This window comes from Pituophis catenifer, unplaced genomic scaffold (genome assembly GCF_029215685.1).
Source record: "Pituophis catenifer annectens isolate HBS135680 unplaced genomic scaffold, rPitCat1.0.hap2 SCAF_2, whole genome shotgun sequence".
NCBI lineage: Eukaryota > Metazoa > Chordata > Lepidosauria > Squamata > Colubridae > Pituophis > Pituophis catenifer.
This window is the reverse complement of record NW_027256882.1, coordinates 162,660,557-162,732,645: the sequence shown is the minus strand read 5'-3', so window position 1 is coordinate 162,732,645 and position 72,089 is coordinate 162,660,557.

The following is a 72,089-nucleotide window of genomic DNA, read 5'->3' as shown; positions in this document are numbered from 1 at the left end:
GGATACTAGGATGTGATTCGGGGTGGAATTCCATGTTTAAAAATGTTGTTATTTCCTTCTTTTGAAAATCGAGTGTTTTTGCTGCCAGAGGAAGAAAACGCGTGATGCCGCGGTCAGAAAAAAAGCTGCTCAGGACGAAAAAAATTTTTTTTGACTCAAATGAAAGAACGGATGCTAGGATGTGATTCGGGGTGGAATTCCATGTTTAAAAATGTTGTTATTTCCTGCTTTTAAAAATCGAGTGTTTTTGCTGCCTGAGGAAGAAAACGTGTGATGCCGCGGTCAGAAAAATAGCTGCTCAGGACGAAAAAATTTTTTTTGACTCAAATGAAAGAACGGATGCTAGGATGTGATTCGGGGTGGAATTCCATGTTTAGAAATCTTGTTATTTCCTGCTTTTAAAAATATAGTGTTTTGCTGCCAGAGGAAGAAAACGCGTGATGCCGCGGTCAGAAAAAAAGCTGCTCAGGACGAAAAAATTTTTTTTTGACTCAAATGAAGCAACGGATGCTAGGATGTGATTCGGGGTGGAATTCCATGTTTAAAAATGTTGTTATTTCCTTCTTTTGAAAATCGAGTGTTTTTGCTGCCCCCTGAAGAAAACGCGTGATGCCGCGGTCAGAAAAATAGCTGCTCAGGACGAAAAAATTTTTTTTGACTCAAATGAAAGAACGGATGCTAGGATGTGATTCGGGGTGGAATTCCATGTTTAGAAATCTTGTTATTTCCTGCTTTTGAAAATCGAGTGTTTTGCTGCCAGCGGAAGAAAACTCGTGATGCCGCGGTCAGAAAAATAGCTGCTCAGGACGAAGGACTTTCCCCTTCAGCCTCTCTTCAAGCCGCAGCAGTCACAGCAGCAATCGCCATTTTAAAAATCTTTTTTCTTTTCACTTCTTAAACAACTTCAATAACTTTTCTAAAATAAGAAGAATACTTGCGCTTCAGGATCAGAGGTCCAGCTCACATCTTCTTTAATTAATTTAACAGATTTGCAGGCTTGCTTTTGCCCCCTAGCTCTGCGTGTAGCAGAGATTTCCCAGAGCCCGGAGCATCAGAAAAATAGCTGCTCAGGACGAAAAAATTTTTTTTGACTCAAATGAAAGAAGGGATGCTAGGATGTGATTCGGGGTGGAATTCCATGTTTAAAAATCTTGTTATTTCCTGCTTTTAAAAATCTAGTGTTTTTGCTGCCAGCGGAAGAAAACGCGTGATGCCGCGGTCAGAAAAAAAGCTGCTCAGGACGAAAATTTTTTTTTTGACTCAAATGAAGGAACGGATACTAGGATGTGATTCGGGGTGGAATTCCATGTTTAAAAATGTTGTTATTTCCTTCTTTTGAAAATCGAGTGTTTTTGCTGCCCCCTGAAGAAAACGCGTGATGCCGCGGTCAGAAAAAAAGCTGCTCAGGAGCAAAAAAATTTTTTTGACTCAAATGAAAGAACGGATACTAGGATGTGATTCGGGGTGGAATTCCATGTTTAAAAATGATGTTATTTCCTGCTTTTAAAAATCGAATGATTTTGCTGCCAGCGGAAGGAAACGCGTGACGCCGCGGTCAGAAAAAAATGTGCTCAGGACGAAAAATTTTTTTTTGACTCAAATGAAAGAACGGATGCTAGGATGTGATTCGGGGTGGAATTCCATGTTTAAAAATGTTGTTATTTCCTTCTTTTGAAAATCGAGTGTTTTTGCTGCCTGAGGAAGAAAACGCGTGATGCCGCGGTCAGAAAAATAGCTGCTCAGGACGAAAAAATTTTTTTTGACTCAAATGAAAGAACGGATGCTAGGATGTGATTCGGGGTGGAATTCCATGTTTAGAAATCTTGTTATTTCCTGCTTTTAAAAATCTAGTGTTTTGCTGCCAGCGGAAGAAAACTCGTGATGCCGCGGTCAGAAAAATAGCTGCTCAGGACGAAGGACTTTCCCCTTCAGCCTCTCTTCAAGCCGCAGCAGTCACAGCAGCAATCGCCATTTTAAAAATCTTTTTTCTTTTCACTTCTTAAACAACTTCAATAACTTTTCTAAAATAAGAAGAATACTTGCGCTTCAGGATCAGAGGTCCACCTCACATCTTCTTTAATTAATTTAACAGATTTGCAGGCTTGCTTTTGCCCCCTAGCTCTGCGTGTAGCAGAGATTTCCCAGAGCCCGGAGCATCAGAAAAATAGCTGCTCAGGACGAAAAAATTTTTTTTGACTCAAATGAAAGAACGGATGCTAGGATGTGATTCAGGGTGCAATTCCATGTTTAAAAATGTTGTTATTTCCTACTTTTGAAAATCGAGTGTTTTTGCTGCCCAAGGAAGAAAACGCGTGATGCCGCGGTCAGAAAAATAGCTGCTCAGGACGAAAAAAATTTTTTTGACTCAAATGAAAGAACGGATGCTAGGATGTGATTCGGGGTGTAATTCCATCTTTAAAAATGTTGTTATTTCCTGCTTTTTAAAATTGAGTGTTTTTGCTGCCAGCGTAAGAAAACGCGTGATGCCGCGGTCAGAAAAAAAGCTGCTCAGGACGAAAAATTTTTTTTGACTCAAATGTAAGAACGGACGCTAGGATGTGATTCGGGGTGGAATTCCATGTTTAAAAATGTTGTTATTTCCTTCTTTTGAAAATCGAGTGTTTTTGCTGCCCGAGGAAGAAAACGCGTGATGCTGCGGTCAGAAAAATAGCTGCTCAGGACAAAAAAATTTTTTTGACTCAAATGAAAGAACGGATGCTAGGATGTGATTCGGGGTGGAATTCCATGTTTATAAATCTTGTTATTTCCTGCTTTTAAAAATCTTGTGTTTTGCTGCCAGCGGAAGAAAACTCGTGATGCCGCTCAGGACGAAGGACTTTCCCCTTCAGCCTCTCTTCAAGCCGCAGCAGTCACAGCAGCAATCGCCATTTTAAAAATCTTTTTTCTTTTCACTTCTTAAACAACTTCAATAACTTTTCTAAAATAAGAATACTTGCGCTTCAGGATTAGAGGTCCAGCTCACATCTTCTTTAATTAATTTAACAGATTTGCAGGCTTGCTTTTGCCCCCTAGCTCTGCGTGTAGCAGAGATTTCTCAGAGCCCGGAGCATTAGAAAAATAGCTGCTCAGGACGAAAAAAATTTTTTGACTCAAATGAAAGAACGGATGCTAGGATGTGATTCGGGGTGGAATTCCATGTTTAAAAATCTTGTCATTTCCTGCTTTTAAAAATCTAGTGTTTTTGTTCCCAGAGGAAGAAAACGCGTGATGCCGCGGTCAGAAAAAAAGCTGCTCAGGACAAAAAAAATTTTTTTGACTCAAATGAAAGAACGGATACTAGGATGTGATTCGGGGTGGAATTCCATGTTTAAAAATGTTGTTATTTCCTTCTTTTGAAAATCGAGTGTTTTTGCTGCCCGACGAAGAAAACGCGTGATGCCGCGGTAAGAAAAAAAGCTGCTCAGGACGAAAAAATTTTTTTTGACTCAAATGAAAGAATGGATGCTAGGATGTGATTCGGGGTGGAATTCCATGTTTAAAAATGTTGTTATTTCCTGCTTTTAAAAATCGAGTGTTTTTGCTGCCCGAGGAAGAAAACGCGTGATGCCGCGGTCAGAAAAAAAGCTGCTCAGGACGAGAAAATTTTTTTTGACTCAAATGAAAGAACGGATACTAGGATGTGATTCGGGGTGGAATTCCATGTTTAAAAATGTTGTTATTTCCTGCTTTTTAAAATTGAGTGTTTTTGCTGTCGGAGGAAGAAAACGTGTGATGCCGTGGTCAGAAAAAAAGCTGCTCAGGAGGAAAAAATTTTTTTTGACTCAAATGTAAAAATGGATGCTAGGATGTGATTCAGGGTGGAATTCCATGTTTAAAAATGTTGTTATTTCCTTCTTTTGAAAATCGAGTGTTTTTGCTGCCCGAGGAAGAAAATGCGTGATGCTGCGGTCAGAAAAAAAGCTGCTCAGGACGAAAAAATTTTTTTTGACTCAAATGAAAGAACGGATGCTAGGATGTGATTCGGGGTGGAATTCCATCTTCAAAAATATTGTTATTTCCTGCTTTTTAAAATTGAGTGTTTTTGCTGCCAGCGTAAGAAAACGCGTGATGCCGCGGTCAGAAAAATAGCTGCTCAGGATGAAAAAATTTTTTTTGACTCAAATGAAAGAACGGATGCTAGGATGTGATTCGGGGTGGAATTCCATGTTTAAAAATCTTGTTATTTCCTGCTTTTAAAAATCGAATGATTTTGCTGCCAGCGGAAGAAAACGCGTGACGCCGCAGTCAGAAAAAAAGCTGCTCAGGACGAAAAAATTTTTTTTGAATCAAATGAAAGAACGGATGCTAGGATGTGATTCGGGGTGGAATTCCATGTTTAAAAATCTTGTTATTTCCTGCTTTTAAAAATCTAGTGTTTTTGCTGCCAGTGTAAGAAAACGCATGATGCCGCGGTCAGAAAAAAAGCTGCTCAGGACGAAAAAAATTTTTTTGAATCAAATGAAAGAACGGATGCTAGGATGTGATTCGGGGTGGAATTCCATGTTTAAAAATCTTGTTATTTCCTTCTTTTGAAAATCGAGTGTTTTTGCTGCCCCCTGAAGAAAACGCGTGATGCCGCGGTCAGAAAAAAAGCTGCTCAGGAGCAAAAAAATTTTTTGACTCAAATGCAAAAACGGATGCTAGGATGTGATTCGGGGTGGAATTCCATGTTTAAAAATGATGTTATTTCCTGCTTTTAAAAATCGAGTGTTTTTGCTGCCAGAGGAAGAAAACACGTGATGCCGCGGTCAGAAAAAAAGCTGCTCAGGACGAAAAAAATTTTTTTGACTCAAATGAAAGAACGGATACTAGGATGTGATTCGGGGTGGAATTCCATCTTTAAAAATGTTGTTATTTCCTGCTTTTTAAAATTGAGTGTTTTTGCTGCCGGAGGAAGAAAACGTGTGATGCCGCGGTCAGAAAAAAAGCTGCTCAGGAGGAAAAAATTTTTTTTGACTCAAATGTAAAAATGGATGCTAGGATGTGATTCGGGGTGGAATTCCATGTTTAAAAATGATGTTATTTCCTGCTTTTAAAAATCGAGTGTTTTTGCTGCCAGAGGAAGAAAACGTGTGATGCCGCGGTCAGAAAAAAAGCTGCTCAGGAAGAAAAAATTTTTTTTGACTCAAATGAAAGAACGGATGCTAGGATGTGATTCGGGGTGGAATTCCATGTTTAAAAATGTTGTTATTTCCTGCTTTTAAAAATCGAGTGTTTTTGCTGCCCGAGGAAGAAAACGCGTGATGCCGCGGTCAGAAAAAAAGCTGCTCAGGAGCAAAAAATTTTTTTTGACTCAAATGAAAGAACGGATGCTAGGATGTGATTCGGGGTGGAATTCCATGTTTAAAAATATTGTTATTTCCTGCTTTTAAAAATCGAATGATTTTGCTGCCAGCGGAAGAAAACGCGTGACGCCGCGGTCAGAAAAAAAGCTGCTCAGGACGAAAAAATTTTTTTTGACTCAAATGTAAGAACGGATGCTAGGATGTGATTTGGAGTGAAATTCCATGTTTAAAAATGTTGTTATTTCCTGCTTTTAAAAATCGAGTGTTTTTGCTGCCAGAGGAAGAAAACGCGTGATGCCGCGGTCAGAAAAAAAGCTGCTCAGGACGAAAAAATTTTTTTTGACTCAAATGAAAGAAGGGATGCTAGGATGTGATTCGGGGTGGAATTCCATGTTTAAAAATCTTGTTATTTCCTGCTTTTAAAAATCTAGTGTTTTTGCTGCCAGCGGAAGAAAACGCGTGATGCCGCGGTCAGAAAAAAAGCTGCTCAGGACGAAAAATTTTTTTTTGACTCAAATGAAAGAACGGATACTAGGATGTGATTCGGGGTGGAATTCCATGTTTAAAAATGTTGTTATTTCCTTCTTTTGAAAATCGAGTGTTTTTGCTGCCCCCTGAAGAAAACGCGTGATGCCGCGGTCAGAAAAAAAGCTGCTCAGGAGCAAAAAAATTTTTTTGACTCAAATGAAAGAACGGATACTAGGATGTGATTCTGGGTGGAATTCCATGTTTAAAAATATTGTTATTTCCTGCTTTTAAAAATCGAATGATTTTGCTGCCAGCGGAAGGAAACGCGTGACGCCGCGGTCAGAAAAAAATGTGCTCAGGACGAAAAAATTTTTTTTGACTCAAATGAAAGAACGGATGCTAGGATGTGATTCGGGGTGGAATTCCATGTTTAAAAATGTTGTTATTTCCTTCTTTTGAAAATCGAGTGTTTTTGCTGCCTGAGGAAGAAAACGCGTGATGCCGCGGTCAGAAAAATAGCTGCTCAGGACGAAAAAATTTTTTTTGACTCAAATGAAAGAACGGATGCTAGGATGTGATTCGGGGTGGAATTCCATGTTTATAAATCTTGTTATTTCCTGCTTTTAAAAATCGAGTGTTTTTGCTGCCCGAGGAAGAAAACACGTGATGCCGCGGTCAGAAAAAAAGCTGCTCAGGACGAAAAAAATTTTTTTGAATCAAATGAAAGAACGGATGCTAGGATGTGATTCGGGGTGGAATTCCATGTTTAAAAATCTTGTTATTTCCTGCTTTTAAAAATCTAGTGTTTTTGCTGCCAGCGTAAGAAAACGCGTGATGCCGCGGTCAGAAAAAAAGCTGCTCAGGACGAAAAATTTTTTTTGACTCAAATGAAAGAACGGATACTACGATGTGATTCGGGGTGGAATTCCATGTTTAAAAATGTTGTTATTTCTCTCTTTTGAAAATCGAGTGTTTTTGCTGCCCGAGGAAGAAAACGCGTGATGCCGCGGTCAGAAAAAAAGCTGCTCAGGAGCAAAAAATTTTTTTGACTCAAATGTAAAAACGGATGCTAGGATGTGATTCGGGGTGGAATTCCATGTTTAAAAATGATGTTATTTCCTGCTTTTAAAAATCGAGTGTTTTTGCTGCCAGAGGAAGAAAACGCGTGATGCCGCGGTCAGAAAAAAAGCTGCTCAGGACGAAAAATTTTTTTTTTGACTCAAATGAAAGAACGGATGCTAGGATGTGATTCGGGGTGGAATTCCATGTTTAAAAATGTTTTTATTTCCTGCTTTTAAAAATCGAGTGTTTTTGCTGCCCGAGGAAGAAAACGCGTGATGCCGCGGTCAGAAAAAAAGCTGCTCAGGAGCAAAAAATTTTTTTTGACTCAAATGAAAGAACGGATGCTAGGATGTGATTCGGGGTGGAATTCCATGTTTAAAAATGTTGTTATTTCCTGCTTTTAAAAATCGAGTGTTTTTGCTGCCCGAGGAAGAAAACGCGTGATGCCGCGGTCAGAAAAAAAGCTGCTCAGGAGCAAAAAATTTTTTTTGACTCAAATGAAAGAACGGATGCTAGGATGTGATTCGGGGTGGAATTCCATGTTTAAAAATATTGTTATTTCCTGCTTTTAAAAATCGAGTGTTTTTGCTGCCAGCGGAAGAAAACGCGTGATGCCGCGGTCAGAAAAAAAGCTGCTCAGGACGAAAAAATTTTTTTTGACTCAAATGAAAGAACGGATACTAGGATGTGATTCGGGGTGGAATTCCATGTTTAAAAATGTTGTTATTTCCTTCTTTTGAAAATCGAGTGTTTTTGCTGCCCCCTGAAGAAAACGCGTGATGCCGCGGTCAGAAAAAAAGCTGCTCAGGAGCAAAAAATTTTTTTTGACTCAAATGAAAGAACGGATACTAGGATGTGATTCGGGGTGGAATTCCATGTTTAAAAATATTGTTATTTCCTGCTTTTAGAAATCGAATGATTTTGCTGCCAGCGGAAGGAAACGCGTGACGCCGCGGTCAGAAAAAAATGTGCTCAGGACGAAAAAATTTTTTTTGACTCAAATGAAAGAACGGATGCTAGGATGTGATTCGGGGTGGAATTCCATGTTTAAAAATGTTGTTATTTCCTTCTTTTGAAAATCGAGTGTTTTTGCTGCCTGAGGAAGAAAACGCGTGATGCCGCGGTCAGAAAAATAGCTGCTCAGGACGAAAAAATTTTTTTTGACTCAAATGAAAGAACGGATGCTAGGATGTGATTCGGGGTGGAATTCCATGTTTAAAAATGTTGTTATTTCCTTCTTTTGAAAATCGAGTGTTTTTGCTGCCTGAGGAAGAAAACGCGTGATGCCGCGGTCAGAAAAATAGCTGCTCAGGACGAAAAAATTTTTTTTGACTCAAATGAAAGAACGGATGCTAGGATGTGATTCGGGGTGGAATTCCATGTTTATAAATCTTGTTATTTCCTGCTTTTAAAAATCGAGTGTTTTTGCTGCCCGAGGAAGAAAACACGTGATGCCGCGGTCAGAAAAAAAGCTGCTCAGGACGAAAAAAATTTTTTTGAATCAAATGAAAGAACGGATGCTAGGATGTGATTCGGGGTGGAATTCCATGTTTAAAAATCTTGTTATTTCCTGCTTTTAAAAATCTAGTGTTTTTGCTGCCAGCGTAAGAAAACGCGTGATGCCGCGGTCAGAAAAAAAGCTGCTCAGGACGAAAAATTTTTTTTGACTCAAATGAAAGAACGGATACTACGATGTGATTCGGGGTGGAATTCCATGTTTAAAAATGTTGTTATTTCCTTCTTTTGAAAATCGAGTGTTTTTGCTGCCCGAGGAAGAAAACGCGTGATGCCGCGGTCAGAAAAAAAGCTGCTCAGGAGCAAAAAATTTTTTTGACTCAAATGTAAAAACGGATGCTAGGATGTGATTCGGGGTGGAATTCGATGTTTAAAAATGATGTTATTTCCTGCTTTTAAAAATCGAGTGTTTTTGCTGCCCGAGGAAGAAAACGCGTGATGCCGCGGTCAGAAAAAAAGCTGCTCAGGAGCAAAAAATTTTTTTTGACTCAAATGAAAGAACGGATACTAGGATGTGATTCGGGGTGGAATTCCATGTTTAAAAATGTTGTTATTTCCTTCTTTTGAAAATCGAGTGTTTTTGCTGCCCCAGGAAGAAAACGCGTGATGCCGCGGTCAGAAAAAAAGCTGCTCAGGAGCAAAAATTTTTTTTTGACTCAAATGAAAGAACGGATGCTAGTAGGTGATTCGGGGTGGAATTCCATGTTTAAAAATATTGTTATTTCCTGCTTTTAAAAATCGAATGATTTTGCTGCCCGAGAAGGAAACGCGTGACGCCGCGGTCAGAAAAAAATGTGCTCAGGACGAAAAATTTTTTTTTGACTCAAATGTAAGAACGGATGCTAGGATGTGATTCGGGGTGGAATTCCATGTTTAAAAATGTTGTTATTTCCTTCTTTTGAAAATCGAGTGTTTTTGCTGCCCGAGGAAGAAAACACGTGATGCCGCGGTCAGAAAAAAAGCTGCTCAGGACGAAAAAAATTTTTTTGAATCAATTGAAAGAACGGATGCTAGGATGTGATTCGGGGTGGAATTCCATGTTTAAAAATCTTGTTATTTCCTGCTTTTTAAAATCTAGTGTTTTTGCTGCCATCGTAAGAAAACGCGTGATGCCGCGGTCAGAAAAAAAGCTGCTCAGGACGAAAAAATTTTTTTGACTCAAATGAAAGAACGGATACTAGGATGTGATTCGGGGTGGAATTCCATGTTTAAAAATGTTGTTATTTCCTTCTTTTGAAAATCGAGTGTTTTTGCTGCCCGAGGAAGAAAACGCGTGATGCCGCGGTCAGAAATAAAGCTGCTCAGGAGCAAAATTTTTTTTTGACTCAAATGTAAAAACGGATGCTAGGATGTGATTCGGGGTGGAATTCCATGTTTTAAAATGTTTTTATTTCCTGCTTTTAAAAATCGAGTGTTTTTGCTGCCCGAGGAAGAAAACGCGTGATGCCGCGGTCAGAAAAAAAGCTGCTCAGGAGCAAAAAAATTTTTTTGACTCAAATGAAAGAACGGATACTAGGATGTGATTCGGGGTGGAATTCCATGTTTAAAAATATTGTTATTTCCTGCTTTTAAAAATCGAATGATTTTGCTGCCAGCGGAAGAAAACGCGTGACGCTGCGGTCAGAAAAAAATGTGCTCAGGACGAAAAATTTTTTTTTGACTCAAATGTAAGAACGGATGCTAGGATGTGATTTGGAGTGAAATTCCATGTTTAAAAATGTTGTTATTTCCTGCTTTTAAAAATCGAGTGTTTTTGCTGCCAGAGGAAGAAAACGCGTGATGCCGTGGTCAGAAAAAAAGCTGCTCAGGACGAAAAATTTTTTTTGACTCAAATGAAAGAACGGATACTAGGATGTGATTCGGGGTGGAATTCCATGTTTAAAAATGTTGTTATTTCCTTCTTTTGAAAATCGAGTGTTTTTGCTGCTAGAGGAAGAAAACGCGTGACGCCGCGGTCAGAAAAAAATGTGCTCAGGACGAAAAAATTTTTTTTGACTCAAATGTAAGAACGGATGCTAGGATGTGATTCGGGGTGGAATTCCATGTTTAAAAATGTTGTTATTTCCTTCTTTTAAAAATCGAGTGTTTTTGCTGCCCGAGGAAGAAAACACGTGATGCCACGGTCAGAAATAAAGCTGCTCAGGAGCAAAAATTTTTTTTGACTCAAATGTAAAAACGGATGCTAGGATGTGATTCGGGGTGGAATTCCATGTTTAAAAATGATGTTATTTCCTGCTTTTAAAAATCGAGTGTTTTTGCTGCCAGAGGAAGAAAACGCGTGATGCCGCGGTCAGAAAAAAAGCTGCTCAGGAGCAAAAAATTTTTTTTGACTCAAATGAAAGAACGGATGCTAGGATGTGATTCGGGGTGGAATTCCATGTTTAAAAATATTGTTATTTCCTGCTTTTAAAAATCGAATGATTTTGCTGCCAGCGGAAGAAAACGCGTGACGCTGCGGTCAGAAAAAAATGTGCTCAGGACGAAAAAATTTTTTTTGACTCAAATGTAAGAACGGATGCTAGGATGTGATTTGGAGTGAAATTCCATGTTTAAAAATGTTGTTATTTCCTGCTTTTAAAAATCGAGTGTTTTTGCTGCCAGAGGAAGAAAACGCGTGATGCCGCGGTCTGAAAAAAAGCTGCTCAGGACGAAAAAAATTTTTTTGACTCAAATGAAAGAACGGATGCTAGGATGTGATTCGGGGTGGAATTCCATGTTTAAAAATGTTGTTATTTCCTTCTTTTGAAAATCGAGTGTTTTTGCTGCCCCCTGAAGAAAACGCGTGATGCCGTGGTCAGAAAAATAGCTGCTCAGGATGAAAAAAATTTTTTTGACTCAAATGAAAGAACGGATGCCAGGATGTGATTCGGGGTGGAATTCCATGTTTTAAAATGTTTTTATTTCCTGCTTTTAAAAATCGAGTGTTTTTGCTGCCCGAGGAAGAAAACGCGTGATGCCGCGGTCAGAAAAAAAGCTGCTCAGGAGCAAAAAATTTTTTTTGACTCAAATGAAAGAACGGATACTAGGATGTGATTCGGGGTAGAATTCCATGTTTAAAAATGTTGTTATTTCCTTCTTTTGAAAATCAAGTGTTTTTGCTGCCCCAGGAAGAAAACGCGTGATGCCGCGGTCAGAAAAAAAGCTGCTCAGGAGCAAAAAAATTTTTTTGACTCAAATGTAAAAATGGATGCTAGGATGTGATTCGGGGTGGAATTCCATGTTTAAAAATGTTGTTATTTCCTGCTTTTAAAAATCGAGTGTTTTTGCTGCCCGAGGAAGAAAACGCGTGATGCCGCGGTCAGAAAAAAAGCTGCTCAGGAGCAAAAATTTTTTTTTGACTCAAATGAAAGAACGGATGCTAGGAGGTGATTCGGGGTGGAATTCCATGTTTAAAAATATTGTTATTTCCTGCTTTTAAAAATCGAATGATTTTGCTTCCAGCGGAAGAAAACGCGTGACGCCGCGGTCAGAAAAAAATGTGCTCAGGACGAAAAAAATTTTTTTGACTCAAATGTAAGAACGGATGCTAGGATGTGATTCGGGGTGGAATTCCATGTTTAAAAATGTTGTTATTTCCTTCTTTTGAAAATCGAGTGTTTTTGCTGCCCGAGGAAGAAAACACGTGATGCCGCGGTCAGAAAAAAAGCTGCTCAGGACGAAAAAATTTTTTTTGAATCAAATGAAAGAACGGATGCTAGGATGTGATTCGGGGTGGAATTCCATGTTTAAAAATCTTGTTATTTCCTGCTTTTAAAAATCTAGTGTTTTTGCTGCCATCGTAAGAAAACGCGTGATGCCGCGGTCAGAAAAAAAGCTGCTCAGGACGAAAAAATTTTTTTGACTCAAATGAAAGAACGGATACTAGGATGTGATTCGGGGTGGAATTCCATGTTTAAAAATGTTGTTATTTCCTTCTTTTGAAAATCGAGTGTTTTTGCTGCTAGAGGAAGAAAACGCGTGATGCCGCGGTCAGAAAAAAAGCTGCTCAGGAGCCAAAATTTTTTTTGACTCAAATGTAAAAACGGATGCTAGGATGTGATTCGGGGTGGAATTCCATGTTTAAAAATGATGTTATTTCCTGCTTTTAAAAATCTAGTGTTTTTGCTGCCATCGTAAGAAAACGCGTGATGCCGCGGTCAGAAAAAAAGCTGCTCAGGACGAAAAAAATTTTTTGACTCAAATGAAAGAACGGATACTAGGATGTGATTCGGGGTGGAATTCCATGTTTAAAAATGTTGTTATTTCCTTCTTTTGAAAATCGAGTGTTTTTGCTGCTAGAGGAAGAAAACGCGTGATGCCGCGGTCAGAAAAAAAGCTGCTCAGGAGCCAAAATTTTTTTTGACTCAAATGTAAAAACGGATGCTAGGATGTGATTCGGGGTGGAATTCCATGTTTAAAAATGATGTTATTTCCTGCTTTTAAAAATCGAATGATTTTGCTGCCAGCGGAAGAAAACGCGTGACGCTGCGGTCAGAAAAAAATGTGCTCAGGACGAAAAAATTTTTTTTGACTCAAATGTAAGAACGGATGCTAGGATGTGATTCGGGGTGGAATTCCATGTTTAAAAATGTTGTTATTTCCTTCTTTTAAAAATCGAGTGTTTTTGCTGCCCGAGGAAGAAAACGCGTGACGCCGCGGTCAGAAAAAAATGTGCTCAGGACGAAAATTTTTTTTTGACTCAAATGAAAGAACAGATGCTAGGATGTGATTCGCGTGATGCGTCAGAAAAATAGCTGCTCAGGACGAAAAAATTTTTTTTGACTCAAATGAAAGAACGGATGCTAGGATGTGATTAAGGGTGGAATTCCATGTTTCTAAATCTTGTTATTTCCTGCTTTTAAAAATCGAGTGTTTTTGCTGCCAGAGGAAGAAAACGCGTGATGCCGCGGTCAGAAAAAAAGCTGCTCTGGACGAAAAATTTTTTTTTGACTCAAATGAAAGAACGGATGCTAGGATGTGATTCGGGGTGGAATTCCATGTTTAAAAATATTGTTATTTCCTGCTTTTAAAAATCGAATGATTTTGCTGCCAGCGGAAGAAAACGCGTGACGCTGCGGTCAGAAAAAAATGTGCTCAGGACGAAAAATTTTTTTTTGACTCAAATGTAAGAACGGATGCTAGGATGTGATTCGGGGTGGAATTCCATGTTTAAAAATGTTGTTATTTCCTTCTTTTAAAAATCGAGTGTTTTTGCTCTCCGAGGAAGAAAACGCGTGACGCCGCGGTCAGAAAAAAATGTGCTCAGGACGAAAAATTTTTTTTGACTCAAATGAAAGAACAGATGCTAGGATGTGATTCGCGTGATGCGTCAGAAAAATAGCTGCTCAGGACGAAAAATTTTTTTTTGACTCAAATGAAAGAACGGATGCTAGGATTTGATTAAGGGTGGAATTCCATTTTTCTAAATCTTGTTATTTCCTGCTTTTAAAAATCGAGTGTTTTTGCTGCCAGAGGAAGAAAACGCGTGATGCCGCGGTCAGAAAAATAGCTGCTCTGGACGAAAAAATTTTTTTTGACTCAAATGAAAGAACGGATGCTAGGATGTGATTCGGGGTGGAATTCCATGTTTAAAAATATTGTTATTTCCTGCTTTTAAAAATCGAATGATTTTGCTGCCAGCGGAAGAAAACGCGTGACGCCGCGGTCAGAAAAAAATGTGCTCAGGACGAAAAAGTTTTTTTGACTCAAATGAAAGAACAGATGCTAGGATGTGATTCGCGTGATGCGTCAGAAAAATAGCTGCTCAGGACGAAAAAATTTTTTTTGACTCAAATGAAAGAACGGATGCTAGGATGTGATTCGGGGTGGAATTCCATGTTTATAAATCTTATTTCCTGCTTTTAAAAATCGAGTGTTTTTGCTGCCAGAGGAAGAAAACGCATGATGCCGCGGTCAGAAAAAAAGCTGCTCAGGAGCAAAAAATTTTTTTTGACTCAAATGAAAGAACGGATGCTAGGATGTGATTCGGGGTGGAATTCCATGTTTAAAAATATTGTTATTTCCTGCTTTTAAAAATCGAATGATTTTGCTGCCAGCGGAAGAAAACGCGTGACGCTGCGGTCAGAAAAAAATGTGCTCAGGACGAAAAAATTTTTTTTGACTCAAATGTAAGAACGGATGCTAGGATGTGATTTGGAGTGAAATTCCATGTTTAAAAATGTTGTTATTTCCTGCTTTTAAAAATCGAGTGTTTTTGCTGCCAGAGGAAGAAAACGCGTGATGCCGCGGTCAGAAAAAAAGCTGCTCAGGACGAAAAAATTTTTTTTGACTCAAATGAAAGAACGGATGCTAGGATGTGATTCGGGGTGGAATTCCATGTTTAAAAATGTTGTTATTTCCTTCTTTTGAAAATCGAGTGTTTTTGCTGCCCCCTGAAGAAAACGCGTGATGCCGTGGTCAGAAAAATAGCTGCTCAGGATGAAAAAAATTTTTATGACTCAAATGAAAGAACGGATGCCAGGATGTGATTCGGGGTGGAATTCCATGTTTTAAAATGTTTTTATTTCCTGCTTTTAAAAATCGAGTGTTTTTGCTGCCCGAGGAAGAAAACGCGTGATGCCGCGGTCAGAAAAAAAGCTGCTCAGGAGCAAAAAATTTTTTTTGACTCAAATGAAAGAACGGATACTAGGATGTGATTCGGGGTGGAATTCCATGTTTAAAAATGTTGTTATTTCCTTCTTTTGAAAATCAAGTGTTTTTGCTGCCCCAGGAAGAAAACGCGTGATGCCGCGGTCAGAAAAAAAGCTGCTCAGGAGCAAAAAAATTTTTTTGACTCAAATGTAAAAATGGATGCTAGGATGTGATTCGGGGTGGAATTCCATGTTTAAAAATGTTGTTATTTCCTGCTTTTAAAAATCGAGTGTTTTTGCTGCCCGAGGAAGAAAACGCGTGATGCCGCGGTCAGAAAAAAAGCTGCTCAGGAGCAAAAATTTTTTTTTGACTCAAATGAAAGAACGGATGCTAGGAGGTGATTCGGGGTGGAATTCCATGTTTAAAAATGATGTTATTTCCTGCTTTTAAAAATCGAATGATTTTGCTGCCAGCGGAAGAAAACGCGTGACGCCGCGGTCAGAAAAAAATGTGCTCAGGACGAAAAAAATTTTTTTGACTCAAATGTAAGAACGGATGCTAGGATGTGATTCGGGGTGGAATTCCATGTTTAAAAATGTTGTTATTTCCTTCTTTTGAAAATCGAGTGTTTTTGCTGCCCGAGGAAGAAAACACGTGATGCCGCGGTCAGAAAAAAAGCTGCTCAGGACGAAAAAAGTTTTTTTGAATCAAATGAAAGAACGGATGCTAGGATGTGATTCGGGGTGGAATTCCATGTTTAAAAATCTTGTTATTTCCTGCTTTTAAAAATCTAGTGTTTTTGCTGCCATCGTAAGAAAACGCGTGATGCCGCGGTCAGAAAAAAAGCTGCTCAGGACGAAAAATTTTTTTTGACTCAAATGAAAGAACGGATACTAGGATGTGATTCGGGGTGGAATTCCATGTTTAAAAATGTTGTTATTTCCTTCTTTTGAAAATCGAGTGTTTTTGCTGCTAGAGGAAGAAAACGCGTGATGCCGCGGTCAGAAAAAAAGCTGCTCAGGAGCCAAAAATTTTTTTGACTCAAATGTAAAAACGGATGCTAGGATGTGATTCGGGGTGGAATTCCATGTTTAAAAATGATGTTATTTCCTGCTTTTAAAAATCGAATGATTTTGCTGCCAGCGGAAGAAAACGCATGACGCTGCGGTCAGAAAAAAATGTGCTCAGGACGAAAAAAATTTTTTTGACTCAAATGTAAGAACGGATGCTAGGATGTGATTCGGGGTGGAATTCCATGTTTAAAAATGTTGTTATTTCCTTCTTTTAAAAATCGAGTGTTTTTGCTGCCCGAGGAAGAAAACGCGTGATGCCGCGGTCAGAAAAATAGCTGCTCAGGACGAAAAATTTTTTTTTGACTCAAATGAAAGAACGGATGCTAGGATGTGATTCGGGGTGGAATTCCATGTTTAAAAATATTGTTATTTCCTGCTTTTAAAAATCGAATGATTTTGCTGCCAGCAGAAGAAAACGCGTGACGCCGCGGTCAGAAAAAAATGTGCTCAGGACGAAAAAGTTTTTTTGACTCAAATGAAAGAACAGATGCTAGGATGTGATTCGCGTGATGCGTCAGAAAAATAGCTGCTCAGGACGAAAAAAATTTTTTTGACTCAAATGAAAGAACGGATGCTAGGATGTGATTCGGGGTGGAATTCCATGTTTATAAATCTTATTTCCTGCTTTTAAAAATCGAGTGTTTTTGCTGCCAGAGGAAGAAAACGCGTGATGCCGCGGTCAGAAAAAAAGCTGCTCAGGACGAAAAAATTTTTTTTGACTCAAATGAAAGAACGGATGCTAGGATGTGATTCGGGGTGGAATTCCATCTTTAAAAATGTTGTTATTTCCTGCTTTTTAAAATTGAGTGCTTTTGCTGCCGGAGGAAGAAAACGTGTGATGCCGCGGTCAGAAAAAAAGCTGCTCAGGAGCAAAAAAATTTTTTTGACTCAAATGTAAAAATGGATGCTAGGATGTGTTTCGGGGTGGAATTCCATGTTTAAAAATGATGTTATTTCCTGCTTTTAAAAATCGAATGATTTTGCTGCCAGCGTAAGAAAACGCGTGACGCCGCGGTCAGAAAAAAATGTGCTCAGGACGAAAAAATTTTTTTTGACTCAAATGTAAGAACGGATGCTAGGATGTGATTCGGGGTGGAATTCCACGTTTAAAAATGTTATTTTCTTCTTTTAAAAATCGAGTGTTTTTGCTGCCCGAGGAAGAAAACACGTGATGCCGCGGTCAGAAAAAAAGCTGCTCAGGACGAAAAAAAATTTTTTGAATCAAATGAAAGAACGGATGCTAGGATGTGATTCGGGGTGGAATTCCATGTTTCAAAATCTTGTTATTTCCTGCTTTTAAAAATCTAGTGTTTTTGCTGCCAGCGTAAGAAAACGCGTGATGCCGCGGTCAGAAAAAAAGCTGCTCAGGACGAAAAATTTTTTTTGACTCAAATGAAAGAACGGATACTAGGATGTGATTCGGGGTGGAATTCCATGTTTAAAAATGTTGTTATTTCCTTCTTTTGAAAATCGAGTGTTTTTGCTGCCCGAGGAAGAAAACGCGTGATGCCGCGGTCAGAAAAAAAGCTGCTCAGGAGCAAAAAATTTTTTTTGACTCAAATGTAAAAACGGATGCTAGGATGTGATTCGGGGTGGAATTCCATGTTTAAAAATGATGATATTTCCTGCTTTTAAAAATCGAGTGTTTTTGCTGCTAGAGGAAGAAAACGTGTGATGCCGCGGTCAGAAAAAAAGCTGCTCAGGACGACAAAATTTTTTTTGACTCAAATGAAAGAACGGATACTAGGATGTGATTCGGGGTGGAATTCCATGTTGAAAAAAGGTTGTTATTTCCTTCTTTTGAAAATCGAGTGTTTTTGCTGCCCCCTGAAGAAAACGCGTGATGCCGTGGTCAGAAAAATAGCTGCTCAGGATGAAAAAAATATTGTTATTTCCTGCTTTTAAAAATCGAATGATTTTGCTGCCAGCGGAAGAAAACGCGTGACGCCGCGGTCAGAAAAAAATGTGCTCAGGACGAAAAAAAGTTTTTTGACTCAAATGTAAGAACGGATGCTAGGATGTGATTTGGAGTGAAATTCCATGTTTAAAAATGTTGTTATTTCCTGCTTTTAAAAATCGAGTGTTTTTGCTGCCAGAGGAAGAAAACGCGGGATGCCGCGGTCTGAAAAAAAGCTGCTCAGGACGAAAAAATTTTTTTTGACTCAAATGAAAGAACGGATGCTAGGATGTGATTCGGGGTGGAATTCCATGTTTAAAAATGTTGTTATTTCCTTCTTTTGAAAATCGAGTGTTTTTGCTGCCCCCTGAAGAAAACGCGTGATGCCGCGGTCAGAAAAAAAGCTGCTCAGGAGCAAAAAATTTTTTTTGACTCAAATGAAAGAAAGGATGCTAGGATGTGATTCGGGGTGGAATTCCATGTTTAAAAATGATGATATTTCCTGCTTTTCAAAATCGAGTGTTTTTGCTGCTAGAGGAAGAAAACGCGTGATGCCGCGGTCAGAAAAAAAGCTGCTCAGGAGCAAAAAAATTTTTTTGACTCAAATGTAAAAATGGATGCTAGGATGTGATTCGGGGTGGAATTCCATGTTTAAAAATGATGTTATTTCCTGCTTTTAAAAATCGAGTGTTTTTGCTGCCAGAGGAAGAAAACGCGTGATGCCGCGGTCAGTAAATAAGCTGCTCAGGAGCAAAAAAATTTTTTTGACTCAAATGAAAGAAAGGATGCTAGGATGTGATTCGGGGTGGAATTCCATGTTTAAAAATGATGTTATTTCCTGCTTTTTAAAATCGAGTGTTTTTGCTGCCCCAGGAAGAAAACGCGTGATGCCGCGGTCAGAAAAAAAGCTGCTCAGGAGCAAAAAATTTTTTTTGACTCAAATGAAAGAAAGGATGCTAGGATGTGATTCGGGGTGGAATTCCATGTTTAAAAATGATGATATTTCCTGCTTTTCAAAATCGAGTGTTTTTGCTGCTAGAGGAAGAAAACGCGTGATGCCGCGGTCAGAAAAAAAGCTGCTCAGGAGCAAAAAAATTTTTTTGACTCAAATGTAAAAATGGATGCTAGGATGTGATTCGGGGTGGAATTCCATGTTTAAAAATGATGTTATTTCCTGCTTTTAAAAATCGAGTGTTTTTGCTGCCAGAGGAAGAAAACGCGTGATGCCGCGGTCAGAAAAAAAGCTGCTCAGGAGCAAAAAAATTTTTTTGACTCAAATGTAAAAATGGATGCTAGGATGTGATTCGGGGTGGAATTCCATGTTTAAAAATGATGTTATTTCCTGCTTTTTAAAATCAAGTGTTTTTGCTGCCAGAGGAAGAAAACGCGTGATGCCGTGGTCAGAAAAAAAGCTGCTCAGGACGAAAAAATTTTTTTTGACTCAAATGAAAGAACGTATGCTAGGATGTGATTCGGGGTGGAATTCCATGTTTAAAAATGATGTTATTTCCTACTTTTAAAAATCGAGTGTTTTTTTTACTGCTAGAGGAAGAAAACGCGTGATGCCGCGGTCAGAAAAAAAGCTGCTCAGGACGAAAAAATTTTTTTTGACTCAAATGAAAGAACGGATGCTAGGATGTGATTCGGGGTGGAATTCCATGTTTATAAATCTTGTTATTTCCTGCTTTTAAAAATCGAATGATTTTGCTGCCAGCGGAAGAAAACGCGTGACGCCGCGGTCAGAAAAAAATGTGCTCAGGACGAAAAATTTTTTTTGACTCAAATGAAAGAACAGATGCTAGGATGTGATTCGCGTGATGCGTCAGAAAAATAGCTGCTCAGGACGAAAAAATTATTTTTGACTCAAATGAAAGAACGGATGCTAGGATGTGATTAAGGGTGGAATTCCATGTTTCTAAATCTTGTTATTTCCTGCTTTTAAAAATCGAGTGTTTTTGCTGCCAGAGGAAGAAAACGCGTGATGCCGCGGTCAGAAAAAAAGCTGCTCTGGACGAAAAAATTTTTTTTGACTCAAATGAAAGAACGGATGCTAGGATGTGATTCGGGGTGGAATTCCATGTTTAAAAAGATTGTTATTTCCTGCTTTTAAAAATCGAATGATTTTGCTGCCAGCGGAAGAAAACGCGTGACGCCGTGGTCAGAAAAAAATGTGCTCAGGACGAAAAAGTTTTTTTGACTCAAATGAAAGAACAGATGCTAGGATGTGATTCGCGTGATGCGTCAGAAAAATAGATGCTCAGGACAAAAAAAAATTTTTTGACTCAAATGAAAGAACGGATGCTAGGATGTGATTCGGGGTGGAATTCCATGTTTATAAATCTTATTTCCTGCTTTTAAAAATCGAGTGTTTTTGCTGCCAGAGGAAGAAAACGCGTGATGCCGCGGTCAGAAAAAAAGCTGCTCAGGACGAAAAAATTTTTTTTGACTCAAATGAAAGAACGGATGCTAGGATGTGATTCGGGGTGGAATTCCATCTTTAAAAATGTTGTTATTTCCTGCTTTTTAAAATTGAGTGCTTTTGCTGCCGGAGGAAGAAAACGTGTGATGCCGCGGTCAGAAAAAAAGCTGCTCAGGAGCAAAAAAATTTTTTTGACTCAAATGTAAAAATGGATGCTAGGATGTGTTTCGGGGTGGAATTCCATGTTTAAAAATGATGTTATTTCCTGCTTTTAAAATCGAATGATTTTGCTGCCAGCGGAAGAAAACGCGTGACGCCGCGGTCAGAAAAAAATCTGCTCAGGACGAAAAAATTTTTTTTGACTCAAATGTAAGAACGGATGCTAGGATGTGATTCGGGGTGGAATTCCATGTTTAAAAATGTTGTTATTTCCTTCTTTTAAAAATCGAGTGTTTTTGCTGCCCGAGGAAGAAAACACGTGATGCCGCGGTCAGAAAAAAAGCTGCTCAGGACGAAAAAATTTTTTTTGAATCAAATGAAAGAACGGATGCTAGGATGTGATTCGGGGTGGAATTCCATGTTTCAAAATCTTGTTATTTCCTGCTTTTAAAAATCTAGTGTTTTTGCTGCCAGCGTAAGAAAACGCGTGATGCCGCGGTCAGAAAAAAAGCTGCTCAGGACGAAAAAATTTTTTTGACTCAAATGAAAGAACGGATACTAGGATGTGATTCGGGGTGGAATTCCATGTTTAAAAATGTTGTTATTTCCTTCTTTTGAAAATCGAGTGTTTTTGCTGCCCGAGGAAGAAAACGCGTGATGCCGCGGTCAGAAAAAAAGCTGCTCAGGAGCAAAAATTTTTTTTGACTCAAATGTAAAAACGGATGCTAGGATGTGATTCGGGGTGGAATTCCATGTTTAAAAATGATGTTATTTCCTGCTTTTAAAAATCGAGTGTTTTTGCTGCCAGAGGAAGAAAACGCGTGATGCCGCGGTCAGAAAAAAAGCTGCTCAGGACGAAAAAATTTTTTTTGACTCAAATGAAAGAACGGATGCTAGGATGTGATTCGGGGTGGAATTCCATGTTTAAAAATGTTGTTATTTCCTGCTTTTAAAAATCGAGTGTTTTTGCTGCCAGAGGAAGAAAACGCGTGATGCCGCGGTCAGAAAAAAAGCTGCTCAGGACGAAAAAATTTTTTTTGACTCAAATGAAAGTACGGATGCTAGGATGTGATTCGGGGTGGAATTCCATGTTTAAAAATGTTGTTATTTCCTTCTTTTGAAAATCGAGTGTTTTTGCTGCCCCCTGAAGAAAACGCGTGATGCCGTGGTCAGAAAAATAGCTGCTCAGGATGAAAAAAATTTTTTTGACTCAAATGAAAGAACAGATGCTAGGATGTGATTCGGGGTGGAATTCCATGTTTAAAAATGTTGTTATTTCCTGCTTTTGAAAATCGAGTGTTTTTGCTGCCCCAGGAAGAAAACGTGTGATGCCGCGGTCCGAAAAAAATCTGCTCAGGAGCAAAAAATTTTTTTTGACTCAAATGTAAAAACGGATGCTAGGATGTGATTCGGGGTGGAATTCCATGTTTAAAAATGATGATATTTCCTGCTTTTAAAAATCGAGTGTTTTTGCTGCTAGAGGAAGAAAACGCGTGATGCCGCGGTCAGAAAAAAAGCTGCTCAGGACGACAAAATTTTTTTTGACTCAAATGAAAGAACGGATACTAGGATGTGATTCGGGGTGGAATTCCATCTTTAAAAATGTTGTTATTTCCTGCTTTTTAAAATTGAGTGTTTTTGCTGCCGGAGGAAGAAAACGTGTGATGCCGCGGTCAGAAAAAAAGCTGCTCAGGACGAAAAAATTTTTTTTGACTCAAATGAAAGAACGGATGCTAGGATGTGATTCGGGGTGGAATTCCATGTTTAAAAATGTTGTTATTTCCTTCTTTTGAAAATCGAGTGTTTTTGCTGCCCCCTGAAGAAAACGCGTGATGCCGTGGTCAGAAAAATAGCTGCTCAGGATGAAAAAAATATTGTTATTTCCTGCTTTTAAAAATCGAATGATTTTGCTGCCAGCGGAAGAAAACGCGTGACGCCGCAGTCAGAAAAAAATGTGCTCAGGACGAAAAAAAGTTTTTTGACTCAAATGTAAGAACGGATGCTAGGATGTGATTTGGAGTGAAATTCCATGTTTAAAAATATTGTTATTTCCTGCTTTTAAAAATCGAATGATTTTGCTGCCAGCGGAAGAAAACGCGTGACGCCGCGGTCAGAAAAAAATGTGCTCAGGACGAAAAAGTTTTTTTGACTCAAATGAAAGAACAGATGCTAGGATGTGATTCGCGTGATGCGTCAGAAAAATAGCTGCTCAGGACGAAAAATTTTTTTTTGACTCAAATGAAAGAACGGATGCTAGGATGTGATTCGGGGTGGAATTCCATCTTTAAAAATGTTGTTATTTCCTGCTTTTTAAAATTGAGTGCTTTTGCTGCCGGAGGAAGAAAACGTGTGATGCCGCGGTCAGAAAAAAAGCTGCTCAGGAGGAAAAAAATTTTTTTGACTCAAATGTAAAAATGGATGCTAGGATGTGTTTCGGGGTGGAATTCCATGTTTAAAAATGATGTTATTTCCTGCTTTTAAAAATCGAATGATTTTGCTGCCAGCGGAAGAAAACGCGTGACGCCGCGGTCAGAAAAAAAGCTGCTCAGGACGAAAAAAATTTTTTTGAATCAAATGAAAGAACGGATGCTAGGATGTGATTCGGGGTGGAATTCCATGTTTCAAAATCTTGTTATTTCCTGCTTTTAAAAATCTAGTGTTTTTGCTGCCAGCGTAAGAAAACGCGTGATGCCGCGGTCAGAAAAAAAGCTGCTCAGGACGAAAAATTTTTTTTGACTCAAATGAAAGAACGGATACTAGGATGTGATTCGGGGTGGAATTCCATGTTTAAAAATGTTGTTATTTCCTTCTTTTGAAAATCGAGTGTTTTTGCTGCCCGAGGAAGAAAACGCGTGATGCCGCGGTCAGAAAAAAAGCTGCTCAGGAGCAAAAATTTTTTTTGACTCAAATGTAAAAACGGATGCTAGGATGTGATTCGGGGTGGAATTCCATGTTTAAAAATGATGTTATTTCCTGCTTTTAAAAATCGAGTGTTTTTGCTGCCAGAGGAAGAAAACGCGTGATGCCGCGGTCAGAAAAAAAGCTGCTCAGGACGAAAAAAATTTTTTTGACTCAAATGAAAGAACGTATGCTAGGATGTGATTCGGGGTGGAATTCCATGTTTAAAAATGTTGTTATTTCCTGCTTTTAAAAATCGAGTGTTTTTGCTGCCAGAGGAAGAAAACGCGTGATGCCGCGGTCAGAAAAAAAGCTGCTCAGGACGAAAAAATTTTTTTTGACTCAAATGAAAGAACGGATGCTAGGATGTGATTCGGGGTGGAATTCCATGTTTAAAAATGTTGTTATTTCCTTCTTTTGAAAATCGAGTGTTTTTGCTGCCCCCTGAAGAAAACGCGTGATGCCGTGGTCAGAAAAATAGCTGCTCAGGATGAAAAAATTTTTTTTGACTCAAATGAAAGAACAGATGCTAGGATGTGATTCGGGGTGGAATTCCATGTTTAAAAATGTTGTTATTTCCTTCTTTTGAAAATCGAGTGTTTTTGCTGCCCCAGGAAGAAAATGTGTGATGCCGCGGTCCGAAAAAAAGCTGCTCAGGAGCAAAAATTTTTTTTTGACTCAAATGTAAAAACGGATGCTAGGATGTGATTCGGGGTGGAATTCCATGTTTAAAAATGATGATATTTCCTGCTTTTAAAAATCGAGTGTTTTTGCTGCTAGAGGAAGAAAACGCGTGATGCCGCGGTCAGAAAAAAAGCTGCTCAGGACGACAAAATTTTTTTTGACTCAAATGAAAGAACGGATACTAGGATGTGATTCGGGGTGGAATTCCATCTTTAAAAATGTTGTTATTTCCTGCTTTTTAAAATTGAGTGTTTTTGCTGCCGGAGGAAGAAAACGTGTGATGCCGCGGTCAGAAAAAAAGCTGCTCAGGACGAAAAAATTTTTTTTGACTCAAATGAAAGAACGGATGCTAGGATGTGATTCGGGGTGGAATTCCATGTTTAAAAATGTTGTTATTTCCTTCTTTTGAAAATCGAGTGTTTTTGCTGCCCCCTGAAGAAAACGCGTGATGCCGTGGTCAGAAAAATAGCTGCTCAGGATGAAAAAAATATTGTTATTTCCTGCTTTTAAAAATCGAATGATTTTGCTGCCAGCGGAAGAAAACGCGTGACGCCGCGGTCAGAAAAAAATGTGCTCAGGACGAAAAAAAGTTTTTTGACTCAAATGTAAGAACGGATGCTAGGATGTGATTTGGAGTGAAATTCCATGTTTAAAAATGTTGTTATTTCCTGCTTTTAAAAATCGAGTGTTTTTGCTGCCAGAGGAAGAAAACGCGTGATGCCGCGGTCAGAAAAAAAGCTGCTCAGGACGAAAAAATTTTTTTTGACTCAAATGAAAGAACGGATACTAGGATGTGATTCGGGGTGGAATTCCATGTTTAAAAATGTTGTTATTTCCTTCTTTTGAAAATCGAGTGTTTTTGCTGCCCCAGGAAGAAAACGTGTGATGCCACGGTCAGAAAAAAAGCTGCTCAGGAGCAAAAAATTTTTTTTGACTCAAATGTAAAAACGGATGCTAGGATGTGATTCGGGGTGGAATTCCATGTTTAAAAATGATGTTATTTCCTTCTTTTGAAAATCGAGTGTTTTTGCTGCCCCAGGAAGAAAACGCGTGATGCCGCGGTCAGAAAAAAAGCTGCTCAGGAGCAAAAAATTTTTTTTGACTCAAATGAAAGAAAGGATGCTAGGATGTGATTCGGGGTGGAATTCCATGTTTAAAAATGATGATATTTCCTGCTTTTAAAAATCGAGTGTTTTTGCTGCTAGAGGAAGAAAACGCGTGATGCCGCGGTCAGAAAAAAAGGTGCTCAGGAGCAAAAAATTTTTTTTGACTCAAATGTAAAAACGGATGCTAGGATGTGATTCGGGGTGGAATTCCATGTTTAAAAATGATGTTATTTCCTGCTTTTAAAAATCGAGTGTTTTTGCTGCCAGAGGAAGAAAACGCGTGATGCCGCGGTCAGAAAAAAAGCTGCTCAGGACGACAAAATTTTTTTTTACTCAAATGAAAGAACGGATACTAGGATGTGATTCGGGGTGGAATTCCATCTTTAAAAATGTTGTTATTTCCTGCTTTTTAAAATTGAGTGTTTTTGCTGCCGGAGGAAGAAAACGTGTGATGCCGCGGTCAGAAAAAAAGCTGCTCAGGAGCAAAAAATTTTTTTGACTCAAATGTAAAAATGGATGCTAGGATGTGATTCGGGGTGGAATTCCATGTTTAAAAATGTTGTTATTTCCTTCTTTTGAAAATCGAGTGTTTTTGCTGCCCCAGGAAGAAAACGTGTGATGCCGCGGTCTGAAAAAAATGTGCTCAGGACGAAAAAAAGTTTTTTGACTCAAATGTAAGAACGGATGCTAGGATGTGATTTGGAGTGAAATTCCATGTTTAAAAATGTTGTTATTTCCTGCTTTTAAAAATCGAGTGTTTTTGCTGCCAGAGGAAGAAAACGCGTGATGCCGCGGTCAGAAAAAAAGCTGCTCAGGACGAAAAAATTTTTTTTGACTCAAATGAAAGAACGGATGCTAGGATGTGATTCGGGGTGGAATTCCATGTTTAAAAATGTTGTTATTTCCTTCTTTTGAAAATCGAGTGTTTTTGCTGCCCCAGGAAGAAAACGTGTGATGCCACAGTCAGAAAAAAAGCTGCTCAGGAGCAAAAAATTTTTTTTGACTCAAATGTAAAAACGGATGCTAGGATGTGATTCGGGGTGGAATTCCATGTTTAAAAATGATGTTATTTCCTTCTTTTGAAAATCGAGTGTTTTTGCTGCCCCAGGAAGAAAACGCGTGATGCCGCGGTCAGAAAAAAAGCTGCTCAGGAGCAAAAATTTTTTTTTGACTCAAATGAAAGAAAGGATGCTAGGATGTGATTCGGGCTGGAATTCCATGTTTAAAAATGATGATATTTCCTGCTTTTAAAAATCGAGTGTTTTTGCTGCTAGAGGAAGAAAACGCGTGATGCCGCGGTCAGAAAAAAAGCTGCTCAGGAGCAAAAAAAATTTTTTGACTCAAATGTAAAAACGGATGCTAGGATGTGATTCGGGGTGGAATTCCATGTTTAAAAATGATGTTATTTCCTGCTTTTAAAAATCGAGTGTTTTTGCTGCCAGAGGAAGAAAACGCGTGATGCCGCGGTCAGAAAAAAAGCTGCTCAGGAGCAAAAAAATTTTTTTAACTCAAATGTAAAAATGGATGCTAGGATGTGATTCGGGGTGGAATTCCATGTTTAAAAATGATGTTATTTCCTGCTTTTTAAAATCGAGTGTTTTTGCTGCCTGAGGAAGAAAACGCGTGATGCCGCGGTCAGAAAAAAAGCTGCTCAGGACGACAAAAATTTTTTTTACTCAAATGAAAGAACGGATACTAGGATGTGATTCGGGGTGGAATTCCATCTTTAAAAATGTTGTTATTTCCTGCTTTTTAAAATTGAGTGTTTTTGCTGCCGGAGGAAGAAAACGTGTGATGCCGCGGTCAGAAAAATAGCTGCTCAGGAGCAAAAAATTTTTTTGACTCAAATGTAAAAATGGATGCTAGGATGTGATTCGGGGTGGAATTCCATGTTTAAAAATGTTGTTATTTCCTGCTTTTAAAAATTGAGTGTTTTTGCTGCCCCAGGAAGAAAACGCGTGATGCCGCGGTCAGAAAAAAAGCTGCTCAGGACGAAAAAATTTTTTTTGACTCAAATGAAAGAACGGATGCTAGGATGTGATTCGGGGTGGAATTCCATGTTTAAAAATGTTGTTATTTCCTGCTTTTAAAAATTGAGTGTTTTTGCTGCCCCCTGAAGAAAACGCGTGATGCCGCGGTCAGAAAAAAAGCTGCTCAGGAGCAAAAAAACTTTTTTGACTCAAATGAAAGAACGGATGCTAGGATGTGATTCGGGGTGGAATTCCATCTTTAAAAATGTTGTTATTTCCTGCTTTTAAAAATCGAGTGTTTTTGCTGCCAGAGGAAGAAAACGCGTGATGCCGCGGTCAGAAAAAAAGCTGCTCAGGAGCAAAAAAAATTTTTTGACTCAAATGTAAAAATGGATGCTAGGATGTGATTCGGGGTGGAATTCCATGTTTAAAAATGATGTTATTTCCTGCTTTTTAAAATCGAGTGTTTTTGCTGCCTGAGGAAGAAAACGCGTGATGCCGCGGTCAGAAAAAAAGCTGCTCAGGACGACAAAAATTTTTTTTACTCAAATGAAAGAACGGATACTAGGATGTGATTCGGGGTGGAATTCCATCTTTAAAAATGTTGTTATTTCCTGCTTTTTAAAATTGAGTGTTTTTGCTGCCAGAGGAAGAAAACGTGTGATGCCGCGGTCAGAAAAATAGCTGCTCAGGAGCAAAAAATTTTTTTGACTCAAATGTAAAAATGGATGCTAGGATGTGATTCGGGGTGGAATTCCATGTTTAAAAATGTTGTTATTTCCTGCTTTTAAAAATTGAGTGTTTTTGCTGCCCCAGGAATAAAACGCGTGATGCCGCGGTCAGAAAAAAAGCTGCTCAGGACGAAAAAATTTTTTTTGACTCAAATGAAAGAACGGATGCTAGGATGTGATTCGGGGTGGAATTCCATGTTTAAAAATGTTGTTATTTCCTGCTTTTAAAAATTGAGTGTTTTTGCTGCCCCCTGAAGAAAACGCGTGATGCCGCGGTCAGAAAAAAAGCTGCTCAGGAGCAAAAAAACTTTTTTGACTCAAATGAAAGAACGGATGCTAGGATGTGATTCGGGGTGGAATTCCATCTTTAAAAATGTTGTTATTTCCTGCTTTTTAAAATTGAGTGTTTTTGCTACCGGAGGAAGAAAACGTGTGATGCCGCAGTCAGAAAAAAAGCTGCTCAGGAGCAAAAAAATTTTTTTGACTCAAATGTAAAAATGGATGCTAGGATGTGATTCGGGGTGGAATTCCATGTTTAAAAATGATGTTATTTCCTGCTTTTTAAAATCGAGTGTTTTTGCTGCCAGAGGAAAAAAACGCGTGATGCCGCGGTCTGAAAAAAAGCTGCTCAGGACGAAAAAATTTTTTTGACTCAAATGAAAGAACGTATGCTAGGATGTGATTCGGGGTGGAATTCCATGTTTAAAAATGATGTTATTTCCTGCTTTTAAAAATCGAGTGTTTTTGCTGCCAGAGGAAGAAAACGCGTGATGCCGCGGTCAGAAAAAAAGCTGCTCAGGATGAAAAATTTTTTTTTGACTCAAATGAAAGAACGGATGCTAGGATGTGATTCGGGGTGGAATTCCATGTTTATAAATCTTGTTATTTCCTGCTTTTAAAAATCGAATGATTTTGCTGCCAGCGGAAGAAAACACGTGACGCCGCGGTCAGAAAAAAATGTGCTCAGGACGAAAAATTTTTTTTGACTCAAATGAAAGAACAGATGCTAGGATGTGATTCGCGTGATGCGTCAAAAAAATAGCTGCTCAGGACGAAAAAATTTTTTTTGACTCAAATGAAAGAACGGATGCTAGGATGTGATTAAGGGTGGAATTCCATGTTTCTAAATCTTGTTATTTCCTGCTTTTAAAAATCGAGTGTTTTTGCTGCCAGAGGAAGAAAACGCGTGATGCCGCGGTCAGAAAAAAAGCTGCTCTGGACGAAAAAATTTTTTTTGACTCAAATGAAAGAACGGATGCTAGGATGTGATTCGGGGTGGAATTCCATGTTTAAAAATATTGTTATTTCCTGCTTTTAAAAATCGAATGATTTTGCTGCCAGCGGAAAAAAACGCGTGACGCCGCGGTCAGAAAAAAATGTGCTCAGGACGAAAAAATTTTTTTGACTCAAATGAAAGAACAGATGCTAGGATGTGATTCGCGTGATGCGTCAGAAAAATAGCTGCTCAGGACGAAAAAATTTTTTTTGACTCAAATGAAAGAACGGATGCTAGGATGTGATTAAGGGTGGAATTCCATGTTTCTAAATCTTGTTATTTCCTGCTTTTAAAAATCGAGTGTTTTTGCTGCCAGAGGAAGAAAACGCGTGATGCCGCGGTCAGAAAAAAAGCTGCTCTGGACGAAAAAATTTTTTTTGACTCAAATGAAAGAACGGATGCTAGGATGTGATTCGGGGTGGAATTCCATGTTTAAAAATATTGTTATTTCCTGCTTTTAAAAATCGAATGATTTTGCTGCCAGCGGAAGAAAACGCGTGACGCCGCGGTCAGAAAAAAATGTGCTCAGGACGAAAAAATTTTTTTGACTCAAATGAAAGAACAGATGCTAGGATGTGATTCGCGTGATGCCTCAGAAAAATAGCTGCTCAGGACGAAAAAATTTTTTTTGACTCAAATGAAAGAACGGATGCTAGGATGTGATTCGGGGTGGAATTCCATGTTTATAAATCTTATTTCCTGCTTTTAAAAATCGAGTGTTTTTGCTGCCAGAGGAAGAAAACGCGTGATGCCGCGGTCAGAAAAAAAGCTGCTCAGGACGACAAAAATTTTTTTTACTCAAATGTAAAAACGGATGCTAGGATGTGATTCGGGGTGGAATTCCATGTTTAAAAATGATGTTATTTCCTGCTTTTAAAAATCGAGTGTTTTTGCTGCCAGAGGAAGAAAACGCGTGATGCCGCGGTCAGAAAAAAAGCTGCTCAGGAGCAAAAAAATTTTTTTGACTCAAATGTAAAAATGGATGCTAGGATGTGATTCGGGGTGGAATTCCATGTTTAAAAATGATGTTATTTCCTGCTTTTAAAAATCGAGTGTTTTTGCTGCCAGAGGAAGAAAACGCGTGATGCCGCGGTCAGAAAAAAAGCTGCTCAGGACGACAAAAATTTTTTTTACTCAAATGAAAGAACGGATACTAGGATGTGATTCGGGGTGGAATTCCATCTTTAAAAATGTTGTTATTTCCTGCTTTTTAAAATTGAGTGTTTTTGCTGCCGGAGGAAGAAAACGTGTGATGCCGCGGTCAGAAAAAAAGCTGCTCAGGAGCAAAAAATTTTTTTGACTCAAATGTAAAAATGGATGCTAGGATGTGATTCGGGGTGGAATTCCATGTTTAAAAATGTTGTTATTTCCTGCTTTTAAAAATTGAGTGTTTTTGCTGCCCCAGGAAGAAAACGCGTGATGCCGCGGTCAGAAAAAAAGCTGCTCAGGACGAAAAAATTTTTTTTGACTCAAATGAAAGAACGGATGCTAGGATGTGATTCGGGGTGGAATTCCATGTTTAAAAATGTTGTTATTTCCTGCTTTTAAAAATTGAGTGTTTTTGCTGCCCCCTGAAGAAAACGCGTGATGCCGCGGTCAGAAAAAAAGCTGCTCAGGAGCAAAAAAACTTTTTTGACTCAAATGAAAGAACGGATGCTAGGATGTGATTCGGGGTGGAATTCCATCTTTAAAAATGTTGTTATTTCCTGCTTTTTAAAATTGAGTGTTTTTGCTACCGGAGGAAGAAAACGTGTGATGCCGCAGTCAGAAAAAAAGCTGCTCAGGAGCAAAAAAATTTTTTTGACTCAAATGTAAAAATGGATGCTAGGATGTGATTCGGGGTGGAATTCCATGTTTAAAAATGATGTTATTTCCTGCTTTTTAAAATCGAGTGTTTTTGCTGCCAGAGGAAAAAAACGCGTGATGCCGCGGTCTGAAAAAAAGCTGCTCAGGACGAAAAAATTTTTTTGACTCAAATGAAAGAACGTATGCTAGGATGTGATTCGGGGTGGAATTCCATGTTTAAAAATGATGTTATTTCCTGCTTTTTAAAATTGAGTGTTTTTGCTGCCAGAGGAAGAAAACGCGTGACGCCGCGGTCAGAAAAAAATGTGCTCAGGACGAAAATTTTTTTTTGACTCAAATGAAAGAACAGATGCTAGGATGTGATTCGCGTGATGCGTCAAAAAAATAGCTGCTCAGGACGAAAAATTTTTTTTTGACTCAAATGAAAGAACGGATGCTAGGATGTGATTAAGGGTGGAATTCCATGTTTCTAAATCTTGTTATTTCCTGCTTTTAAAAATCGAGTGTTTTTGCTGCCAGAGGAAGAAAACGCGTGATGCCGCGGTCAGAAAAAAAGCTGCTCTGGACGAAAAAATTTTTTTTGACTCAAATGAAAGAACGGATGCTAGGATGTGATTCGGGGTGGAATTCCATGTTTAAAAATATTGTTATTTCCTGCTTTTAAAAATCGAATGATTTTGCTGCCAGCGGAAAAAAACGCGTGACGCCGCGGTCAGAAAAAAATGTGCTCAGGAGCAAAAAAATTTTTTTTGATTCAAATGTAATAACGGATGCTAGAATGTGATTCAGGGTTGAATTCCATGATTAAAAATGTTATTATTAGCTGTTTTTAAAAATCGAGTGTTTTTGCTGCTCGAGGAAGAAAACGCATGATGCCGCGGTCAGAAAAAAATCTGCCCAGGAGCAAAAAAAATTTTTTTTGACTCCAATGTAATAACGGATGCTAGAATGTGATTCGGGGTGGAATTCCATGCTTAAAAATGTTATTATTAGCTGTTTTTAAAAATCGAGTGTTTTTGCTCCCCGAGGAAGAAAACGCGTGATGCCGCGGTGAAAAAAAAAATATGCCCAGGAGCAAAAAAATTTTTTTTGACTCAAATGTAATAACGGATGCTAGAATATGATTCGGGGTGGAATTCCATGCTTAAAAATGTTATTATTAGCTGTTTTTAAAAATCGAGTGTTTTTGCTCCCCGAGGAAGAAAACGCGGGATGCCGCGGTCAGAAAAAAAGCTGCCCAGGACCAAAAATATTTTTTTGACTCAAATGTAACAACGGATGCTAGAATGTGATTCGGGGTGGAATTCCATGCTTAAAAATGTTATTATTAGCTGTTTTTAAAAATTGAGTGTTTTTGCTGCTCGAGGAAGAAAACGCATGATGCGGCGGTCAGAAAAAAATCTGCCAAGGAGCAAAAAAATTTTTTTTTGACTCAAGTGTAATAACGGATGCTAGAATGTGATTCGGGGTGGAATTCCATGCTTAAAAATGTTATTATTAGCTGTTTTTAAAAATCGAGTGTTTTTGCTCCCCGAGGAAGAAAACGCGTGATGCCGAGGTGAAAAAAAAAATATGCCCAGGAGCAAAAAAATTTTTTTTGACTCAAATGTAATAACGGATGCTAGAATGTGATTCGGGGTGGAATTCCATGCTTAAAAATGTTATTATTAGCTGTTTTTAAAAACCGAGTGTTTTTGCTCCCCGAGGAAGAAAACGCGTGATGCCGCGGTCAGAAAAAAAGCTGCCCAGGACCAAAAATTTCGTTTTGACTCAAATGTAACAACGGATGCTAGAATGTGATTCGGGGTGGAATTGCATGCTTAAAAATGTTATTATTAGCTGTTTTTAAAAATCGAGTGTTTTTGCTGCCCGAGTAAGAAAACGCGTGATGCCGCGGTCAGAAAAAAAACTGCCCAGGAGCAAAAAATTTTTTTTTGACTCAAATGTAATAATGGATGCTAGAATGTGATTCGGGGTGGAATTCCATGCTTATAAATGTTATTATTAGCTGTTTTTAAAACTCAAGTGTTTTTGCTCCCCGAGGAAGAAAACGCGTGATGCCGCGGTGAGAACAAAAGCTGCCCAGGACCAAAAAATTTTTTTTTGACTCAAATGTAACAACGGATGCTAGAATGTGATTCGGGGTGGAATTCCATGCTTATAAATGTTATTATTAACTGTTTTTAAAAATCGAGTGTTTTTGCTCCCCGAGAAAGAAAAGGCGTGATGCCGTGGTCAGAAAAAAATCTGCCCAGGAGCAAAAAAATTTTTTTTGATTCAAATGTAATAACGGATGCTAGAATGTGATTCAGGGTTGAATTCCATGATTAAAAATGTTATTATTAGCTGTTTTTAAAAATCGAGTGTTTTTGCTCCCCGAGGAAGAAAACGCGTGATGCCGCGGTCAGAAAAAAAGCTGCCCAGGACCAAAAATTTCGTTTTGACTCAAATGTAACAACGGATGCTAGAATGTGATTCGGGGTGGAATTCCATGCTTAAAAATGTTATTATTAGCTGTTTTTAAAAATCGAGTGTTTTTGCTGCTCTAGGAAGAAAACGCATGATGCCGCGGTCAGAAAAAAATCTGCCCAGGAGCAAAAAAATTTTTTTTGACTCAAATGTAATAACGGATGCTAGAATGTGATTCGGGGTGGAATTCCATGCTTAAAAATGTTATTATTAGCTGTTTTTAAAACTCAAGTGTTTTTGCTCCCCGAGAAAGAAAACGCGTGATGCCGCGGTCAGAAAAAAATCTGCCCAGGAGCAAAAAAAATTTTTTTGACTCAAATGTAATAACGGATGCTAGAATGTGATTCGGGGTGGAATTCCATGCTTAAAAAGGTTATTATTAGCTGTTTTTAAAAATCGAGTGTTTTTGCTCCCCGAGGAAGAAAACGCGTGATGCCGCGGTGAGAAAAAAAGCTGCCCAGGACCAAAAATTTTTTTTTGACTCAAATGTAACAACGGATGCTAGAATGTGATTCGGGGTGGAATTCCATGCTTATCAATGTTATTATTAACTGTTTTTAAAAATCGAGTGTTTTTGCTCCCCGAGGAAGAAAACGCGTGATGCCGCGGTCAGAAAAAAATCTGCCAAGGAGCAAAAAATTTTTTTTTGACTCAAATGTAATAATGGATGCTAGAATGTGATTCGGGGTGGAATTCCATGCTTATAAATGTTATTATTAGCTGTTTTTAAAAATCGAGTGTTTTTGCTCCCCGAGAAAGAAAAGGCGTGATGCCGTGGTCAGAAAAAAATCTGCCCAGGAGCAAAAAATTTTTTTTTGATTCAAATGTAATAACGGATGCTAGAATGTGATTCGGGGTTGAATTCCATGATTAAAAATGTTATTATTAGCTGTTTTTAAAAATCTAGTGTTTTTGCTCACTGAGGAAGAAAACGCGTGATGCCGCGGTGAGAACAAAAGCTGCCCAGGACCAAAAATATTTTTTTGACTCAAATGTAACAACGGATGCTAGAATGTGATTCGGGGTGGAATTCCATGCTTAAAAATGTTATTATTAGCTGTTTTTAAAAATCGAGTGTTTTTGCTGCTCGAGGAAGAAAACGCGTGATGCCGCGGTCAGAAAAAAATCTGCCCAGGAGCAAAAAAAATTTTTTTTGACTCAAATGTAATAACGGATGCTAGAATGTGATTCGGGGTGGAATTCCATGCTTAAAAATGTTATTATTAGCTGTTTTTAAAAATCGAGTGTTTTTGCTCCCCGAGGAAGAAAACGCGTGATGCCGCGGTGAAAAAAAAAATATGCCCAGGAGCAAAAAAATTTTTTTTGACTCAAATGTAATAACGGATGCTAGAATGTGATTCGGGGTGGAATTCCATGCTTAAAAATGTTATTATTAGCTGTTTTTAAAAATCGAGTGTTTTTGCTCCCCGAGAAAGAAAAGGCGTGATGCCGTGGTCAGAAAAAAATCTGCCCAGGAGCAAAAAAATTTTTTTTGATTCAAATGTAATAACGGATGCTAGAATGTGATTCAGGGTTGAATTCCATGATTAAAAATGTTATTATTAGCTGTTTTTAAAAATCGAGTGTGTTTGCTCACTGAGGAAGAAAACGCGTGATGCCGCGGTCAGAAAAAAAGCTGCCCAGGACCAAAAATATTTTTTTGACTCAAATGTAATAACGGATGCTAGAATGTGATTCGGGGTGGAATTCCATGCTTAAAAATGTTATTATTAGCTTTTTTAAAAATCGAGTGTTTTTGCTCCCCGAGGAAGAAAACGCGTGATGCCGCGGTGAAAAAAAAAATATGCCCAGGAGCAAAAAAATTTTTTTTGACTCAAATGTAATAACGGATGCTAGAATGTGATTCGGGGTGGAATTCCATGCTTAAAAATGTTATTATTAGCTGTTTTTAAAAATCGAGTGTTTTTGCTCCCCGAGGAAGAAAACGCGTGATGCCGCGGTCAGAAAAAAAGCTGCCCAGGACCAAAAATTTCGTTTTGACTCAAATGTAACAACGGATGCTAGAATGTGATTCGGGGTGGAATTCCATGCTTAAAAATGTTATTATTAGCTGTTTTTAAAAATCGAGTGTTTTTGCTGCTCGAGGAAGAAAACGCACGATGCCGCGGTCAGAAAAAAATCTGCCCAGGAGCAAAAAAATTTTTTTTGACTCAAATGTAATAACGGATGCTAGAATGTGATTCGGGGTGGAATTCCATGCTTAAAAATGTTATTATTAGCTGTTTTTAAAACTCAAGTGTTTTTGCCCCCCGAGAAAGAAAACGCGTGATGCCGCGGTCAGAAAAAAATCTGCCCAGGAGCAAAAAAAAATTTTTTGACTCAAATGTAATAACGGATGCTAGAATGTGATTCAGGGTGGAATTCCATGCTTAAAAATGTTATTATTAGCTGTTTTTAAAAATCGAGTGTTTTTCCTCCCCGAGGAAGAAAACGCGTGATGCCGCGGTCAGAAAAAAAGCTGCCCAGGACCAAAAATTTTTTTTTGACTCAAATGTAACAACGGATGCTAGAATGTGATTCGGGGTGGAATTGCATGCTTAAAAATGTTATTATTAGCTGTTTTTAAAAATCGAGTGTTTTTGCTGCCCGAGGAAGAAAACGCGTGATGCCGCGGTCAGAAAAAAAACTGCCCAGGAGCAAAAAAATTTTTTTTGACTCAAATGTAATAATGGATGCTAGAATGTGATTCGGGGTGGAATTCCATGCTTAAAAATGTTATTATTAGCTGTTTTTAAAACTCAAGTGTTTTTGCTCCCCGAGGAAGAAAATGCGTGATGCCGCGGTCAGAAAAAAATCTGCCCAGAGCAAAGAATTTTTTTTTGACTCAAATATAATAACGGATGCTAGAATGTGATTCGGGGTGGAATTCCATGCTTAAAAATGTTATTATTAGCTGTTTTTAAAAATCGAGTGTTTTTGCTCCCCGAGGCAGAAAACGCGTGATGCCGCGGTGAGAAAAAAAGCTGCCCAGGACCAAAAATTTTTTTTTGACTCAAATGTAACAACGGATGCTAGAATGTGATTCGGGGTGGAATTGCATGCTTAAAAATGTTATTATTAGCTGTTTTTAAAAATCGAGTGTTTTTGCTCCCTGAGGAAGAAAACGCGTGATGCCGCGGTCAGAAAAAAAACTGCCCAGGAGCAAAAAAATTTTTTTTGACTCAAATGTAATAATGGATGCTAGAATGTGATTCGGGGTGGAATTCCATGCTTAAAAATGTTATTATTAGCTGTTTTTAAAACTCAAGTGTTTTTGCTCCCCGAGAAAGAAAAGGCGTGATGCCGTGGTCAGAAAAAAATCTGCCCAGGAGCAAAAAATTTTTTTTGATTCAAATGTAATAACGGATGCTAGAATGTGATTCGGGGTTGAATTCCATGATTAAAAATGTTATTATTAGCTGTTTTTAAAAATCTAGTGTTTTTGCTCACTGAGGAAGAAAACGCGTGATGCCGCGGTGAGAACAAAAGCTGCCCAGGACCAAAAATATTTTTTTGACTCAAATGTAACAACGGATGCTAGAATGTGATTCGGGGTGGAATTCCATGCTTAAAAATGTTATTATTAGCTGTTTTTAAAAATCGAGTGTTTTTGCTGCTCGAGGAAGAAAACGCGTGATGCCGCGGTCAGAAAAAAATCTGCCCAGGAGCAAAAAAAATTTTTTTTGACTCAAATGTAATAACGGATGCTAGAATGTGATTCGGGGTGGAATTCCATGCTTAAAAATGTTATTATTAGCTGTTTTTAAAAATCGAGTGTTTTTGCTCCCCGAGGAAGAAAACGCGTGATGCCGCGGTCAGAAAAAAAGCTGCCCAGGACCAAAAATTTCGTTTTGACTCAAATGTAACAACGGATGCTAGAATGTGATTCGGGGTGGAATTCCATGCTTAAAAATGTTATTATTAGCTGTTTTTAAAAATCGAGTGTTTTTGCTGCTCGAGGAAGAAAACGCACGATGCCGCGGTCAGAAAAAAATCTGCCCAGGAGCAAAAAAATTTTTTTTGACTCAAATGTAATAACGGATGCTAGAATGTGATTCGGGGTGGAATTCCATGCTTAAAAATGTTATTATTAGCTGTTTTTAAAACTCAAGTGTTTTTGCCCCCCGAGAAAGAAAACGCGTGATGCCGCGGTCAGAAAAAAATCTGCCCAGGAGCAAAAAAAAATTTTTTGACTCAAATGTAATAACGGATGCTAGAATGTGATTCAGGGTGGAATTCCATGCTTAAAAATGTTATTATTAGCTGTTTTTAAAAATCGAGTGTTTTTCCTCCCCGAGGAAGAAAACGCGTGATGCCGCGGTCAGAAAAAAAGCTGCCCAGGACCAAAAATTTTTTTTTGACTCAAATGTAACAACGGATGCTAGAATGTGATTCGGGGTGGAATTGCATGCTTAAAAATGTTATTATTAGCTGTTTTTAAAAATCGAGTGTTTTTGCTGCCCGAGGAAGAAAACGCGTGATGCCGCGGTCAGAAAAAAAACTGCCCAGGAGCAAAAAAATTTTTTTTGACTCAAATGTAATAATGGATGCTAGAATGTGATTCGGGGTGGAATTCCATGCTTAAAAATGTTATTATTAGCTGTTTTTAAAACTCAAGTGTTTTTGCTCCCCGAGGAAGAAAATGCGTGATGCCGCGGTCAGAAAAAAATCTGCCCAGAGCAAAGAATTTTTTTTTGACTCAAATATAATAACGGATGCTAGAATGTGATTCGGGGTGGAATTCCATGCTTAAAAATGTTATTATTAGCTGTTTTTAAAAATCGAGTGTTTTTGCTCCCCGAGGCAGAAAACGCGTGATGCCGCGGTGAGAAAAAAAGCTGCCCAGGACCAAAAATTTTTTTTTGACTCAAATGTAACAACGGATGCTAGAATGTGATTCGGGGTGGAATTGCATGCTTAAAAATGTTATTATTAGCTGTTTTTAAAAATCGAGTGTTTTTGCTCCCTGAGGAAGAAAACGCGTGATGCCGCGGTCAGAAAAAAAACTGCCCAGGAGCAAAAAAATTTTTTTTGACTCAAATGTAATAATGGATGCTAGAATGTGATTCGGGGTGGAATTCCATGCTTAAAAATGTTATTATTAGCTGTTTTTAAAACTCAAGTGTTTTTGCTCCCCGAGAAAGAAAAGGCGTGATGCCGTGGTCAGAAAAAAATCTGCCCAGGAGCAAAAAATTTTTTTTGATTCAAATGTAATAACGGATGCTAGAATGTGATTCGGGGTTGAATTCCATGATTAAAAATGTTATTATTAGCTGTTTTTAAAAATCTAGTGTTTTTGCTCACTGAGGAAGAAAACGCGTGATGCCGCGGTGAGAACAAAAGCTGCCCAGGACCAAAAATATTTTTTTGACTCAAATGTAACAACGGATGCTAGAATGTGATTCGGGGTGGAATTCCATGCTTAAAAATGTTATTATTAGCTGTTTTTAAAAATCGAGTGTTTTTGCTGCTCGAGGAAGAAAACGCGTGATGCCGCGGTCAGAAAAAAATCTGCCCAGGAGCAAAAAAAATTTTTTTTGACTCAAATGTAATAACGGATGCTAGAATGTGATTCGGGGTGGAATTCCATGCTTAAAAATGTTATTATTAGCTGTTTTTAAAAATCGAGTGTTTTTGCTCCCCGAGGAAGAAAACGCGTGATGCCGCGGTGAAAAAAAAAATATGCCCAGGAGCAAAAAAATTTTTTTTGACTCAAATGTAATAACGGATGCTAGAATGTGATTCGGGGTGGAATTCCATGCTTAAAAATGTTATTATTAGCTGTTTTTAAAAATCGAGTGTTTTTGCTCCCCGAGAAAGAAAAGGCGTGATGCCGTGGTCAGAAAAAAATCTGCCCAGGAGCAAAAAAATTTTTTTTGATTCAAATGTAATAACGGATGCTAGAATGTGATTCAGGGTTGAATTCCATGATTAAAAATGTTATTATTAGCTGTTTTTAAAAATCGAGTGTGTTTGCTCACTGAGGAAGAAAACGCGTGATGCCGCGGTCAGAAAAAAAGCTGCCCAGGACCAAAAATATTTTTTTGACTCAAATGTAACAACGGATGCTAGAATGTGATTCGGGGTGGAATTCCATGCTTAAAAATGTTATTATTAGCTGTTTTTAAAAATCGAGTGTTTTTGCTGCTCGAGGAAGAAAACGCATGATGCCGCGGTCAGAAAAAAATCTGCCCAGGAGCAAAAAAATTTTTTTTTGACTCAAATGTAATAACGGATGCTAGAATGTGATTCGGGGTGGAATTCCATGCTTAAAAATGTTATTATTAGCTTTTTTAAAAATCGAGTGTTTTTGCTCCCCGAGGAAGAAAACGCGTGATGCCGCGGTGAAAAAAAAAATATGCCCAGGAGCAAAAAAATTTTTTTTGACTCAAATGTAATAACGGATGCTAGAATGTGATTCGGGGTGGAATTCCATGCTTAAAAATGTTATTATTAGCTGTTTTTAAAAATCGAGTGTTTTTGCTCCCCGAGGAAGAAAACGCGTGATGCCGCGGTCAGAAAAAAAGCTGCTCAGGACCAAAAATTTCGTTTTGACTCAAATGTAACAACGGATGCTAGAATGTGATTCGGGGTGGAATTCCATGCTTAAAAATGTTATTATTAGCTGTTTTTAAAAATCGAGTGTTTTTGCTGCTCGAGGAAGAAAACGCACGATGCCGCGGTCAGAAAAAAATCTGCCCAGGAGCAAAAAAATTTTTTTTGACTCAAATGTAATAACGGATGCTAGAATGTGATTCGGGGTGGAATTCCATGCTTAAAAATGTTATTATTAGCTGTTTTTAAAACTCAAGTGTTTTTGCTCCCCGAGAAAGAAAACGCGTGATGCCGCGGTCAGAAAAAAATCTGCCCAGGAGCAAAAAAAAATTTTTTGACTCAAATGTAATAACGGATGCTAGAATGTGATTCAGGGTGGAATTCCATGCTTAAAAATGTTATTATTAGCTGTTTTTAAAAATCGAGTGTTTTTCCTCCCCGAGGAAGAAAACGCGTGATGCCGCGGTCAGAAAAAAAGCTGCTCAGGACCAAAAATTTCGTTTTGACTCAAATGTAACAACGGATGCTAGAATGTGATTCGGGGTGGAATTCCATGCTTAAAAATGTTATTATTAGCTGTTTTTAAAAATCGAGTGTTTTTGCTGCTCGAGGAAGAAAACGCACGATGCCGCGGTCAGAAAAAAATCTGCCCAGGAGCAAAAAAATTTTTTTTGACTCAAATGTAATAACGGATGCTAGAATGTGATTCGGGGTGGAATTCCATGCTTAAAAATGTTATTATTAGCTGTTTTTAAAACTCAAGTGTTTTTGCTCCCCGAGAAAGAAAACGCGTGATGCCGCGGTCAGAAAAAAATCTGCCCAGGAGCAAAAAAAAATTTTTTGACTCAAATGTAATAACGGATGCTAGAATGTGATTCAGGGTGGAATTCCATGCTTAAAAATGTTATTATTAGCTGTTTTTAAAAATCGAGTGTTTTTCCTCCCCGAGGAAGAAAACGCGTGATGCCGCGGTCAGAAAAAAAGCTGCCCAGGACCAAAAATTTTTTTTTGACTCAAATGTAACAACGGATGCTAGAATGTGATTCGGGGTGGAATTGCATGCTTAAAAATGTTATTATTAGCTGTTTTTAAAAATCGAGTGTTTTTGCTGCCCGAGGAAGAAAACGCGTGATGCCGCGGTCAGAAAAAAATCTGCCCAGGAGCAAAAAAATTTTTTTTGACTCAAATGTAATAATGGATGCTAGAATGTGATTCGGGGTGGAATTCCATGCTTAAAAATGTTATTATTAGCTGTTTTTAAAACTCAAGTGTTTTTGCTCCCCGAGGAAGAAAATGCGTGATGCCGCGGTCAGAAAAAAATCTGCCCAGAGCAAAGAATTTTTTTTTGACTCAAATATAATAACGGATGCTAGAATGTGATTCGGGGTGGAATTCCATGCTTAAAAATGTTATTATTAGCTGTTTTTAAAAATCGAGTGTTTTTGCTCCCCGAGGCAGAAAACGCGTGATGCCGCGGTGAGAAAAAAAGCTGCCCAGGACCAAAAATTTTTTTTTGACTCAAATGTAACAACGGATGCTAGAATGTGATTCGGGGTGGAATTGCATGCTTAAAAATGTTATTATTAGCTGTTTTTAAAAATCGAGTGTTTTTGCTGCCCGAGGAAGAAAACGCGTGATGCCGCGGTCAGAAAAAAAACTGCCCAGGAGCAAAAAAATTTTTTTTGACTCAAATGTAATAATGGATGCTAGAATGTGATTCGGGGTGGAATTCCATGCTTAAAAATGTTATTATTAGCTGTTTTTAAAACTCAAGTGTTTTTGCTCCCCGAGGAAGAAAATGCGTGATGCCGCGGTCAGAAAAAAATCTGCCCAGAGTAAAGAATTTTTTTTTGACTCAAATATAATAACGGATGCTAGAATGTGATTCGGGGTGGAATTCCATGCTTAAAAATGTTATTATTAGCTGTTTTTAAAAATCGAGTGTTTTTACTCCCCGAGGCAGAAAACGCGTGATGCCGCGGTGAGAAAAAAAGCTGCCCAGGACCAAAAATTTTTTTTTGACTCAAATGTAACAACGGATGCTAGAATGTGATTCAGGGTGGAATTCCATGCTTATAAATGTTATTATTAACTGTTTTTAAAAATCGAGTGTTTTTGCTCCCCGAGGAAGAAAACGCGTGATGCCGCGGTCAGAAAAAAATCTGCCAAGGAGCAAAAAATTTTTTTTTGACTCAAATGTAATAATGGATGCTAGAATGTGATTCGGGGTGGAATTCCATGCTTATAAATGTTATTATTAGCTGTTTTTAAAAATCGAGTGTTTTTGCTCCCCGAGGAAGAAAACCTGTGATGCCGCGGTCAGAAAAACAGCTGACCCGGACCAAAAAATTTTTTTTTGATTCAAATGTAATAACGGATGCTAGAATGTGATTCGGGGTTGAATTCCATGATTAAAAATGTTATTATTAGCTGTTTTTAAAAATCTAGTGTTTTTGCTCACTGAGGAAGAAAACGCGTGATGCCGCGGTCAGAAAAAAAGCTGCCCAGGACCAAAAATATTTTTTTGACTCAAATGTAACAACGGATGCTAGAATGTGATTCGGGGTGGAATTCCATGCTTAAAAATGTTATTATTAGCTGTTTTTAAAAATCGAGTGTTTTTGCTCTCCGAGGAAGAAAACGCGTGATGCCGCGGTCAGAAAAAAAGCTGCCCAGGACCAAAAATTTTTTTTTGACTCAAATGTAACAACGGATGCTAGAATGTGATTCGGGGTGGAATTCCATGCTTAACAATGTTATTATTAGCTGTTTTTAAAAATCGAGTGTTTTTGCTGCCCGAGGAAGAAAACGCGTGATGCCGCGGTCAGAAAAAAATCTGCCCAGGAGGAAAAAAAATTTTTTTGACTCAAATGTAATAACGGATGCTAAAATGTGATTCGGGGTGGAATTCCATGCTTAAAAATGTTATTATTAGCTGTTTTTAAAAATCGAGTGTTTTTGCTCCCCGAGGAAGAAAACGCTTGATGCCGCGGTCAGAAAAAAATCTGCCCAGGAGCAAAAAAATTTTTTTTGACTCAAATGTAATAACGGATGCTAGAATGTGATTCGGGGTGGAATTCCATGCTTAAAAATGTTATTATTAGCTGTTTTTAAAAATCGAGTGTTTTTGCTCCCCGAGGAAGAAAACGCGTGATGCCGCGGTCAGAAAAAAAGCTGCCCAGGACCAAAAATTTTTTTTTGACTCAAATGTAACAACGGATGCTAGAATGTGATTTGGGGTGGAATTCCATGCTTAAAAATGTTATTATTAGCTGTTTTTAAAAATCGAGTGTTTTTGCTCCCCGAGGAAGAAAACGCGTGATGCCGCGGTCACAAAAAAAGCTGCCCAGGACCAAAAATTTTTTTTTGACTCAAATGTAACAACGGATGCTAGAATGTGATTCGGGGTGTAATTCCATGCTTAAAAATGTTATTATTAGCTGTTTTTAAAAATCGAGTGTTTTTCTCCCCGAGGAAGAAAACGCGTGATGCCGCGGTCAGAAAAAAAGCTGCCCAGGAGGAAAAAATTTTTTTTTGACTCAAATGTAATAATGGATGCTAAAATGTGATTCGGGGTGGAATTCCATGCTTAAAAATGTTATTATTAGCTGTTTTTAAAAATCGAGTGTTTTTGCTCCCGGAGTGTTAGGTTCAGCTTGCAGCTTACTCCTAACTTGTTGGTCAGGTAATATCTGTTTCTTTAAGAAACAACTGAGCCACGTAATCAGGGTTTGCTGAACCCTGTAATTAGGCTACAGTGCATAAATAAGCAGCACAGAGAAGCGTTCCTTCTTCCTGCTTCTTCCGGATTGATACCTGATTGTATCCTGTTGCTTACTGTGTCTGTTATATGGTACTGTATACCAAGAGTTACTAAAGTCTGTTTGCTTTGGTAAGGGAAAATACTTACTGGACTGATATTACTGTTTATGACATTGGACTGTTTTACTTACACCGAGACTGTTATCTATAAAGTATTATTCTCACATGAGCTGGACGTTTATCTCCTTCCCTGTGTGTTTCTGCTCTGCTCGTTGCACAAGCAACAAATACTTTTTACACACACCCTAACATTGGTTATGGGCCCAGAACGTTCCAGGGCTCTTTAATTTGTTTTTGTGGAAGTGAGGAGTGCAGGCAGTGGGTGTAGTAGTCAAGATGATGGTTTTTGAGCAAGGTACAAGTTATTCTACTATAACCCGGTTGGATGGAACAAACTATGTTACCTGGTCCACAAAATGCTGTCTACTTTTGCGAAAAGAAGGACTGTGGGACATGGTTAATAATCCACCGGACATAACTGCACTGAATGCTGCTGACGAAGAAGATGCCAAAAAGATAGCGAAGTTTCACAGGGACAACGAGCGTGCTTTATGCATCATTGGCCTGACACTGGGAGACCAGCAACTTGTCCATTTCCGGGGCGAAGAGTCTGCTGCGAGGTGTTGGACAAAGCTAAAGAAGCTCTACGTTCGTGACTCTGTGGGTGTCCATATCTACCTGACACGGAAATTATTTCGCTTACATCTTCAGAAAGGAGGAGACATGATGGCTCATCTGGACTCCATGACAGGGCTTTTCCAGGAGCTACGTGAGAAAGACCTTGTGTTTACTGAACTGCAGCAAGTTTATATTATTCTTTCATCGTTGGATGACAGTTATGACTCTTTTGTTTCATCATTAGAAGTATTGTCTAGAGATGAACTAACATTGGCCAGTATAACTGGTAGGTTACTGGATGAGGCCAAACGTAGGCAAGAACGAGACCAGTTAAGGATGCAACAGCAACCAAAAATGGAAGCTGTATATGAAAATGTCAATATTGTTAAACGCTGTTATGCATGTGGGGCTAAGGGGCACATTGCAAAATATTGTAATAAGAAAGTGTCTGCTAGAAACTCTGCTAAACCCAGGAAAGGGTGTAATTTAGCAACCAGTTCATCTAATAATATAAGAGATGATTGGTGGGTGATTGATAGCGGTGCCTCTCAATCAATAACAAAAAACAGAAAACTGTTTCTAAATATGAAGAAAAGTACTAAAAAGGTCAAATTAGCTAATGGCTGGAATGTGACTGTAGCTGGGGAGGGACTTGTTCAATGTTCTATCAGTAAGCACCCTTTACCCATGCTTTATATCCCTAGTTTGAAATATAACCTTTTATCTGTAAAGTCATTACTACATTCTGGGTTTACAGTAACTTTTAAAAACAACAAATGTTTGCTGGAATGTGAAGGCACTGTAGTTACTGCAGAATTAGAAAACGACTTATTTGTTATTAGAGATAAGTCAGTACTGTTAGTTCAGTCAAAAGCTAAATTTGGAAATGTAAAGCCTCATGATGAATGCGTACATTTACTACATAGAAGGCTTGGTCATCTGAATTTCAGGTTGTTGAATTTGACTGTTAAGCAGTCTAAAGGCATAAAATTAAGGGCTTGCAGCAAATACCTGAACTGTAATACTTGTAACCAGCATAAAAGCAAAGTTACACCTGCAAACCGCTGCAATGGGTTTAAAACAACTAAACCTTTGGAGGTAGTCTTTTTAGACTTAATAGGGCCAAAGAAACCCAGTTTAGGGGGAGCATGCTATATTTTAAGTATAGTTGATCACTTTACCAGATATGGTTTTTGCTACCTTATGAAGTCCAAAAGTGATACGTTTCAATGTATCACAAACTGGCTTCGTTTTGTTGAAAGGAAGCAGAGGTTTAAGGTGAAATGCATTGTTACTGACAATGGAACTGAGTTTACTAACCATCAGTTGGCTAAGTTTTTGAAGGATGCTGGGATACAGCATAAACGTTCTGCCCCTTTTCGGCCAGAACATAATGCATACATTGAAAGAAGAGGCCAGACCCTACAAGCTATGACTAGGACTATGCTGGCTGATGCTTGTTTACCTGATAAATTGTGGGGAGAAGCAATACTATGTGCCAATCATATTTTAAATAATGTGGTGCACTCCTCTACAGGAAAAATTCCTTTTACTTTATGGCACGGGAGGAAGCCTGATTTAAGTTATATACATACTTTTGGTGCACCAGCCTGGGTGCATATACCAGTTAGTCAGAGAAGGAAGGACCAACAGAGAGCAAAGAAAATGATTTTTGTTGGCTATGAGGCTAACCATAGGTCCTATAGGTTCTGGGAAAAAGGAACAACAAAAGTTTTGTGTAGCGCTAATGCTAAATTCCTAGAACATGAAGGCTGGTATAGGTTAGAAAAAGAAGACTATGGTTTTACAGATATTGATGTTAGGGTAGACCATATTCCTGATGATAGTTCATCTGAGATGGATGATAAACCATCTATTAAGGTGGAAGAACAGGAACAGGAATTAGGGTTAGGGGAGGATGAACCCAATATACCTGATGTTAGTCCTGTTATGCCTAGACGATCTTCCAGGGACCGGCATCCACCAGATCGCTATAAAGCCACAGTGGTTTGCCAAGTAGATATCGAACCATCCAGTTATCATGATATAAAATTATATCCAGAAAAGGAGCAAAAAGCCTGGCAAGAGGCAATGGATAGAGAAATTGATTCTTTGAAGAGGCTTGGTGTCTATGAAGTTGTTAGAATACCACCAAATGAGAAACTTATAGGCTGTAGGTGGGTCTATAAGGTAAAGAAAAGTGTAGATGGGCTAGTAACCCATAAAGCTCGGCTTGTTGCACAAGGGTTCTCACAGACAGATAGACTATGATGAAGTTTTTGCTCAAAGTTTACGAGCGAGTACTTTGAGAACGATGCTTGTTTGGGCAGCTAGAAATAAATGCTCAATTACTCATTTAGATGTCGAGACAGCTTACTTGAACGCTCCGTTGAGGCATACAATATATATGAAGAAACCTCCTGGTTATGATACACAGGATAGAACTGAGTGTTGGAGGCTACAAAAAAGCCTATATGGTTTAAGGCAATCAGGTTACGAGTGGAACCAATGTATAGTGCAGGAATTACATAACATTGGGTTCTATGAGGGCGTAGCAGATAAATGTCTGTTTAAAAAAGAACAGGATGGATGTGTTTCATTCTTGTTACTCTTTACAGACGACATTGCCATAATTACTAGAACTGACACTGAGGCCAGAGAGATTATCGGTCAGTTGCAAACAAAATTTAAACTTAGAAATCTAGGACAATATTGCCGATAATTTTATTAAAGCGCAAGGTGCCATTAAACACACCAATTGTTGTGAAAGATTTGGATTAAGAATCTGAAATGGAACTGATACCACTGTACAATGTATGATTTGGATGTGTATTTTTGTTTCTGTATCTATTGTGTATATTGTCCTGCCCAATGGGGAGAATGTTAGGTTCAGCTTGCAGCTTACTCCTAACTTGTTGGTCAGGCAATATCTGTTTCTTTAAGAAACAACTGAGCCACGTAATCAGGGTTTGCTGAACCCTGTAATTAGGCTACAGTGCATAAATAAGCAGCACAGAGAAGCGTTCCTTCTTCCTGCTTCTTCCGGATTGATACCTGATTGTATCCTGTTGCTTACTGTGTCTGTTATATGGTACTGTATACCAAGAGTTACTAAAGTCTGTTTGCTTTGGTAAGGGAAAATACTTACTGGACTGATATTACTGTTTATGACCTTTGTCATGATAAATGCCTAACTATTACTTCTCCCTGACCACCCGGTCCTTCAAGGGTTAACTAACCACATATCCCATAATCCCTGTAACCACTCCTTACCTCTTGACCCCTCCTCCTGGGTACAAAAGGGCCAACCACATGTTCCACAGTTGATTCCAGATGTATACCTGAAAGAGAAAGGTACAAGGTCAGTGACCTCCAGTACCAACAGACCAACAATAAAACTACTGAAAAGAATTGGGCTATGTCTTTGAGTTATTGGGCTAGATCCAGTTTCTAACAAAATGGTAGCAGAGGTCGGTTGCCCATAACTCCAGACAATGACTGAACCCAACACCTATCCTGAAGAAGCAAACAGAGCACAGACCAGAGCTCTTACCAAGAAGATGGCTGAGAAGCTTGCAACCGAAGCCACAGCCATGGAGGAGACAGAAGCTGGAAGCGAACAGGACTCCAGCCTGGACTCACAATCAGATGAAGAGGGGCCATCCAAGGAAATCATCGCCCCGGAAGAAGAAACAGCACAGAAAATGAATAAATTCAAACTCTCCATCCTGAGACTGATGGAGGGAAACAGCAACAAAGAAAACCTCATCGCGGACCTTCAAAGCCTCTTCGAGCAACAAGAGGCAGCGATCGAGGCCCCAAAGACCACAGAGAAAGAAAAGCCAGCAAAAAAGGGTAAGCCACCCCAACCCGATGACCCTGAGCCGGCAGAATCCATCTCCGCGCCCCCTTCCCGGCGGCCATCTTGGGACGAGCACCAGCCAATGGGAAGCCAGGATTTGAATCCCTTGGCGCGAAAATGCCCGAACCCCGAAACAGACGAGGGAGACTCAGAAAGTGACTACGAAGAACCCAACTCTGAAAGCGACCACGAAGAGATCGCAATAACAAAAAGAAAAACGCCCACCGATCTCGAGTTGCAAAAGGCAATCGAGACCATCACCGCTGCCCTAGGCTCTGCTTTCGAGCCTCCCGCGGCACTCAATAAATCGAAGAAAAATCCCGGGGGGCACAAGAAGGCCAGGACAACCAACAGAGACCAGGCAACCGAGGCACAGCCCACAAAAAACTCCGCGCGCACCAGCAACCGGCACAAAAGACCGCCCGCCTGCAGGAAAAGTCAACCGCAGGACTCGAACTCACCACCCGCTACACCGACAACGCGAGGCCCGAGGCAGAAGAGAAGGACCGGCTACTCACCAACGCCACGACACCCATCAGGCCAGTCCACGCGACCAGGGACCAGCGACCACGAGGGAGGATCAGCCGCCGCCGCCGCCATTGCCGCCGAGCCGCCGGGAGCAGGAAGTCCTCAACCTACGACCTCCGCTGCTGCCGCGCCGCCGACCCGCGAAAGTCCTCGACTTACGACCGCGTCGCCCCCTCACCTTCTGCCCTTCTTCGCCGGGGATCCGGCCATCCAGCAGTGGTGTCCACCTCAGGGAGGGATCTTCGGACCCACCGGAGGCGGGTCCAGCCTCCCACCGACGGGCCTAGGCCTAGGCCTGGGAGCTCCAGCAACAGGAACCTCACCCGATGGACTCCAGCGCGGAATGAGCTTCGCGCATGCCCAGTACCTGCCTGTAATAAGAGAAGCAAGTTACATAGATCCAAGCAAGTACAGAATGGCCACAGACATCCCAAAGCCTTATTGTGAATTTAATCACAACTTGGACCATGGACAGCTCCCCCCAGTAAGTAACCTTACTAACATTTCTGGGGCAAATTATGCCAATTTGCCAAAACTGCAGTTAGATGGGGGTAATATTATAGAGTGGAACCAACAATTAAGAGTTGCTCTCATGAGAGAGAATGCACTGTTCCTAGCTAACAAACCTCCCCAAAAGCCCTGGTCACTGGAAATTGACTGCATTCATCACAGGGCATTTTGCATCATGTTAACCTCCATTCCATCCGCTATGTATCCATCTATTGAGGACAATCTAACTGTTTATGATATTATGCAAAAATTATGTAACCTGTTTTATAGCCAAAGCAGAGCCACCACCACTAGACTATCCAGGGAGTTCCACTCCACCAAGCATAAGGCAGGGGTCCCCATGAGTGAGCACATCTTAAAGATGAATGCTGCAAGGACAGAACTCATGCAGAGGGGGGAAATCATCACTGAAGAGAGCATGATAAGCATAATCATAAACTCTCTTGATAGCAGCTGGGACATATTCATGACCCAACTAAATAGCCTCAACATGCAATACCTCACACTAGGCTCACTGACCAGTCAGCTTGTTGCAGAGGACACCCTGAGGAGGGAACGCCAACTAGCCAAAGGGGACCCCAGACCCACAAAGAGGGTGGATTTCCAGGATAGGGCCAGGGATACCTCAGAATGTTATGCTTGTGGATCGAGGAACCACTTAAAAAAGGATTGCCCCAGGAACCATAGGGATAGGGGGCAGCACGACAGTAGAGGGGGAAGGTCACCTGAACGCAGGCACCCAAAGGAAAGGGGGTGAGGATGGTCACCCAACCCCAAGAAACACCACGAGCGCAGAGACCACTCCAGGGAGAGTAGCTCTGGCTCCATGTACGGGATCAGGCACGATGACCCAGATGACAAACACAAGATAGAGAGAAACTCATGGCTTCTAGATTCAGGGGCCACAAGTCACACTACCTGTAACCCAGAGCTGCTAGACTCACTCACAAAAATAGACTCAGAGATAAAGGTGGCAAACCAAAGCAAGGTCAGAGTAGTGGGGAAAGGAAACGTACACATCACACAGCTAGGGGACTTAAAGGAGGTACTGTACATACCAGAGATTCCCCACAATGTGCTAGCCATCACGAGGCTAACACGAGACACAAATATAGAAATAAAGTTTAAAGATGGAAAGGCACACTTGATCAAGCAGGGGAAAGAGATAGGAAAGGTAACCATACACGAGGGACTCCCCTACTTCACACCCAATGCAAGAGAGGAAGAAGGCATTGATACCAGCACAAACCACAGGATAGATAAGTATCCAGAAACAGAGGGGGTGCAGCAGGAGGCAGGAAGTAGCCATGAGAAGACAAGCAAGTCCGTATCTATCGGCAAGCCACTGCATGATAACTGCGCCCATCTCCTCCACAGGAGACTGGGACACATAAGCTTCCCCATTGTAAAGAAAATGACGGAATGTACCGAGGGTCTCAAAGTAAAGAACTGCGAAAACTACTTGGAGTGTTCAGTTTGTAAGCGTTCTAAGATCAAGGTTAAGGCCATCCCCAGGGGATCCAAACGAACCACGGAATACCCCTTCCAATTGGTGCATATGGACTTGGTAGGGCCAATGAAACCCTCTGTAGGACATAGGAAGCGGTTCTTCCTCACGATTGTAGATGACTACACCAGGTACGGGTATGTCTACTCCCTGAGACACAAAAATGAAGTGTTCCAAAGGTTTAAAGAATTCCACAGGAGAGTAGACATGCAACACAACATGAGAATAAGGCAGATAATGACCGATAGGGGCTCAGAGTTCATGGCCAAAGAGTTCACAAGGTGGCTGAGGGAGCAGGGCATAGCGCATTACACCTCTTCACCTTTCTCCCCCTTCCAAAATGGAGTCTCAGAGAGAAAAAACGGGGTGTTGCAAACCATGATAAGATGCGCCCTGGAGGATGCTGAGATGGGGCAGCATTTCTGGTCAGAGGCATTACACTACGCCAATTACACCCTGAATAGACTGTGGTCAAGCTCTATCAATAAGACACCATACGAGATGCTATACAACAGAAAGCCCAACATTGCTCAATTACACATATTCGGCGCCCCAGCTGATGTCCACATTCCCAGGCAGCTAAGAAGAAAGGGGGAAAAATTATCAAAAAGGTTAAGGTTCGTGGGTTACGAACCGGGCACAAAGGGCTACAGATTTGTCGACAACAATAACCGTTTTGTGGTTTCCAGATCAGCCAGTTTCCACGAGAACGCAAACTGGTCGAGGGTACACTCCAATGACATCCCAACCAATAGGGTCACGTTCGAGCATGACCAAGGGGAAAGGGAGGTCAGAGAGGTCACAGGGCACAAAGCCAACCATCGCAAGGCAAGCGTCAAAGGTTGGAAAGAAGGGCACCCCTCACTGAAGATAGATGACCTAACGGATAATGAGGCAGACAACATGCAGGAAACCGAACCAACCCCCAGCAGGCCAATCAGAGGAACCAGAAACAAGCTACCAAAGAAGTTAGAGGACTACGTTATGACCATCCACAACACCCATTTCACGCCCAGCTCATATGAGGACATCCTCGGGCTCCCCCAGGAAGAAAAAGAAAAATGGATGTCTGCCATGGAGAAGGAGATGGAAAGCCTGAGGAACCTCCAGGTATACTCACCTGCCCAAGTTCCAGGGGACAAAAAACCAATAGGAACCAAATGGGTGTTCAGGGTCAAGACATTAGAGGACAACAAGGTCCTATACAAGGCAAGATTAGTCGCGCAGGGTTTCGCCCAAAGATACCCCGAAGACTATACAGACACCTACTCGCCAACCGTCAGGGCGGAGAGCGTCAAAAGCGCCCTGGTGATAGCCACCATCCTAGGCTTGGAGGTCTTCCAGTTCGACGTGCAAACAGCGTACCTGCACGCCGAGTTGGACAAAGAAATATACGTCAAGGCGCCGCCTGGATACAACAAAGGCGAGGACCAAACCTGGCTGCTGAACAAAAGCCTGTACGGACTCAAGCAGTCAGGCAAAAGGTGGTATGACTGCCTGGCCAAGGCCCTCAGATCCATGGGCTTCGAGGCCACCTCAGCCGACAAATGTTTCTTTACGAGGAGAGAAAACAACACATTCGAGGGTGTGCTCGTTTACGTGGACGACATCTTGTACATCAGCAAACACAAGGACAGATGTGACAAGTTCGCCACCGACCTGGGTAGCCACTTCTCCCTAAAGTCACTCGGGAAGATTGACAGGTACCTAGGGGTCCAAGTGATAAAAACCAACAAGGGCTTCCGCCTCTCCCAGAGAGAAAAGATCATCGAGCTGCTGTCCAAATGCAACATGTCCGAAGCAAAACCCAGCGAGACCCCCATGCAGCCTGAGTTCCTGAAGACCATGTATGAGGAATCTGAACCCTTCACAGACAACAAACTGTATAGATCAACGATAGGGTCACTGCTATACATATCCAACTGGACCAGGCCCGACATCGCCTTAGCCGTCAATCTACTGTCCAGGCATGTAAGCAAGCCCACGTTAATACACTGGAACGCCATCAAAAGACTACTCAGATACTTAAAATTCAGCGCGGATGCCCTACTCTGCCTAGAACCAGAAACATCCGAGAAACCAAAGCTAACCTGCTATGCTGACGCTGACTGGGCTGGGGACATAGGATGCAGAAAAAGCACCTCTGGCTACGTGCTACTACTCAACAATTGCCCCATCCATTGGTACACTGGAAAGCAAAAACTGGTGGCCACATCAACCACGGAAGCAGAATTTGTTTGCCTATCAAAGGCCGCAAACAATTTAGTATGGTTCGATGACCTGCTCTGCGACATCTGGGCTGAACCCTCATATCCAATAGTTATCCACGAAGACAACAAAGCAGCAATAGAGATCTCTAGGGCCGATGCCATAGGTCAGCGTTCTAGACACATTGACATTAAATACAAACACGTCAGGCAGTTTTCAGAGATAGGATTCATTAGAGCAGTACACTGTGACACAGAGGAGCAAACAGCAGATATTCTCACTAAACCCCTACCACATAAACAACATGCTTACCTAATGTCAAAAATGCGTGTTTGCTTGTAATTCATGTCTGTACTTGTGTATTTCCTGTATGTGCGCATACATTACCCCTGGTATCCAGTTAGGCATTTAGAGGGGGTTTTGTCATGATAAATGCCTAACTATTACTTCTCCCTGACCACCCGGTCCTTCAAGGGTTAACTAACCACATATCCCATAATCCCTGTAACCACTCCTTACCTCTTGACCCCTCCTCCTGGGTACAAAAGGGCCAACCACATGTTCCACAGTTGATTCCAGATGTATACCTGAAAGAGAAAGGTACAAGGTCAGTGACCTCCAGTACCAACAGACCAACAATAAAACTACTGAAAAGAATTGGGCTATGTCTTTGAGTTATTGGGCTAGATCCAGTTTCTAACAACCTTGGACTGTTTTACTTACACCGAGACTGTTATCTATAAAGTATTATTCTCACATGAGCTGGACGTTTATCTCCTTCCCTGTGTGTTTCTGCTCTGCTCGTTGCACAAGCAACAAATACTTTTTACACACACCCTAACACGGAGGAAGAAAACGCGTGATGCCGCGGTCAGAAAAAAATCTGCCCAGGAGCAAAAAAAATTTTTTTTGACTCAAATGTAATAACGGATGCTAGAATGTGATTTGGGGTGGAATTCCATGCTTATAAATGTTATTATTAGCTGTTTTTAAAAATCGAGTGTTTTTGCTCCCGGAGTGTTAGGTTCAGCTTGCAGCTTACTCCTAACTTGTTGGTCAGGTAATATCTGTTTCTTTAAGAAACAACTGAGCCACGTAATCAGGGTTTGCTGAACCCTGTAATTAGGCTACAGTGCATAAATAAGCAGCACAGAGAAGCGTTCCTTCTTCCTGCTTCTTCCGGATTGATACCTGATTGTATCCTGTTGCTTACTGTGTCTGTTATATGGTACTGTATACCAAGAGTTACTAAAGTCTGTTTGCTTTGGTAAGGGAAAATACTTACTGGACTGATATTACTGTTTATGACCTTGGACTGTTTTACTTACACCGAGACTGTTATCTATAAAGTATTATTCTCACATGAGCTGGATGTTTATCTCCTTCCCTGTGTGTTTCTGCTCTGCTCGTTGCACAAGCAACAAATACTTTTTACACACACCCTAACACGGAGGAAGAAAACGCGTGATGCCGCGGTCAGAAAAAAATCTGCCCAGGAGCAAAAAAAATTTTTTTTGACTCAAATGTAATAACGGATGCTAGAATGTGATTTGGGGTGGAATTCCATGCTTATAAATGTTATTATTAGCTGTTTTTAAAAATCGAGTGTTTTTGCTCCCCGAGGAAGAAAACGCGTGATGCCGGGGTCAGAAAAAAAGCTGCCCAGGACCAAAAATATTTTTTTGACTCAAATGTAACAACGGATGCTAGAATGTGATTCAGAGTGGAATTACATGCTTAAAAATGTTATTATTAGCTGTTTTTAAAAATCGAGTGTTTTTGCTCCCCGTGGAAGAAAACGCGTGATGCCGCGGTCAGAAAAAAAGCTGCCCAGGAGCAAAAAAAATTTTGTTGACTCAAATGTAATAACGGATGCTAGAATGTGATTCGGGGTGGAATTCCATGCTTATAAATGTTATTATTAGCTGTTTTTAAAAATCGAGTGTTTTTGCTCCCCGAGGAAGAAAACGCGTGATGCCGCAGTCAGAAAAAAATCTGCCCAGGAGCAAAAAAATTTTTTTTGACTCAAATGTAATAATGGATGCTAGAATGTGATTAGGGGTGGACTTCCATGCTTAAAAATGTTATTATTAGCTGTTTTTAAAAATCGAGTGTTTTTGCTGCCCGAGGAAGAAAACGCGTGATGCCGCGGTCAGAAAAAAAGCTGCCCAGGACCAAAAATATTTTTTTGACTCAAATGTAACAACGGATGCTACAATGTGATTCGGGGTAGATTCCATGCTTAAAAATGTTATTATTAGCTGTTTTTAAAAATCAAGTGTTTTTCCTGCCCGAGGAAGAAAACCTGTGATGCCGCGTTCAGAAAAAAATCTGCCCAGGAGCAAAAAATTTTTTTTTGACTCAAATATAATAACGGATGCTAGAATGTGATTCGGGGTGGAATTCCATGCTTATAAATGTTATTATTAGCTGTTTTTAAAAATCGAGTGTTTTTGCTCCCCGAGGAAGAAAACGCGTGATGCCGCGGTGAGAAAAAAAGCTGCCCAGGACCAAAAATTTTTTTTTGACTCAAATGTAACAACGGATGCTAGAATGTGATTCAGAGTGGAATTACATGCTTAAAAATGTTATTATTAGCTGTTTTTAAAAATCGAGTGTTTTTGCTCCCCGTGGAAGAAAACGCGTGATGCCGCGGTCAGAAAAAAAGCTGCCCAGGAGCAAAAAATTTTTTTTTGACTCAAATGTAATAACGGATGCTAGAATGTGATTCGGGGTGGAATTCCATGCTTATAAATGTTATTATTAGCTGTTTTTAAAAATCGAGTGTTTTTGCTCCCCGAGGAAGAAAACGTGTGATGCCGCGGTCAGAAAAAAAATCTGTCCAGGAGCAAAAAAATTTTTTTTGACTCAAATGTAATAACGGATGCTAGAATGTGATTTGGGGTGGAATTCCATGCTTATAAATGTTATTATTAGCTGTTTTTAAAAATAAAGTGTTTTTCCTGCCCGAGGAAGAAAACCTGTGATGCCGCGGTCAGAAAAAAATCTGCCCAGGAGCAAAAAATTTTTTTTTGACTCAAATGTAATAACGGATGCTAGAATGTGATTCGGGGTGGAATTCCATGCTTATAAATGTTATTATTAGCTGTTTTTAAAAATCGAGTGTTTTTGCTCCCCGAGGAAGAAAACGTGTGATGCCGCGGTCAGAAAAAAAATCTGTCCAGGAGCAAAAAAATTTTTTTTGACTCAAATGTAATAACGGATGCTAGAATGTGATTTGGGGTGGAATTCCATGCTTATAAATGTTATTATTAGCTGTTTTTAAAAATAAAGTGTTTTTCCTGCCCGAGGAAGAAAACCTGTGATGCCGCGGTCAGAAAAAAATCTGCCCAGGAGCAAAAAATTTTTTTTTGACTCAAATGTAATAACGGATGCTAGAATGTGATTCGGGGTGGAATTCCATGCTTAAAAATGTTATTATTAGCTGTTTTTAAAAATCGAGTGTTTTTGCTCCCCGAGGAAGAAAACGCGTGATGCCGCGGTCAGAAAAAAAGCTGCCCAGGACCAAAAATATTTTTTTGACTCAAATGTAACAACGGATGCTAGAATGTGATTCAGAGTGGAATTACATGCTTAAAAATGTTATTATTAGCTGTTTTTAAAAATCGAGTGTTTTTGCTCCCCGTGGAAGAAAACGCGTGATGCCGCGGTCAGAAAAAAAGCTGCCCAGGAGCAAAAAAAATTTTTTTGACTCAAATGTAATAACGGATGCTAGAATGTGATTCGGGGTGGAATTCCATGCTTATAAATGTTATTATTAGCTGTTTTTAAAAATCGAGTGTTTTTTCTCCCCGAGGAAGAAAACGTGTGATGCCGCGGTCAGAAAAAAATCTGCCCAGGAGCAAAAAAATTTTTTTTGACTCAAATGTAATAACGGATGCTAGAATGTGATTTGGGGTGGAATTCCATGCTTATAAATGTTATTATTAGCTGTTTTTAAAAATCGAGTGTTTTTGCTCCCCGAGGAAGAAAACGCGTGATGCCGCGGTCAGAAAAAAAGCTGCCCAGGACCAAAAAATTTTTTTCGACTCAAATGTAACAACGGATGCTAGAATGTGATTCGGGGTGGAATTCCATGCTTAAAAATGTTATTATTGGCTGTTTTTAAAAATCGAGTGTTTTTGCTCCCTGAGGAAGAAAACGCGTGATGCCGCGGTCAGAAAAAAAGCTGCCCAGGACCAAAAATATTTTTTTTGACTCAAATGTAATAACGGATGCTACAATGTGATTCGGGGTAGATTCCATGCTTAAAAATGTTATTATTAGCTGTTTTTAAAAATTGAGTGTTTTTCCTGCCCGAGGAAGAAAACCTGTGATGCCGCGGTCAGAAAAAAATCTGCCCAGGAGCAAAAAAATTTTTTTTGACTCAAATGTAATAACGGATGCTAGAATGTGATTCGGGGTGGAATTCCATGCTTATAAATGTTATTATTAGCTGTTTTTAAAAATCGAGTGTTTTTGCTCCCCGAGGAAGAAAACGCGTGATGCCGCGGTCAGAAAAAAATCTGCCCAGGAGCAAAAAAATTTTTTTTGACTCAAATGTAATAATGGATGCTAGAATGTGATTAGGGGTGGACTTCCATGCTTAAAAATGTTATTATTAGCTGTTTTTAAAAATCGAGTGTTTTTGCTGCCCGAGGAAGAAAACGCGTGATGCCGCGGTCAGAAAAAAAATCTGCCCAGGAGCAAAAAAAATTTTTTTGACTCAAATGTAACAACGGATGCTAGAATGTGATTCGGGGTGGAATTCCATGCTTAAAAATGTTATTATTAGCTGTTTTTAAAAATCGAGTGTTTTTGCTGCCCGAGGAAGAAAACAAGTGATGCCGCGGTCAGAAAAAAATTTGCCCAGGAGCAAAAAAATTTTTTTTGACTCAAATGTAATAACGGATGCTAGAATGTGATTCGGGGTGGAATTCCATGCTTAAAAATGTTATTATTAGCTGTTTTTAAAAATCGAGTGTTTTTGCTCCCCGAGGAAGAAAACGCGTGATGCCGCGGTCAGAAAAAAAGCTGCCCATGATCAAAAATATTTTTTTGACTCATATGTAACAACGGATGCTAGAATGTGATTCGGGGTGGAATTCCATGCTTAAAAATGTTATTATTAGCTGTTTTTAAAAATCGATTGTTTTTGCTCCCCGAGGAAGAAAACGCGTGATGCCGCGGTCAGAAAAAAATCTGCCCAGGAGCAAAAAAATTTTTTTTGACTCAAATGTAATAACGGATGCTAGAATGTGATTCGGGGTGGAATTCCATGCTTATAAATGTTATTATTAGCTGTTTTTAAAAATCGAGTGTTTTTGCTCCCCGAGGAAGAAAACGCGTGATGCCGCGTTCAGAAAAAGAGCTGCCCAGGACCAAAAATATTTTTTTGACTCATATGTAACAACGGATGCTAGAATGTGATTCGGGGTGGAATTCCATGCTTAAAAATGTTATTATTAGCTGTTTTTAAAAATCGAGTGTTTTTGCTGCCCGAGGAAGAAAACGCGTGATGCCGCGGTCAGAAAAAAATCTGCCCAGGAGCAAAAAAATTTTTTTTGACTCAAATGTAATAACGGATGCTACAATGTGATTCGGGGTAGATTCCATGCTTAAAAATGTTATTATTAGCTGTTTTTAAAAATCGAGTGTTTTTCCTGCCCGAGGAAGAAAACCTGTGATGCCGCGGTCAGAAAAAAATCTGCCCAGGAGCAAAAAAATTTTTTTTGACTCAAATGTAATAACGGATGCTAGAATGTGATTCGGGGTGGAATTCCATGCTTAAAAATGTTATTATTAGCTGTTTTTAAAAATCGAGTGTTTTTGCTCCCCGAGGAAGAAAACGCGTGATGCCGCGGTCAGAAAAAAATCTGCCCAGGAGCAAAAAATTTTTTTTTGACTCAAATGTAATAACGGATGCTACAATGTGATTCGGGGTAGATTCCATGCTTAAAAATGTTATTATTAGCTGTTTTTAAAAATCGAGTGTTTTTGCTGCCCGAGGAAGAAAACAAGTGATGCCGCGGTCAGAAAAAAATCTGCCCAGGAGCAAAAAAATTTTTTTTGACTCAAATGTAATAACGGATGCTAGAATGTGATTCGGGGTGGAATTCCATGCTTAAAAATGTTATTATTAGCTGTTTTTAAAAATCGAGTGTTTTTGCTCCCCGAGGAAGAAAACGCGTGATGCCGCGGTCAGAAAAAAATCTGCCCAGGAGCAAAAAAATTTTTTTGACTCATATGTAACAACGGATGCTAGAATGTGATTCGGGGTGGAATTCCATGCTTAAAAATGTTATTATTAGCTGTTTTTAAAAATCGAGTGTTTTTGCTCCCCGAGGAAGAAAACGCGTGATGCCGCGTTCAGAAAAAGAGCTGCCCAGGACCAAAAATTTTTTTTTGACTCAAATGTAACAACGGATGCTAGAATGTGATTCGGGGTGGAATTCCATGCTTAAAAATGTTATTATTAGCTGTTTTTAAAAATCGAGTGTTTTTGCTGCCCGAGGAAGAAAACGCGTGATGCCGTGGTCAGAAAAAAATCTGCCCAGGAGCAAAAAAATTTTTTTTGACTCAAATGTAATAACGGATGCTACAATGTGATTCGGGGTAGATTCCATGCTTAAAAATGTTATTATTAGCTGTTTTTAAAAATCGAGTGTTTTTCCTGCCCGAGGAAGAAAACCTGTGATGCCGCGGTCAGAAAAAAATCTGCCCAGGACCAAAAATTTTTTTTTGACTCAAATGTAACAACGGATGCTAGAATGTGATTCGGGGTGGAATTCCATGCTTATAAATGTTATTATTAGCTGTTTTTAAAAATCGAGTGTTTTTGCTGCCCGAGGAAGAAAACGCGTGATGCCGCGGTCAGAAAAAAAACTGCCCAGGAGAAAAAAAATTTTCTTTGACTCAACTGTAATAACGGATGGTAGAATGTGATTCGGGGTGGAATTCCATGCTTTAAAAGGTTACTATTAGCTGTTTTTAAAAATCGAGTGTTTTTGCTCCCCGAGGAAGAAAACGCGTGATGCCGCGGTCAGAAAAAAATCTGCCCAGGAGCAAAAAAAAATTTTTTGACTCAAATGTAATAACGGATGCTAGAATGTGATTCGGGGTGGAATTCCATGCTTATAAATGTTATTATTAGCTGTTTTTAAAAATCGAGTGTTTTTGCTCCCCGAGAAAGAAAACGCGTGATGCTGCTGTCAGAAAAAAAGCTGCCCAGGACCAAAAATATTTTTTTGACTCAAATGTAACAACAGATTCTAGAATGTGATTCGGGGTGGAATTCCATGCTTAAAAATGTTATTATTAGCTGTTTTTAAAAATCGAGTGTTTTTGCTCCCCGAGGAAGAAAACGCGTGATGCTGCGGTCAGAAAAAAAGCTGCCCAGGACAAAAAATATTTTTTTGACTCAAATGTAACAACAGATGCTAGAATGTGATTCAGGGTGGAATTCCATGCTTATAAATGTTATTATTAGCTGTTTTTAAAAATCGAGTGTTTTTGCTGCCCGAGGAAGAAAACGCGTGATGCCGCGGTCAGAAAAAAAACTGCCCAGGAGAAAAAAAATTTTCTTTGACTCAACTGTAATAACGGATGGTAGAATGTGATTCGGGGTGGAATTCCATGCTTTAAAAGGTTACTATTAGCTGTTTTTAAAAATCGAGTGTTTTTGCTCCCCGAGGAAGAAAACGCGTGATGCCGCGGTCAGAAAAAAATCTGCCCAGGAGCAAAAAAAAATTTTTTGACTCAAATGTAATAACGGATGCTAGAATGTGATTCGGGGTGGAATTCCATGCTTATAAATGTTATTATTAGCTGTTTTTAAAAATCGAGTGTTTTTGCTCCCCGAGAAAGAAAACGCGTGATGCTGCTGTCAGAAAAAAAGCTGCCCAGGACCAAAAATATTTTTTTGACTCAAATGTAACAACAGATTCTAGAATGTGATTCGGGGTGGAATTCCATGCTTAAAAATGTTATTATTAGCTGTTTTTAAAAATCGAGTGTTTTTGCTCCCCGAGGAAGAAAACGCGTGATGCTGCGGTCAGAAAAAAAGCTGCCCAGGACAAAAAATATTTTTTTGACTCAAATGTAACAACAGATGCTAGAATGTGATTCAGGGTGGAATTCCATGCTTAAAAATGTTATTATTAGCTGTTTTTAAAAATCGAGTGTTTTTGCTCCCCGAGGAAGAAAACGCGTGATGCCGCGGTCAGAAAAAAAGCTGCCCAGGACCAAAAAATTTTTTTTGACTCAAATGTAACAACGGATGCTAGAATGTGATTCGGGGTGGAATTGCATGCTTAAAAATGTTATTATTAGCTGTTTTTAAAAATCGAGTGTTTTTGCTGCCCGAGGAAGAAAACGCGTGATGCCGCGGTCAGAAAAAAAACTGCCCAGGAGCAAAAAAAATTTTTTTGACTCAAATGTAATAATGGATGCTAGAATGTGATTCGGGGTGGAATTCCATGCTTAAAAATGTTATTATTAGCTGTTTTTAAAAATCGAGTGTTTTTGCTGCCCGAGGAAGAAAACGCGTGATGCCGCGGTCAAAAAAAAAACTGCCCAGGAGAAAAAAAATTTTCTTTGACTCAACTGTAATAACGGATGGTAGAATGTGATTCAGGGTGGAATTCCATGCTTAAAAATGTTATTATTAGCTGTTTTTAAAAATCGAGTGTTTTTGCTCCCCGAGGAAGAAAACGCGTGATGCCGCGGTCAGAAAAAAAGCTGCCCAGGACCAAAAAATTTTTTTTGACTCAAATGTAACAACGGATGCTAGAATGTGATTCGGGGTGGAATTGCATGCTTAAAAATGTTATTATTAGCTGTTTTTAAAAATCGAGTGTTTTTGCTCCCCGAGGAAGGAAACGCGTGATGCCGCGGTCAGAAAAAAAGCTGCCCAGGACCAAAAATTTTTTTTTGACTCAAATGTAACAACGGATGCTACAATGTGATTCGGGGTAGATTCCATGCTTACAAATATTATTATTAGCTGTTTTTAAAAATCGAGTGTTTTTGCTGCCCGAGGAAGAAAACGCGTGATGCCGCGTTCAGAAAAAGAGCTGCCCAGGACCAAAAATTTTTTTTTGACTCAAATGTAACAACGGATGCTAGAATGTGATTCGGGGTGGAATTCCATGCTTATAAATGTTATTATTAGCTGTTTTTAAAAATCGAGTGTTTTTGCTCCCCGAGAAAGAAAACGCGTGATGCCGCGGTCAGAAAAAAATCTGCCCAGGAGCAAAAAAATTTTTTTTGACTCAAATGTAATAACGGATGCTAGAATGTGATTCGGGGTGGAATTCCATGCTTATAAATGTTATTATTAGCTGTTTTTAAAAATCGAGTGTTTTTGCTCCCCGAGGAAGAAAACGCGTGATGCCGCGTTCAGAAAAAGAGCTGCCCAGGACCAAAAATTTTTTTTTGACTCAAATGTAACAACGGATGCTAGAATGTGATTCGGGGTGGAATTCCATGCTTATAAATGTTATTATTAGCTGTTTTTAAAAATCGAGTGTTTTTGCTCCCCGAGGAAGAAAACGCGTGATGCCGCGGTCAGAAAAAAATCTGCCCAGGAGCAAAAAATTTTTTTTTGACTCAAATGTAATAACGGATGCTAGAATGTGATTCAGGGTGCAATTCCATGCTTATAAATGTTATTATTAGCTGTTTTTAAAAATCGAGTGTTTTTGCTCCCCGAGGAAGAAAACGCGTGATGCCGCGTTCAGAAAAAGAGCTGCCCAGGACCAAAAATTTTTTTTTGACTCAAATGTAACAACGGATGCTAGAATGTGATTCGGGGTGGAATTCCATGCTTAAAAATGTTATTATTAGCTGTTTTTAAAAATCGAGTGTTTTTGCTGCCCGAGGAAGAAAACGCGTGATGCCGCGGTCAGAAAAAAATCTGCCCAGGAGCAAAAAAAATTTTTTTGACTCAAATGTAATAACGGATGCTACAATGTGATTCGGGGTAGATTCCATGCTTAAAAATGTTATTATTAGCTGTTTTTAAAAATCGAGTGTTTTTCCTGCCCGAGGAAGAAAACGTGTAATGCCGCGGTCAGAAAAAAATCTGCCCAGGAGCAAAAAAATTTTTTTTGACTCAAATGTAATAACGGATGCTAGAATGTGATTCGGGGTGGAATTCCATGCTTATAAATGTTATTATTAGCTGTTTTTAAAAATCGAGTGTTTTTGCTCCCCGAGGAAGAAAACGCGTGATGCCGCGGTCAGAAAAAAATCTGCCCAGGAGCAAAAAAAAATTTTTTGACTCAAATGTAATAACGGATGCTAGAATGTGATTCGGGGTGGAATTCCATGCTTATAAATGTTATTATTAGCTGTTTTTAAAGATCGAGTGTTTTTGCTCCCCGAGAAAGAAAACGCGTGATGCTGCGGTCAGAAAAAAAGCTGCCCAGGACCAAAAATATTTTTTTGACTCAAATGTAACAACAGATTCTAGAATGTGATTCAGGGTGGAATTCCATGCTTAAAAATGTTATTATTAGCTGTTTTTAAAAATCGAGTGTTTTTGCTCCCCGAGGAAGAAAACGCGTGATGCCGCGGTCAGAAAAAAAGCTGCCGAGGACCAAAAAATTTTTTTTGACTCAAATGTAACAACGGATGCTAGAATGTGATTCGGGGTGGAATTGCATGCTTAAAAATGTTATTATTAGCTGTTTTTAAAAATCGAGTGTTTTTGCTGCCCGAGGAAGAAAACGCGTGATGCCGCGGTCAGAAAAAAAACTGCCCAGGAGAAAAAAAATTTTCTTTGACTCAACTGTAATAACGGATGGTAGAATGTGATTCGGGGTGGAATTCCATGCTTTAAAAGGTTACTATTAGCTGTTTTTAAAAATCGAGTGTTTTTGCTCCCCGAGGAAGAAAACGCGTGATGCTGCGGTCAGAAAAAAAGCTGCCCAGGACAAAAAATATTTTTTTGACTCAAATGTAACAACAGATGCTAGAATGTGATTCAGGGTGGAATCCCATGCTTAAAAATGTTATTATTAGCTGTTTTTAAAAATCGAGTGTTTTTCCTGCCCGAGGAAGAAAACCTATGATGCCGCGGTCAGAAAAAAAATCTGCCCAGGAGCAAAAAAATTTTTTTTGACTCAAATGTAATAACGGATGCTAGAATGTGATTCGGGGTGGAATTCCATGCTTATAAATGTTATTATTAGCTGTTTTTAAAAATCGAGTGTTTTTGCTCCCCGAGGAAGAAAACGCGTGATGCCGCGGTCAGAAAAAAATCTGCCCAGGAGCAAAAAAATTTTTTTTGACTCAAATGTAATAATGGATGCTAGAATGTGATTAGGGGTGGAATTCCATGCTTAAAAATGTTATTATTAGCTGTTTTTAAAAATCGAGTGTTTTTGCTGCCCGAGGAAGAAAACGCGTGATGCCGCGGTCAGAAAAAAATCTGCCCAGGAGCAAAAAAAATTTTTTTGACTCAAATGTAATAACGGATGCTACAATGTGATTCGGGGTAGATTCCATGCTTAAAAATGTTATTATTAGCTGTTTTTAAAAATCGAGTGTTTTTCCTGCCCGAGGAAGAAAACGTGTAATGCCGCGGTCAGAAAAAAATCTGCCCAGGAGCAAAAAAATTTTTTTTGACTCAAATGTAATAACGGATGCTAGAATGTGATTCGGGGTGGAATTCCATGCTTATAAATGTTATTATTAGCTGTTTTTAAAAATCGAGTGTTTTTGCTCCCCGAGGAAGAAAACGCGTGATGCCGCGGTCAGAAAAAAATCTGCCCAGGAGCAAAAAAAATTTTTTTGACTCAAATGTAATAACGGATGCTAGAATGTGATTCGGGGTGGAATTCCATGCTTATAAATGTTATTATTAGCTGTTTTTAAAGATCGAGTGTTTTTGCTCCCCGAGAAAGAAAACGCGTGATGCTGCGGTCAGAAAAAAAGCTGCCCAGGACCAAAAATATTTTTTTGACTCAAATGTAACAACAGATTCTAGAATGTGATTCAGGGTGGAATTCCATGCTTAAAAATGTTATTATTAGCTGTTTTTAAAAATCGAGTGTTTTTGCTCCCCGAGGAAGAAAACGCGTGATGCCGCGGTCAGAAAAAAAGCTGCCGAGGACCAAAAAATTTTTTTTGACTCAAATGTAACAACGGATGCTAGAATGTGATTCGGGGTGGAATTGCATGCTTAAAAATGTTATTATTAGCTGTTTTTAAAAATCGAGTGTTTTTGCTGCCCGAGGAAGAAAACGCGTGATGCCGCGGTCAGAAAAAAAACTGCCCAGGAGAAAAAAAATTTTCTTTGACTCAACTGTAATAACGGATGGTAGAATGTGATTCGGGGTGGAATTCCATGCTTTAAAAGGTTACTATTAGCTGTTTTTAAAAATCGAGTGTTTTTGCTCCCCGAGGAAGAAAACGCGTGATGCTGCGGTCAGAAAAAAAGCTGCCCAGGACAAAAAATATTTTTTTGACTCAAATGTAACAACAGATGCTAGAATGTGATTCAGGGTGGAATTCCATGCTTAAAAATGTTATTATTAGCTGTTTTTAAAAATCGAGTGTTTTTGCTCCCCGAGGAAGAAAACGCGTGATGCCGCGGTCAGAAAAAAAGCTGCCCAGGACCAAAAAATTTTTTTTGACTCAAATGTAACAACGGATGCTAGAATGTGATTCGGGGTGGAATTGCATGCTTAAAAATGTTATTATTAGCTGTTTTTAAAAATCGAGTGTTTTTGCTCCCCGAGGAAGGAAACGCGTGATGCCGCGGTCAGAAAAAAAGCTGCCCAGGACCAAAAATTTTTTTTTGACTCAAATGTAACAACGGATGCTACAATGTGATTCGGGGTAGATTCCATGCTTACAAATATTATTATTAGCTGTTTTTAAAAATCGAGTGTTTTTGCTGCCCGAGGAAGAAAACGCGTGATGCCGCGTTCAGAAAAAGAGCTGCCCAGGACCAAAAATTTTTTTTTGACTCAAATGTAACAACGGATGCTAGAATGTGATTCGGGGTGGAATTCCATGCTTATAAATGTTATTATTAGCTGTTTTTAAAAATCGAGTGTTTTTGCTCCCCGAGAAAGAAAACGCGTGATGCTGCGGTCAGAAAAAAAGCTGCCCAGGACCAAAAATATTTTTTTGACTCAAATGTAAGAACAGATTCTAGAATGTGATTCAGGGTGGAATTCCATGCTTAAAAATGTTATTATTCACTGTTTTTAAAAATCGAGTGTTTTTGCTCCCCGAGGAAGAAAACGCGTGATGCCGCGGTCAGAAAAAAAGCTGCCCAGGACCAAAAAATTTTTTTTGACTCAAATGTAACAACGGATGCTAGAATGTGATTCGGGGTGGAATTGCATGCTTAAAAATGTTATTATTAGCTGTTTTTAAAAATCGAGTGTTTTTGCTGCCCGAGGAAGAAAACGCGTGATGCCGCGGTCAGAAAAAAAACTGCCCAGGAGCAAAAAAAATTTTTTTGACTCAAATGTAATAATGGATGCTAGAATGTGATTCGGGGTGGAATTCCATGCTTAAAAATGTTATTATTAGCTGTTTTTAAAACTCAAGTGTTTTTGCTCCCCGAGGAAGAAAACGCGTCATGCCGCGGTGAGAACAAAAGCTGCCCAGGACCAAAAAATTTTTTTTGACTCAAATGTAACAACGGATTCTAGAATGTGATTCGGGGTGGAATTCCATGCTTATAAATGTTATTATTAACTGTTTTTAAAAATCGAGTGTTTTTGCTCCCCGAGGAAGAAAACGCATGATGCCGCGGTCAGAAAAAAAGCTGCCCAGGACTAAAAAAATTTTTTTGACTCAAATGTAACAACGGATGGTAGAATGTGATTCGGGGTGGAATTCCATGCTTTAAAAGGTTACTATTAGCTGTTTTTAAAAATCGAGTGTTTTTGCTCCCCGAGGAAGAAAACGCGTGATGCTGCGGTCAGAAAAAAAGCTGCCCAGGACAAAAAATATTTTTTTGACTCAAATGTAACAACAGATGCTAGAATGTGATTCAGGGTGGAATCCCATGCTTAAAAATGTTATTATTAGCTGTTTTTAAAAATCGAGTGTTTTTCCTGCCCGAGGAAGAAAACCTATGATGCCGCGGTCAGAAAAAAATCTGCCCAGGAGCAAAAAAAATTTTTTTGACTCAAATGTAATAACGGATGCTAGAATGTGATTCGGGGTGGAATTCCATGCTTATAAATGTTATTATTAGCTGTTTTTAAAAATCGAGTGTTTTTGCTCCCCGAGGAAGAAAACGCGTGATGCCGCGGTCAGAAAAAAATCTGCCCAGGAGCAAAAAAATTTTTTTTGACTCAAATGTAATAATGGATGCTAGAATGTGATTAGGGGTGGAATTCCATGCTTAAAAATGTTATTATTAGCTGTTTTTAAAAATCGAGTGTTTTTGCTCCCCGAGGAAGAAAACGCGTGATGCCGCGGTCAGAAAAAAATCTGCCCAGGAGCAAAAAAATTTTTTTTGACTCAAATGTAATAACGGATGCTACAATGTGATTCGGGGTAGATTCCATGCTTAAAAATGTTATTATTGGCTGTTTTTAAAAATCGAGTGTTTTTGCTGCCCGAGGAAGAAAACAAGTGATGCCGCGGTCAGAAAAAAATCTGCCCAGGAGCAAAACAAATTTTTTTGACTCAAACGTAATAACGGATGCTAGAATGTGATTCGGGGTGGAATTCCATGCTTAAAAATGTTATTATTAGCTGTTTTTAAAAATCGAGTGTTTTTGCTCCCTGAGGAAGAAAATGCGTGATGCCGCGGTCAGAAAAAAAGCTGCCCAGGACCAAAAATATTTTTTTGACTCATATGTAACAACGGATGCTAGAATGTGATTCGGGGTGGAATTCCATGCTTAAAAATGTTATTATTAGCTGTTTTTAAAAATCGATTGTTTTTGCTCCCCGAGGAAGAAAACGCGTGATGCCGCGGTCAGAAAAAAATCTGCCCAGGAGCAAAAAAATTTTTTTTGACTCAAATGTAATAACGGATGCTAGAATGTGATTCGGGGTGGAATTCCATGCTTATAAATGTTATTATTAGCTGTTTTTAAAAATCGAGTGTTTTTGCTCCCCGAGGAAGAAAATGCGTGATGCCGCGTTCAGAAAAAGAGCTGCCCAGGACCAAAAATTTTTTTTTGACTCAAATGTAACAACGGATGCTAGAATGTGATTTGGGGTGGAATTCCATGCTTATAAATGTTATTATTAGCTGTTTTTAAAAATCGAGTGTTTTTGCTCCCCGAGGAAGAAAACGCGTGATGCCGCGGTCAGAAAAAAATCTGCCCAGGAGCAAAAAAAAATTTTTTGACTCAAATGTAATAACGGATGCTACAATGTGATTCGGGGTGGAATTCCATGCTTATAAATGTTATTATTAGCTGTTTTTAAAAATCGAGTGTTTTTGCTCCCCGAGAAAGAAAACGCGTGATGCCGCGTTCAGAAAAAGAGCTGCCCAGGACCAAAAATTTTTTTTTGACTCAAATGTAACAACGGATGCTAGAATGTGATTCGGGGTGGAATTCCATGCTTATAAATGTTATTATTAGCTGTTTTTAAAAATCGAGTCTTTTGCTCCCCGAGAAAGAAAACGCGTGATGCTGCGGTCAGAAAAAAAGCTGCCCAGGACCAAAAATATTTTTTTGACTCAAATGTAAGAACAGATTCTAGAATGTGATTCAGGGTGGAATTCCATGCTTAAAAATGTTATTATTCGCTGTTTTTAAAAATCGAGTGTTTTTGCTCCCCGAGGAAGAAAACGTGTGATGCCGCGGTCAGAAAAAAAGCTGCCCAGGACCAAAAAATTTTTTTTGACTCAAATGTAACAACGGATGCTAGAATGTGATTCGGGGTGGAATTGCATGCTTAAAAATGTTATTATTAGCTGTTTTTAAAAATCGAGTGTTTTTGCTGCCCGAGGAAGAAAACGCGTGATGGCGCGGTCAGAAAAAAAACTGCCCAGGAGCAAAAAAAATTTTTTTGACTCAAATGTAATAATGGATGCTAGAATGTGATTCGGGGTGGAATTCCATGCTTAAAAATGTTATTATTAGCTGTTTTTAAAACTCAAGTGTTTTTGCTCCCCGAGGAAGAAAACGCGTCATGCCGCGGTGAGAACAAAAGCTGCCCAGGACCAAAAAATTTTTTTTGACTCAAATGTAACAACGGATTCTAGAATGTGATTCGGGGTGGAATTCCATGCTTATAAATGTTATTATTAATTGTTTTTAAAAATCGAGTGTTTTTGCTCCCCGAGGAAGAAAACGCATGATGCCGCGGTCAGAAAAAAAGCTGCCCAGGACCAAAAATTTTTTTTTGACTCAAATGTAACAACGGATGCTAGAATGTGATTCGGGGTGGAATTCCATGCTTAAAAATGTTATTATTAGCTGTTTTTAAAAATTGAGTGTTTTTGCTGCCCAAGGAAGAAAACGCGTGATGCCGCGGTCAGAAAAAAATCTGCCCAGGAGCAAAAAAAAATTTTTTGACTCAAATGTAATAACGGATGCTACAATGTGATTCGGGGTGGAATTCCATGCTTATAAATGTTATTATTAGCTGTTTTTAAAAATCGAGTGTTTTTGCTCCCCGAGAAAGAAAACGCGTGATGCCGCGTTCAGAAAAAGAGCTGCCCAGGACCAAAAATTTTTTTTTGACTCAAATGTAACAACGGATGCTAGAATGTGATTCGGGGTGGAATTCCATGCTTATAAATGTTATTATTAGCTGTTTTTAAAAATCGAGTCTTTTGCTCCCCGAGAAAGAAAACGCGTGATGCTGCGGTCAGAAAAAAAGCTGCCCAGGACCAAAAATATTTTTTTGACTCAAATGTAAGAACAGATTCTAGAATGTGATTCAGGGTGGAATTCCATGCTTAAAAATGTTATTATTCGCTGTTTTTAAAAATCGAGTGTTTTTGCTCCCCGAGGAAGAAAACGTGTGATGCCGCGGTCAGAAAAAAAGCTGCCCAGGACCAAAAAATTTTTTTTGACTCAAATGTAACAACGGATGCTAGAATGTGATTCGGGGTGGAATTGCATGCTTAAAAATGTTATTATTAGCTGTTTTTAAAAATCGAGTGTTTTTGCTGCCCGAGGAAGAAAACGCGTGATGGCGCGGTCAGAAAAAAAACTGCCCAGGAGCAAAAAAAATTTTTTTGACTCAAATGTAATAATGGATGCTAGAATGTGATTCGGGGTGGAATTCCATGCTTAAAAATGTTATTATTAGCTGTTTTTAAAACTCAAGTGTTTTTGCTCCCCGAGGAAGAAAACGCGTCATGCCGCGGTCAGAAAAAAAGCTGCCCAGGACCAAAAATTTTTTTTTGACTCAAATGTAACAACGGATGCTAGAATGTGATTCGGGGTGGAATTCCATGCTTAAAAATGTTATTATTAGCTGTTTTTAAAAATTGAGTGTTTTTGCTGCCCAAGGAAGAAAACGCGTGATGCCGCGGTCAGAAAAAAATCTGCCCAGGAGGAAAAAAAATTTTTTTGACTCAAATGTAATAACGGATGCTAAAATGTGATTCGGGGTGGAATTCCATGCTTAAAAATGTTATTATTAGCTGTTTTTAAAAATCGAGTGTTTTTGCTCCCCGAGGAAGAAAACGCGTGATGCCGCGGTCAGAAAAAAATCTGCCCAGGAGCAAAAAAATTTTTTTTGACTCAAATGTAATAACGGATGCTAAAATGTGATTCGGGGTGGAATTGCATGCTTAAAAATGTTATTATTAGCTGTTTTTAAAAATCGAGTGTTTTTGCTCCCCGAGGAAGGAAACGCGTGATGCCGCGGTCAGAAAAAAAGCTGCCCAGGACTAAAAATTTTTTTTTGACTCAAATGTAACAACGGATGCTACAATGTGATTCGGGGTAGATTCCATGCTTACAAATATTATTATTAGCTGTTTTTAAAAATCGAGTGTTTTTGCTGCCCGAGGAAGAAAACGCGTGATGCCGCGTTCAGAAAAAGAGCTGCCCAGGACCAAAAAATTTTTTTTGACTCAAATGTAACAACGGATGCTAGAATGTGATTCGGGGTGGAATTCCATGCTTATAAATGTTATTATTAGCTGTTTTTAAAAATCGAGTGTTTTTGCTCCCCGAGAAAGAAAACGCGTGATGCTGCGGTCAGAAAAAAAGCTGCCCAGGACCAAAAATATTTTTTTGACTCAAATGTAAGAACAGATTCTAGAATGTGATTCAGGGTGGAATTCCATGCTTAAAAATGTTATTATTCGCTGTTTTTAAAAATCGAGTGTTTTTGCTCCCCGAGGAAGAAAACGCGTGATGCCGCGGTCAGAAAAAAAGCTGCCCAGGACCAAAAAAATTTTTTTGACTCAAATGTAACAACGGATGCTAGAATGTGATTCGGGGTGGAATTGCATGCTTAAAAATGTTATTATTAGCTGTTTTTAAAAATCGAGTGTTTTTGCTGCCCGAGGAAGAAAACGCGTGATGCCGCGGTCAGAAAAAAAACTGCCCAGGAGCAAAAAAAATTTTTTTTGACTCAAATGTAACAACGGATTCTAGAATGTGATTCGGGGTGGAATTCCATGCTTAAAAATGTTATTATTAGCTGTTTTTAAAACTCAAGTGTTTTTGCTCCCCGAGGAAGAAAACGCGTCATGCCGCGGTGAGAACAAAAGCTGCCCAGGACCAAAAAATTTTTTTTGACTCAAATGTAACAACGGATTCTAGAATGTGATTCGGGGTGGAATTCCATGCTTATAAATGTTATTATTAATTGTTTTTAAAAATCGAGTGTTTTTGCTCCCCGAGGAAGAAAACGCATGATGCCGCGGTCAGAAAAAAAGCTGCCCAGGACCAAAAATTTTTTTTTGACTCAAATGTAACAACGGATGCTAGAATGTGATTCGGGGTGGAATTCCATGCTTAAAAATGTTATTATTAGCTGTTTTTAAAAATTGAGTGTTTTTGCTGCCCAAGGAAGAAAACGCGTGATGCCGCGGTCAGAAAAAAATCTGCCCAGGAGCAAAAAAAAATTTTTTGACTCAAATGTAATAACGGATGCTACAATGTGATTCGGGGTGGAATTCCATGCTTATA